Below are 55,270 nucleotides of genomic sequence, written 5' to 3' on the forward strand. Positions count from 1 at the left end.
AGAATAAAGAAAAGATGAAGAAAGAAAACTAAAAATCAGACGAAAGCCAAAAATAAGAATAAGTTGGACAATACAAAGATGTTGATGAATAAGAAGGAGAAGAGATGAAGATCCTATTATCGGAATAACGTCAGGTACACTTATTATAATTCTGATTGCCCAATAACCAGTTTGATCCGAAAGTAAAAAAATTGTTACACCAAAAAAGGCAGTCAATAAATTTAGGGAAGAAAAAAAAGACAAAGGTGTTAAAATGAGAAAAAAAAGATTACAAATAAATATCAGACAAAAGAATAAGGAAGATACAAAGAAAAAAAAGTGAAAGATAAAAAATAGTAAAAAGAATAGAACAAAGCAAAAAGTAGAAAAGAAATAGACAAATCTTGAAGAAATAGAAGTGATGAAGGAGAGAAGAAAAGAAGAGATGAGGAATAAGAAAATTGAAAAACATGTAAGAGCATCTCCAAGAGACACTGTATTTTTAAGGGTTGAGGGTGAGGTTCTCCAATGATAAACCTTAAAAATATTATACCTTGCATTTTAGTCTTTACTATTGATAATAATTAACTAAGATCATAAAACTTTGATAAATAACTATTAAAATACATATTAAAATTATTATAGGCAATAATAATTAATACAACTTTAATATAACATTACATATAAATAATAATAAAATATACAAACTAAAAATTTAAATTACAAAAAAAATACCAATTTCTTCAATAAAACTATTACTGTAATGCTCCAATATATGATCAATCAAAGTATTTCGAAGTGATAAATGAGCTTCTTTATTTTTAATCTGCAGATTACAAGCTAAAAATTGTTCAAAACGAGTATGTTCATTTATTGCCATCTTAACTGTTGCCTCTGGCGTTGATCTTGCGTCTCTGATCGGAGCGTTGACATCACGTTCATCCTCAATTATCATGTTATGCATTATAATGCATGCTGTCATTATATCATGTAATACTTCTTTTTTCCAATAACGTGATGATCCTGCTATGACAGCAAACTTAGATTGTAGAACTCCAAATGCACGTTCAACATCTTTTCGACATGATTCTTGTCTTGCTGCAAACAAATTTTTCTTTGGGCCTTGGGGATTGCTTATAGTTTGAACAATCGTTGACCACTTCGGATAAATACCATCAGCTAAATAATAACCCATGTTATACTATTTTCCCTGAATAATATAGTTATCTGGAGGAGCAGTACCTTGAGCAAGCTTTGAAAATAGATTAGATGCCTTCAAAACATTAATGTCGTTTCTGCTGCCTGGCATACCAAAATAAGCATGCTCTATCCATAGATCGTAGTCTGCAACTGCTTCAAGAATGATTATAGGTGATCCACTACGACCTGCAAACTGTCCAGCCCATGCGGTTGGACAATTTTTCCACTTCAAATGCATACAGTCTAGACTATCCAGCATTCCTGGAAATCCACGTTGCTGACTGATATGGAGAAGCCTTGCAATGTCTTCTGATGTTGGTGATCTGAGATACCACTCTGAAAATACTTCTACAATCGCGCGACAAAATCTCTTCATGCATTCAATTGTTGTAGACTCTCCTATTTTGATGTATTCATCTGTGGCATCAGCAGGCATACCATACGTCACGAATAGAAGCGGTTACTTTTTGCAGGGTGGAAAAGCTCATTCTACCAGATGCAGCACGTCTTTGAGTGAAGTATTTTTCATGTTGTTTAACAGCATCAACAATGTGAAGAAATAACCTTTGTGACATTTGGAAACGAGGATGAAACTCTCTTTCACCATACACAGGGTTATTGAAAAGTAATCATTGAATAAATTACGATGTGCATTTTCTCTATCACGATGTATGACTGCATGACCAAGAATAGAGCCGTGATGACTTACATGATCGTTTTCTTGAGTGAGTTGGTGAATAAAATATTTACAAACAAATTGACTGCAATTTGTTCTTCTCTCTCTCTTGCTATTTTTCTCTCCATAAACCATTCATCAAACTGAGATGAGTCAGAAGAAGATGAATTTTGAAAAGATGGGCCTCCAATATTAGAATTCATTTTTATTTTAGTGATGATGTTATGAAAATTTTCTGTCTTCCAAATGAATATTTTATAAATATAGAATATTAGTATTTTAATAAGATAAAAAATCTGATGAATTTAATCTATACCATTCATTAGATTTCATATATCTATCTAACATTGGATCAAATCTTATCCAATCTATTCAAGTAATACATCTTTTAAAATAGAAATTATTGAGAAATTAATCTACACCATTCATGAGATCTCCCATCTCTACTAACCATTGGATTAAAATCTTATTCAAAATTTAATATATAAAAATCTTGTGAAAATATATGAAATTAATCTACACCATTCATGAGATTTCCCATCTCCACCAACTATTGGATTAAAATCTTATCTAACATTTAATTTATAAAAATCTAGAAAAAATCTAAGAAATTAATCTACACCATTCATGAGATCTCCTATCTCCACCAACCATGGGATTAAAATCTTATCCTATTTATCCACCATTTAATGTATAAAATTTTTAAGAAAATCTGAGAAACAAATCTACACCATTCATTAGAATTCTTATCTATCCATTATTGTATATAAATATAGCTAGACTTCATTCAATGAACCAGTAATACTTTCAACCAACTCTTTCTTTCTTAAAAAAATATGGAAAAAAGTAGAGGCTCATCATTCACTCAACATAAAGATGAATTATTATGTTGTGAGTATTTAGAAATATCACAAGATCCAATTGGTAGCAATAACCAATCACTAGGTTCACTATGGGAGAAAATACAAAAAAGTTACAATGAACAAAAAAAGGGGGTTGGAAAATTAGAACCCTTAGACCTCTACAAGGTATGATGAATATGATTACATATGTTGTTAGGAACTTGAAGAGCTGCATAACCCAAGTGGAGAATATGCATCCAAGTGGTGCATCAGAATTTGAAATTGTAAGTAATATTTTTTCTACACTATTTACATTTGATATTTGTAACAATTTTATTTTCTACTCTATTTATGTTAGTTTTTGTAGTTAGCTAAATTTTATGTTTCAAATATTATGCAGATGGAAAAAGCTAAAAATTGTTGATACAAGATCCAAAATAAAAAAAAAATTTAAGTTTGATCATGCGTGGGTTTTGATGAAGGATATCCCAAAGTTTACAGACAATATCAACATAAGTATTGCAGATACACCTAATACTGAAAGCGATATTGATGTCTTCCCAACATCACAATCTCCTGGAATGTCTTCATTTTCAATCAATTTAAGTTGCAATGATGTTGGAACAAATTCTTCTCAACATCCTATTGGATCAAAGAAAGCAAAACTAAAAAGGAAGATTGCTGAAGGTAATAATTCATCTGTCAACATTTAAGTTTCATCAAATGAAGAAATCCTTGATTTCTTGAAAGAAAGTGCATCAAGAGGGGATAAAGATTATGTGATGGTTCAATTGCCTTAAAAGAAATGCGAGAAGAAAATAAAAAAATTATTAACGGATTTAGACTCTATTGCTAATAGTTTTACTCGTGAGTTTCTTCGATCTGAGCAAGTAAGAATCATCCAAAAAAAGAACTCAAGAACAACAACAACAACCCCCACCTTCAGTTGCACCAAATTTTTATGGACAATTTTTTGGTGATCTTGGAGGTTCAAGATCTAATTTACCTAAATATTAGTTTTGTTGTAGTATTTTTATTTGTGTAATATTTATATGTTCATGTAAGTTTATGTTCTTGTGTTATTTTAGTTTGTATGAAATTTATTTTATGTAATGTTGTTGTTATGTTCATATAACTTTGGTGTTCATATAACTTTTGTGTTTATCATTTTGATAACTTTTGTGTAATTTAATATCTTTTAGGAGAGTTAAAATGATAAACACAAAAGTTATTTTGATTAATCTTAAAATATATAACTGAAATGACTGAAATGCAAATAAAAAATGACACCTCAAATTTGAGGTGTTGAATAGTAAAACCTCAAATATAAGGTGTCACTGTTTAACACCTCAAAATTTGAGGTTTTAAGGTGTCTCTTGGAGTACATAAAACCTTATATTTGAAGTTATAAGGTGTCTTTTGGAGATGCTCTAAGAGGAAGAAGAATAAGAAGTATAAGACTATTGAAAAAAAAATGAAATAACAAGGACGAAAAAAATCCAAATGTCGAATTATAGAGGGAAAAGAGATGGATGAAGTTAATGAAGAAGAAAAAGGAAAAAACAAAGAAGAAGATTGAAGAAAATAAAAAGAAAAATTAGAATAAGAAAATTAAAGACAAGATGAAAATGTTGAAGAATATCATGGAGAAAGAAGATGTGATTCAAATTTTTGACTTGCTTAAACACATATTATAAAGAACTACTCTTCTTTATCAGATTTAGAACTTCTCAAAACTAAACTTTGTGTCTAAGCCTTATGGAACAACTCTCCAAAAGACTTTTTTATATAGAACTTAGCTTCTCCTAATTTTATATGATATATGATTTATAAAACATTATCTAGACATAAAAGTATATCTAAAACTTATTAAATAAATCCATCATTATCCCTTAAGCATTTTCTTAAGAGATAACTTGATCCACAATTTAGTATTATCCAACATTCTCCCCCTTAATTCCAACTTGAACTTCAGGGAGCACTATGTCTTCAACTCCAAGTAGTCTCCTCATTTCTTTAAACTTGATCCTTGGTAAACCTTTGGTGAGGATGTCTGCCTTCTGTTCCACGCCTAGATTGTGTTCAACTTCAATCTGACCATTCTCCACACACCCCATAATGAATGGTATCTAGAGAGAATGTGCTTACTCCTTCCATGAAACACAGGGTTCTTGGTAAGAGCTATGGCTGATTTGTTGTCTACTCTTAGCACTACCTTCTCATTGTTGATACTTAGTATCTCCTTCAACAGTTCTTGAAGCCATATAGCCTGCTTAGCCGCCTCTGTAGCTGCCATGAACTCTGTTTCACATGAAGCTAATGCAACGGTGACTTGCTTCTGAGAGGTCCAAGTGATCGGCGATGTCCCAAAGTAGAATACATGACCTGCAATTCTTCTTCCATCATCTACATCGATGTTGTGACTGCTGTCACTATATCCTGTGATCTTGCTAGAACCATCTCTCTTGAAGTGTAAACCCAAGCTAGTAGTTCCTCTCACATATCTCATTATGCATTTGATGGCCTGCCCATGTGATTTCCTTGCACTCTGCATATACCGACTTAGAACTCCTACTGCAAATGCTAAGTCTGGCCTTGTGTGCAGGAGATACCTTAAGCATCCAATAGTTCTTCTATACTGAGTTGCGTCGATCTCAGCTTCATCTTCTGCTTTTGAAATCTTTAAATTTGCCTCCATTGGTACATGAGATAAGTTACATATATCCATCTTTATATCAATAAGGATTCCTTGAGCATAAATTTCTTGTTTTATTCTGATCCCATCTGCTCCTTGAATCACTTCAATACCGAGGTAGTATGTCAACTTCCCAAGGTCTGACATCTCAAAATCTCCTTAACATATCTTCCTTGAATTGTTTTATGACCTTTAGAGAAGTTCCTGTCACAAACAAGTCATCAACATAGATTGCCACAATTAATATCTCCTCCTTGTTTCTTTTGACATAGACTGATGGCTCCTTTAAACATTTTTGAAGTTCATGTCTTTTAGAACTTGATCCAGCTTGAAGTTCCATGGCCGAGGAGCTTGTCGTAGGCCATACAGTGCTTTATGAAGTTTGTATACTCGATCTTCTTCTCCTTTTTTCACAAAGCCTTCTGGTTGGCACACATAGAGTAACTCTTGTAGATCACCATTAAGGAAAGCTGTCTTGACATCTAGGTGATGTATTTCCCAGCCTTTAGTCGCTGCAAGGGCTATTAACAGCCTTATGGTTTCGATTCTTGCTACTGGAGCAAATACTTCTTTGAAATCAATTCTTTGTTGCTGCCCATATCCTTTTGCGACAAGTCTTGCCTTATACTTGTTCACCGAGCCATCTGCAGTCCTCTTTATCTTGTAGATCTACTTTAGTCCAATGGGTTTAACTCCTTTTGGTCTTTTAACAAGCTCACAAGTCTTGTTTCTTGAGATAGAATCCAGCTCAGCCTTCATAGCCTCAATCCATTCTTTAGATGTTGTGCTTCAAGATAATTCTTTGGTTCTCCATCGACAGTAAAGAGTAAGTTTTCACCCTCTTGATCCGAAAACATCGCAAAATCATCCAGATACCCTAGATTTCGTACGACTCATCCTGACCTTGTCGTCACAGGCTGCGGTTCATCTCCTTGGTTTGTATCTTGATTAATGTTCTCTGTTTCTTCTTCCTGCACTTGTTCCATATGCTCTTGATCTTGGTGATCATTGGTATGATCTTCCTCATATCCTGTGCCTGCAAAAACCTCATGTAGAAGCTTAAACATTCCTGGTTCTCCATCAGCTTCTATCAATTCCGATGACCAGTCCCACGCCTTCTGCTCGTCGAAAACGACATCTCTGCTTACTGTTATCCTTCTAGCTGCTGGATCATAGAGTCTGTAGGCTTTGGAGCCCGGCTCAGTTCCTAAGTTAACTACTCTCTTTGATCTTTCATCTAGCTTCTTGAGGTGTGGCCCATTAATTTTAGCATGAGCAACACAGCCAAAAACCCTCAGATGTTCGATGTTGGGTTTCTTGGAAGTGAAGCTCTCATAAGGAGTTTGATCATTCAAGGCTTTTGTAGGTATCCGATTTATGAGATATGCCGAATGGCGTATTGCTTCGCCCCACAAAGTGTTCGGAATCTTCATAGCCATAAGCAAGCTATTTAGCATCTCCATTAGGGTCCGGTTCCTCCTTTCTACAACACCATTATGTTGTGGTGTGTAGGTGCAGTGAGGTGTCTTTGAATTTCATTCTCTTCGCAGAATAGGTTAAACTCTGTTAAGGTAAATTCTCCTCCTCTATCGGGGTGTAAAGTTTTGATGGCCAAACCTGTTTGTTTTTCCACACCCTCCTTGAACCTTTTGAACCGATCGAATGCTTCACTTTTCTCCTTTATAAGTATGGACCACATGTATCTTGAGAAGTCATCGATCAGAACAAAGACATATCTGTTGTTGGCTGGTGTTGGAGGTGATATAGTTCCGCATAAATCCCCATGTATTAGCTCCAAAACTTGTGTTGCTCGATATGTAGCCTTAGTTGGGAATGCTTTTCTTGTCTGTTTCCCGGCTTGCATATATCGCACACCTTCTTTTTGTGTAGTACCTGGGGCATTCCTCTAACCATATCCTTGTTGACCATGTTTTTCATGACATCGAAATTGACATGACGTAGCCATGAATGCCAGGTCCAGGTGATGTCATCGCCTCGTACTGGGAGACATCTTGGAAACCATATTTCCATCGGTGTTTTGTAGAGTATGTTTGGTGATCTTTTGACTTGTACAAGCAACTTTCCCTGTGGATCTTTTAGTGTTAATAAGTCTCTCTTCATGTTTACTTCACACCCATTCTCTGTTGCTTGTCCAAGACTTAGTATATTATGCTTCAACGCTGGAATGTAATAGATCTCTTTAAGTGCCCTTCTTTCTCCGGTTTTGCCCAAAAAGATGATAGTACCTTTTCCTACCATATCGACATATGATCCATCTCCAAATTTCACTTTGCCTTTGATCTTTTCATCTAAACTTCAGAAAAAGTCTGTGTTCCCTGTCATATAATTGTTTGCACCATTGTCTAGATACCAAATACTTGCATCGGATTTGGTATCATAGTTCCTTGGAAACACTTTGTCTTCGTTCAAAAACACCACTTCGTGTACGTACAGAGCATCAGCTTCCTCTGTTTCATTCATGTTTGATTCTTGGCTTTTGTTTTGTCTTTCAGGACAAAGTGACGCAAAGTGACCAGGCTTGTCACATCTCCAACATATAACCTTAGATTGATCCTTTTTCTGCTTCTGATTTGATTCTCTGGGTGCTCCTCCTTGGTTTTGGCCATTGGATCTCCCTCGACCTCTGCCTCTGCCTCCTCAAGATTTACCACGGAACCCTCCATAACTTCCCCGGTTAGTTTGCTCGTTGTTGCTCCACATGAGCTTCCTTTGATCCTCTCTTTGAGCTTCTTCTCCTATTCGTTCCTCATAAGCTTTTATCCTCCCAACTATAACTTCAAAATTTGTTTTATTCAAGTCTAGAACTTGTTCCAAGGAGGCTACTATATGAATGAACTTGTTTCGGGGAAGTGCTTTCAAGAATTTCTTCACCAGCACTGATTCTTCGATGGTTTTTCCTAGTGAGGCTCACTTTAATGCCAAGACTGAGATTTTTCTTGAGAAATCATCGATGGAATCAATGTCATTCATCTTCAATCTATCGAACTCTGCCATCAACGTATGTTGTCTTGCTTCTCTCACTCGATCTGCTCCTAGATGTCGCGACTTAACATCATCCCAAACTCCTTTGATGTGGTTTGTTCTCCTAGTTGAAGTATGAGTGTTTTGGGTATAGATTGGAAAAGTAAGGCTGTTGCAATCATTCTTCTTAGCATCGGCAGACCCTGGTTTGATTGTTTCCCAAACTTCATAAACCCTTAACATAACCCTCATCTTCATCGACCAAACTGTGTAGTTTGTCGATGTCAGCATTGGACATTGAATTGCTGAGGATCCAATATCCTTTGATCGTGGTTGACCTTGCTCGTCCCTAATGGTCGTGTAGCTTATGATCTTTGTTTCGGTATTCCCTTAGGCTTCGACTTTGCTCTAATACCAATTCAAAGTTTTAACTTACTTAAACACAGATTATAAAGAACTACTATTCTTTATTAGATTTAAAAACTTCTCAAAACTAAACCTTGTGTCTAAGCCTTATGGAACAACTCTCCAAAAGACTTCTTTATATAGAACTTAGCTTGTCCTAATTCTATATGATATAGAATTTATAAAACCTTGTCTAGACATAAAACTATATCTAAAACTTATTAAATAAATCCATCATTATCCTTTAAGCATCTTCTTAAGAGATAACTTGATCCCCAAGTTAGAATTATCCAACAGTGATTTTGGAGAAGAAAAACTATATACAATCTTAGAGAAGAAATTAAGTGACAATCATATGATATTAATCCCAACCCAACTCATAATTTTTTGGGTTAGCTTCTTTCAATCATATATGTTTTACGTTGATGTTCTAATTTTTCTGGTTTATTACAAAAAGTTTTGTTTCCATTTTGAAACCTCTAGACCCGCACAAAGGGCGGACTAATCACCTAGTATATAATCATTAAAAAGGCTTAATCACGGATGATCCAATTTTTACTTTTTATTTTTATTTTTAATTTTTATGGGTTATAAAATATTAAATTATAATCTGCATATATACGGATAGTTATCTAGTATAATTATATACTAAAAAAATATTGGTTATATTTTAGATTTGAAATAATCAAACTACCCAAAACTATTATTGTAAACTGAATTTTCTAGTTATGTTTAGATCAAAATCACCAAAATATATGAAAACTTTTACTTATATTTATCAAAATTAAACCATTTTTTAAAGTTTTTTTGGTATTTAGGATAAATTTTGAGTTTCGATTCGAACCTAGACAGCCGAACTGAATCCGACCAAAAAAAAAATATTTGAATGAGTCCTAGATCTATAGTATCAATTTGGAACACAAAAGAACAGACCCAAACCCAAACGGTACCCGAATGCTCGAGCCTAATTATTATTTGCTTTGCTACAACTAATATCATAAACATGTTTGTAATCAAAAGTTTTCCTCCTAAATTAACTCGAAATATTTTGCTAATTTAACACGCAAAAACACAAAACAGTGGCGCGTGATTAGATCTGGTGATGTCGAAACGACGTCGTTTCATTACTACCAGCTTCTCTCTCTCTCTTCAAAGTCTAAACCTTCCCCAACTGCCACTAGCGGAGCTCCCAATGCTGTGATTGTTCTTCAACTCTGTTTTCAAAATTTCCTTTTATTCTTTCTGCAACAAATCGAATCAACAATTCCATCGTTCTAAGGAGCTTTCTTCGGTGATTCTTCAAAGTTTTAGTAATCTGATCACAATGGTCTGGATCTTCTGGTTTCTCTTTAATTGATCACATTCCCTCAAACCATGGAGATTCCACTCGCGTTTTATCAGAGCTTAAGATTAGACGACAACCAGAGTAATACCCTCGAGTCTTATCATTACTCCAATCCCAAGTTTTCCGATTTCCCGCGGTTTTCTGGATACGATTTCTCGCTCCGTCGAAGAAGATGGAAGAACCCATTTGCGAGAATTACTTGTTCTTCTCTAGCTCAAGGTCTGAAACCAAAGCCGAAGCTGAAACCGGAACCAATCAGAGAAACCGACGGCGACCACTACAAATCGAAAGATCCGGTTTTGGATGATACCCAGATCAGGAAATCTTCCGTCGGGTTATGTAGTCAGATTGAGAAGTTCGTCTTGTGTAATAAATTCAGGGAAGCGTTCGAATTGTTTGAGGTTCTGGAGATTCGAGGTAGTGTTCGTGTTGGGGTTAGTACGTACGATGCTTTGGTCGAAGCTTGTATTCGTTTAAAATCGATTCGTTGTGTGAAAAGGGTTTTTGGGTATATGATGAGCAATGGGTTTGAGCCTGAGCAGTACATGATGAACAGGATCTTGTTGATGCATGTGAAATGCGGGATGATTATAGACGCACGTAGATTGTTCGACGAAATGCCTGAGAGGAACTTGTTTTCTTATAACTCGATTATCTCTGGGTTTGTCAACTTCGGTAACTATTTTGAGGCTTTGAATCTTTTTAAGATGATGTGGGAGGAGCTTTCCGATTGCGAGACTCACACGTTCGCGGTGGCTCTCCGCGCAGCGGCTGGTTTAGGCTCTGTTTACGTTGGGAAACAACTTCACGTCTGTGCGTTGAAGCTAGGAGTTGTTGGGAACACGTTTGTTTCTTGCGGCTTGATCGATATGTATAGCAAATGCGGTGACATTGAAGATGCTCGATGTGTTTTTGATGGTATGATTGAGAAGAGTACAGTTGCTTGGAACAACATCGTTGCTGGTTATGCGCTTCATGGTTTCAGCGAGGAAGCTCTATGTTTGTTGTACGAGATGCGAGACTCTGGTGCGTCTATTGATCAGTTCACGCTTTCGATAATGATAAGAATCTCTACAAGGCTTGCGAAGCTTGATCTCACTAAGCAAGCACACGCCCGGTTGATTCGGAGCGGTTTTGAATCTGAGATCGTTGCTAACACGGCTCTTGTGGATTTTTATAGCAAATGGGGTAGAGTTGATACTGCAAGATATATTTTTGATAGATTGCCGAGGAAAAATATAATCTTGTGGAACGCTTTGATGGGTGGATATGCAAATCACGGTAGAGGAACGGATGCGATTAGCTTGTATGAGAAAATGCTTAGAGAAAAAGTTTCTCCAAACCACGTCACGTTCCTTGCTGTTCTATCAGCTTGTGCGTATTCTGGTTTATCCGAACGGGGATGGGATATTTTCCTATCGATGGGTGAGGTTCACGGGATCAAACCAAGGGCAATGCACTATGCCTGCATGATTGAGATTTTGGGTAGAGACGGTTTATTAGATGAAGCCATTGCTTTCATTAGAAGAGCTCCTTTAAAACCGACGGTTAATATGTGGGCAGCACTCTTGAATGCTTGTAGGATGCATGGGAACTTGGAGCTTGGAAGAGTGGTTGCTGAGAAACTCTATGAAATGGAACCTGAGAAGCTTGGAAACTACGTTGTGATGTATAATGTGTACAACAGTATGGGGAAAACTGCAGAAGCTGCAGGTGTTTTGGATGCATTGGAGAGCAAAGGTTTGAGGATGATGCCGGCTTGTACCTGGGTCGAGGTTGGAGATCAGAGTCACAGTTTCCTTTCAGGAGACAAGTGTGATTCTTACAGTGAGACCGTTAAAAGGTAAGTTATGTGACTCTAGTATTATCTTTTGTTTGTCTTAGTTTCACTCGTTACCTGAAATGTGGGAATCGAAATGATGAAACAGGCAAATATACCAAAAAGTTGATGAGCTAATGGAAGAAATATGCGAGTATGGGTACTCGGCGGAGGAGAAGAACGTTTTACCGGACGTTGATGAGAATGAAGAGAAGCGAGTAGTGAGATATCACAGCGAGAAGCTTGCGATAGCTTATGGATTGGTGAATACGCCGGAATGGAATCAGTTACAGATAACTCAGAACCATAGGATTTGCAAAGATTGTCACAAGGTGGTTGAGTTCATATCTTTGGTTACAGGAAGAGAGATGGTAGTGAGAGACGCGAGCAGGTTCCATCATTTCAAAGAAGGAAAGTGTTCTTGTGGAGGATATTGGTGAATCAAGAAGTCCATTTTTTGTTTTGGTTTAGGCAACAACGGCAGATGTTCTTGATAAAGATATATGTATAACACAGGGAAATAGTGTGATCATGTAACGGTTTCTATTCTTGTTTCTGATTCTTTTAGCATTATCAATAAAAGTGAAATCTTAATGAGTCTTATTTTTAAACGTTAAGCTGCTTATACACAAAGGACTTATGCATTTTGAATCTTGAATATTGATTGTTGAACAGCTTCTACTCTGTCTCCGGATTTGGTATTGGAGAGTAAACCGCTGACATGGGTGTTCAAGAGGGCGGCTCGGGTAAATGCAAGAAGGCTGGTTCTAGTTGGAAAGACAGTGGGAAGATGGTTTATTCAGTGTTAGGTTTGTCTTCAGGTGAGCAATTCCAAGTCAAACTCAGTGACTTGAAAAAGTATCTAAGTCTTTATTAAAATGAGCAAGTGTTTCATCGTCCTTTTTTAATAAAGCAGTTGAGGCAGTTGAGTTTTGGACTTGTATTTGATACTAGGTTAGCCCAGCTTCGCGGATATTTTATATTATTGTTTTTATGTAGCTTTAAAATAATGAGTAATAGCAATGCAGGGTAACGAATAAATCAACAATTAAGTGAGTGTCTTGACACCTTTTTCAACAGTGATTGGACAAATATAATTACGCTTTACCCCTTACAATTTTTGTTAATTTCTACAAACCCCGTATTCTGATTTTTATATTATCCTTCTTTTGTAACATTTTTTTCCAGCGGACAAATCATTCTTTACAATTTCCAAAATCATACAAATTCTTTTTTAATAATTTATTTAATTTGTTACCCATCAGTCATACCAATGAAGATCCCTAAGTAACCTCATTAAAATTCTAAATCACCTAACAACAAATCTAAAGAAATAGAATAGAAATCTTTGAGTGACCAACTAGTTACACAACATTGTCAGAGAGGTGACAAGCAGGGGCAAAGAAGAGAAGATGATTTTATCTTTGAATTCGTTAATATTATTATCACGTTATAAATATCAGATATTTTTATTACATATTACAAATATCATATATTATTGTTAGCATGCCAACATTCTAGAGAAATAATTTAATTAACAGTTAATCAAATAGTTATCTACTAAAATTATATATAATTTTAATATGTTAGCACGTTATAAATAACATAATGCGTGCGGACTTGAATGTTTTTATAAATTTTATTTGTATTGCGTATATTGTTAAGTTTATTGGGTTGAATTTTATAAAATTGATAAGTGACAGTGTGTGTGGGTACAGTGTTACCAGATTTGGGCCGAATTGTATGTTATTAGTTTAAGAATTGGATTGTGTCTTACAATTACAATTGGCTATACATTTTTTGATGTAAATATAAACAATAAGTGATGTATAACTGATTAAGTAATTATAATTAGGTATGTATAATGAAGAAAGTGTAGATGAAGAATACATGTAATTATGAATACATACATTAATTTTTTGTTCGTAAATCGTAAGTTATTTATCGAAATGTGACATATATGAACATATTTTATAAATTATATGCGAAGATGTATTCATTTATTTCGAAATGTAAATTCATTTGGAAATGGTGCTGTATTAGTCAAATGTTATTTAATATCTTATAATTATAAACGATTTTTGGGGAATATGAAACAGAGTGAAAAAAAATGAGGAGTCACTCTGAAAGAATTCTATATATACACACCATAAGAAAATTTTGATCAACTAACCAAGCAAACAATTACTTACTCAAACACAACCCATACTACAATTATTCTTCTGATGTGATCCTCAGACATACGTACAAAAAATATGTTTACATGAAGGAAAAATACATTTTTTCCTACATAATATTTCTTGTGCATCTGTCAAGAATCACATCAGAAAAAGTTATTATATTCACTGTGTCGCCACAGAGTTATTATAATTATATTACTTGTGAATGCTCACTTTCGACAGGAAGTATACTGTTAGTACTTTATACCAAAATCTGAATAGAGTAGAAATACAAGTAATTTTGATCAGTAGGTAATGAGAAATGTATACCGTTTTCCATAAGTTTTTGATATTATTGATTTTTTATTATTCACTGGAATTTTTAGAAAAAACCGTCATTTAATATGTAGGAAATTGTTATTTACATCGAATGAGATCCAATATTGTGTAACACATAAAAACCTTTTAATTGGTATTTTTAAATTTGGAAATATTACAATTTTCCAAATTATCAGGAATGTTAGATTTTTTATATCTCATCGCAGCAATTATCTAAAATAACAACAAATCACATTTTTCTATATTATGTATTTCATTTAAATTTGAAATTTAAAAAGTTGATGAATTTTATTAGAGATTTCTAAAATTTGAGATATATTTTATCTTATTAACAACTAAGTTACGATTAATCCGCATCAACAATACATTAAACTTACAATTATAACAGTTTAGTAACTAAATTATAAATTATAAGTTACGGTATATTTAATAAAATATTAATTGGTTGACTGTTGTACTAATTATGTAATATGTAACGATGGAAAATGTAGTATTTAGTAGATGATTTACCTTACTATTTCTGATATTCAAAATAAAAGGTAATTTAAAAATTTAAGACGATGAAAAACAACAAAATAAAAGTAACTTATTGAAATAAAGAGTCAGCATGCAATTTTAAAACTAATATTAAGAAAGACATATAAATCTAATTGACCGGAAATAAGCCCATTGCATAGCAAGCTTCTCTGAAGGTGTCGTATACAACACCATTAACTTTTCGGATATCTTCATAACTGCGAGGACCTCTAATGATATTCAACAGACAACCCAAATAAAAATTTCGCCATCATAAATTGAATACTGTTGCAGAATAGTTGGATTTCCTGAACCCTTCAACCGTGGCCTCCACTCATGCAATGTGGCATTCCAGACAAATTGATGAGATAATTCAGTGTAGAGCAGGAATCTGGCAGTTGGGTATATCTTGTTACACTCCATCCAAGCAATAAATTTTGTATTTTTCATTAGTTTGTCGACCTTGTTTCCCTTCGGAGAATTTGTTCTTGGTAGATGAAATTGAATAATTCCTGAAAACAATGATAAGAACTTGTTAAAACAGTTAAAAAAAAACAAATAATGTATGATAAGAAGTTATAAAGGTTGAGTCTCTATAATTCTATACCAAGGATTCTTAATAGAATAAAGTTGGACGCAGAAGGATTACCTATCCTGTTCATAGCAGTAGAAATGGAGAATATTGAGAATTTTTTTTCAGTGTAACAAATGAAGTTGCAATTCACAAAAGTATAATGTGAATATATAGATGGGTTAATAAATAGGACATACACGAATATACGAATAAGTTAAAGATTGCAATATGCATCTCGTTATAGAAAGTAACAATAATATATCAATATCCTTCATATTATATTTTAAAAAATCCAGAATATATGGTTAGATAATTCAATTTATAAATAATTGCTTCATAAGAATATTAGTTCGAAATTCGGAGCACAATATTATGTTACTATATATTGCAGTCTAAATCAAATTGTAAAGAGGAAAATCCAAATTTTTAAACATTTTTGTATGAGACAAGTTATGTAAATTATACGAAGAAGACTTGTGTATATATTATGTCCATTTATCAAAAGCGAAAGTGAAAAAAGTCAAACAGGTCGGTTGAAACAGTATTCCCAAAAAAACATAGAAATGTGGTGACATTGAATATTTTGTAACTACCCTATCCTATATAAAATATGAGGGTAATTTTTATTATAAAAGTACATATAAAATTTACTATGCAACCCTAAACGGCTGATAAGAGATTAGACAAAAATGGAGAATCACCAAGAAAAACGTTTTGATGAAAACGGATTACTAAATATAAATCCACCACCATTGAACATGAGATTTGGTGTGGAAGAAACACCACCACCTCCTCCAATTTCTGAATCAGAGATGGAGCAAAATAATATGTGGGAAGAGATGAATGACTTCCTGAGAAAATCAACTGCGAAAGCCATCGATGTTTCTTCTGAGGTAATTTAAACTTTAAATTATTCCGTTTTATTGATGATTTCTGTATTATTGGATGTTCATATCAATATGTAATATCTGCAGGTTAATGAAGAAAAATCGACTGATGATCCAAAGGAACGTTGCAAGAACGGAAAACACGATCTCCATCTAGATCTGGAGATAAGTTTGAAATGTATAGAATGCGGCTTCGTTAAGACAGAAATCCGCTACCTAGATACATCTCTGTGGGTAAGCTATTAATATTCCATTAATACATTTATTTGTTTAACTAATATGTTTGAAGTTAACTACATAATATGTTTTTGAATATTGTAGGCACATAAGAATAAACGTGGAAGGAGAAACTTTGAAGTTTAGCTAATATTATCTCTGTTTTTTTTTGTACCATAATTATCTTCAATAAAATAAAAATAATTATTCTCTCAATTCACTTTCTCATATATGTGTATTGATCCGTAAGATTATAAGCTCAACTGCTACATTGATTATAATCCATAAACATTAAAACATAGGAGTTGACAAAAAAAAAAACATTAAAACATAGGCAACAAAATATAATATTTTAAACTCAAGTCAAAAGGTAATGAGAAAAGCTTAACAGTAGTTGTCAGCACTGAAATTCAAACGTCAATCGTAATTAATTTAAAATTACTCCTACACGTAAAGTTGTTAATAGATCAATTGTGAGCATTTGACCAAAAAAAAAAAATCAATACTGAGCCAACGTTGTCAATTGCGTAAGAAACGTTATAGTTGCATCGCGTGGCATAAACATCTCTCGGTTAAACTCATAAAGGCTCCTAATAAATGTAATTTCCAAGTCTACCGTAACAAATTAGTATGGTGCTAAATTTGGCATAATATGAAAAATGGCCGTTAAAATATTGTAGTTGTAAAATTTGGTAATATCTTATTATTATGGAAATGTGAAATATTGGATGGAAGAAAATGTTTATAAAGGAAGTAACATTTCTAAATTCAAATGAATTCTATATATATATGGTATATGTTATATCCAAAACTATACATATAAAAATGTAAAATATATAAACAATAAATACAATGATATTAAAGACATAAGTAAAATGGCAACTAAACATTACCATAAATAAATACTAAAAATTTCATTACAAATATACGAAAATAGGTTCAAATACATCCCAGTTTTATGGGTAAATATTACAAAATGTTTGAACGTTTAACAGTTGGTATTAAAATAAAAGTAGAAGGATAAATGTTATGGCCAGCTCGGATCTCCATGGATATCGGTAAAAGGAAGCCTGACAGAAAATAAATTTCAAGTTAAAAATTGAAAAAAGAATAAAATAACCCATAAAACTTATTATATACATTAATACCAATTAGAAAATTACCAGTCAAGAAAATCAGAAACCTCTTTTATGTGAGGATTGAAAAGTATTTCAGAATGGTCTCCAGCATTCCTTATACGATATCTCCCTGTATGATTTAGAAATATAAACGGCAGAAATGTTAGAAGCCAAATTAACATATTAACAAAGTCGAAATGAATGTTCCCACTCGATTATAAAATTTTATTACTAACCTTCGGAATCATAGGTCAGACGAAACATGCGCAAAGTCAAGACTGTTTCATAAGTACCTATGTCTTCCCACTTCTTCCAGAAATCCAGAGCAGTCTTCCCAATGAGTTCGATATCCATATCATTATAACTAAACCAAAAATTATATTACAACAACATTAACTAAAATATAAATACTCTGAATTATAAGACGAAAGATTGGCCTTTACATATATAGATGATAATATAAAATGTCTTACTTCATGTCCCTTATTTGAATGTCCAATTTGTGAGAAGGTCCAAAAATCATCTCGTATGGGTCATCAATGTCAGTACTTAGATCATCATCAACATAGATGATTACGCCGATCAAATCTACAAAGAAACATTTTTATTACCCAATATTTGTAACCCTATATCTTAAATTGAATAAAGGTGAGAAGCCTAACCGATAGAGTACTTAGTAGGAAAATTCCCTCGAATAATGGCATCAAATGGCATAAAATCCATCATATGCTTAGGATTGATTTGAAAGGTCTTGTCTACAACAGTATCGGCGTTCATGTTGATGAAGTGGTAGTTTATAGTATTTCTGAAAGATCCGAACGCGTTGACAACGTTGAAGAATTTGACATAATTCCATTCTCCTTCTTTAAACTTTGGACCGAGGGAAGAAATAAGATCCTGATCTATCGATGCCTCTATTTTGTAATCCTAAATTCGTGAACCAAATAATCATTTTAGATATTCATGGGTTTAAATGTTCATAGCATGCAACAGAATAAAAAAAATTTAAAATATGAACTTACATTTTCGTCACCGAGGATAAGATGCAATTCCTGGCGATGATTACGGTAGTTGAATTGTTCACAAACTCGTATGACTTTTATAAGGATTCTGGAGTCAGATTTTGTGGGAGAAAGATACTCAAGGGTACAATAGCGAGGCATGTTTGAGGAAAGTGGTTGTTTTCTGGGACTTGTTTGTTTTTTGTTAAGATGAGAAGTTTTTCTACTTGGTCCTTTTATATGTATAGGAAAACAATAGAAAGTATAGGGTTTGAAAGGTTGTGTCGTTTTGTAAAATCCGAATAAATAGCAACTTTTGACATTTATTGCATTAAGTGACTTACGAACAAACCAAAATGGTAACATTCAATTCATTGGTATATTTGATTTTTATATTGATTAAATATATATAGTGAAATATGTAAATATAGTAGGAAAATGTCATATCTTGTACTGACTACTTCTTTTTAATTAAATCAATTACTTCATTTCATTAATTACAAATCATTTTGGGAAATTACTTAGAATACACCAAAACTATCATTTTATTACTAGACTAACTTCATTTTACCGTGGAGAAGTAAAAGACATAGGATATTACTTTTATCCCTTATTTGATAAATATAATTACAATGTATGCCATTTTAATAATTACCTAGACTAAAAAAAAAAAAAAGTTTGAGACCTAAGTTTTACAATGGGTCTTTTTTTACAATTACTGTTTTTTTCATAATTTTACTTTGTCTTTCCACCTTCTTTTCGGCGCCCTCTCTCGTCGTCCACTTTCTAGGGTTTCTGGGTTTTCTCTTGTCGAACCGAAATCGGCGTTGGCGTTAGGGGCGATTTGTGCGTCGGTGGTTTCCTGTTTCCGCAAACTTTATCGCGTTCGTTTCTTCACTGTTTCCGCCGTTCCACCGGTTTCCTGTTTTCTTCTTCTCTTGGTAAACAAAAGGTTTGTCATGACTCTTCCATTCCTTTAGTCTTCTTGTCAGTTTGTCGTTTACTCTTGCTCTGGTTTTAGATACGGTTTGTAGAGATTGAATTAAAAACCCTAATTTCTCTTTTTTCGTGAACGAGATTTGTTTTAAAACAAAGGAGATGTTGTGTGTGAGAGATGGTAAAGGAGTGAAATTCTGGAAAATTATCTCATATATTTGAATTTGCCGCGTTGTTTCTGTAGATTTACATAATTTTGTCGCCGTGTGGCTGTAGATCTATGAGTTTAGGTAATCTTGTGGATGTAGATTTGAATAATGTTTAAGTGGGTTTGTATTTCTGGGCTCGCATTGTTTGAAGTTGTGTGCTTGTAAGTTCTTTACGGTGAGAAGATTTTTCATGTGGATTGAGTTTTGGTTTTTACTGAACCCTGATGAAATGGTAGATTTGTTTACTTTGTGTAGGAATTGTTTACTTCGGGTTAGATTTGTTTGACGTTGTTGTAGACTTGATGGGGTTCGGGTTTTGGGATGTGGAGATATATAAGTGTGCCCCCAAGAATTGTTTGATAATGGTCGTAGACTTGTTGTACTTGGAGGCAAACTTGTTAACTATATCAGGTTGATCGTTTGACAAAATTGCTGAAATGTTTTTCCATGGCGTGCAGAATGGCATCTTATCCAGGCAGGTACTATGGCGATGGCAAGATCCCACCTCAGAAGAAGAGCATGCATCATTACTGTGTTTTGGGGAACATTGGAAGTATAAAGGAAAGTTTAGGCGACGAAGTGTGGACCTATCTTTTAAATTCTCCTGTGGGTGGTATTTGTAAGCTTGTTGAAAGCGATTTCATCTGGTCGATAATGTTATCACACGGCAGTTGGCCACAGAAAAGAATCACGAGATATGGTGTTTGGTTGATGATCAACCAATTCGTTTTTCATTGTGTGAATTTGCTGCAATATCGGGGATGAATTCACAGCCGTATGAGGAAACTGGAACATGGGACAGTGATCATAAGGAACTATGGGGGGCCATGAAGATTTCTCTAACCGATGGACCTAGCTGGGATGACCTGAAAGAGGTCTTACGGAGATGTAGAACCTGGTCGTATGACAAGCGGAGAATGGTTGGATGCTTATGTGTAATTGCTGTTGGCGTCCTTGGGCTGCATCAGTCTACAAAAATTCCTCTTAAGTTTGCGAAAACCGTACTCGATGTTGAGGCATTTGAACAATTCCCATGGGGCAGAGTCGCTTGTGAGAGTTTGATTGAGTTTGTGAAATTGGCGGATTTGAACAGCAAATCTTATACCATTGGTGGTTTTGTCCCCATTCTCCAAATATGGGTTTATGAGGCGATTACCATTGTGGGTGAAAGGTTCGGGAACAAGATTGACGGTATGGAAGTTTCCCTTCTGTCATGGGCTGGGTCGCGTAAGCGTTTCAACTTTGATGATCTTGTTCTCGAAGAAAAGAACAACCAGGAGAAGGTATGTACTTATGTTCTATTGTGCATTTGTGTAATATGAACATTTTTGGCCAAGTTTCCTTATTAAGCATTGTATGTGCTAGGTACGGGTTAGACATATTATAGTTAATAATGGTGAGGACCCCAAACCACGGTGGACTGATGATACTGAGGATGTTGGAGTGGATAAATTCTTGGAAGATATACTCCATGATCGGCTCCCCAGGAATGTTTGGTCACTAAATGCTGAAAATAAGAGTAAAGAGAAAGAACCAGTCGACGAAAGCGACGATGACTTTGTTGAAGCATGCATATCTCGTACGTCAAAGAAAGTTCTGAGGAACAATAAACGGAAAGGAGAAACAAGTGTCAAGGAAACAGAAACAGTCAGAAATGTCAGTTGTTTGTAAGTGTTTTTTTAGGTTTTTCATATTGGAATGGTTAGTAACAAATAGTTTTTTAATATGTAGGTTCCAAGAGTAAGTTCGGCGGAAAAGCCGACAAAGTCATCTATTGAAAATGATGGTATGGCTGAGGTGATAATGAAACTTCTCGGAGTACTTACAAACAAGGTAGACACTGTGGCCTCTCAATTGAGCACATCTATTGACGTTTTGAAGGGAAAAGTAGAGCACAAAATGTCTTCAATGGAGGATAATGTATCTGCGAAAATGGCTTCAATATAGGGTAATGTGGCTTCGAAAATGGCTTCAATGGAGGGTATGGTGGAAGGGAAATTGCGTCAACTTGAAAATGAACTGAAGGCGGTAAAAGAGTTGGAGAAAAATGCGGCCAATGAAGAACCAGTGCACTCTAGCGGCAGTCTCAAAGATGACGGAAATAGCAGGGATCCGGTAAGTATTTCAGTAAGTTATGTATGTGGGTATATTTTTTATATTTTTTGGGTGAATAGATAAGGATACGGCCAAAATAACTGGTTTCCTTACCATTCACGGATTGATATGTGTTTTTTCTTGCAGAAAATAAATGGAGAGTAATATGGTTGACTCCAGGCTTATGCTTGACACCAGACTTTTTGACTTTGTCGTTTTTCATGTGTACAAATCCTTTGTAGTGTATTTTCTGTTTTGTTTGGCAATGTGGTGAACTTGGTTTTGTTTTAAAATGTGGTTGACTTGGTTTTGTTTTTCAATGTGGTTAAGTTGAATTTGGTTTGCAATGTTGTCAACCTGATTTTCTTTCGTGCAGTAATTGAAATCGCTATTCACTCTATTTTGCATTACAAGAATTTCAATTTGCCATGCCGATTTAGTATGGGAATATGTAACAACACGCAGACTTAATATAGTTGAGTTTTCAACGTTATTGTAGACTTTTAAAATACTGTTCAATAATACAATAAGGTAGACTTATTATCACTATTTTGAGACGTAGACATATTTTATACGCACTATTTTCAGATGTAGACTTAATTTCACAATATTGGTGTAGACCTAGTATCATTGTAATTGTGACTGACTTATGTACTAATTACTGACGACTTATTCTTTGATTTTTCTTGTCCTTGAATCAGTCGTGGATGGTTATGCAGAAGCAGACATCAGATGGTATGACGATGCAGTGTGTTGCGAGAAGTACACCTGCGTTTGTGAAAGAAGCAGTTTTTCCTCCATATAAACCGACGGATGACTTGATCGACATAACCGACGAAGTGGCCAAAGCCGATGCAACCATGACGAAACCAACTGATTCAGGTTCAACGTTTTCTAACCTGGAAGAACGTGCTAAGTGTAACAAAGTGGACATGGCTTTGAATGCACTTGCAGGTGCCCTGGGTGTAAAGACACCTGCACCGAAGCGAAAAAAACAAAAGGCCCCTTCGCAGTTATCCTCTTTCCTTGGAAAGTCTGCAGTCAGTCGCTTAAAGGATGGTGTAATTCGATCTCTCATAGCTTATGATCCGTTCCATGAAATAGAGCCATTTAAAATGGCACAGTTGATCGAGAGGATTAATGAAGAAGAGTAAGTCTGTTGATTCGCTTACAACTAGGCCTGAGTTCCGTATATTAAATGGAACTAACACCTATTTCTGGTGTTTTTACAGGGAGAATCCAATAGGGTCTTTTGTAGGATCGTGCAACTTCTACAAAACTTTGATGACTCCAAAAGAGAGGTGGCCAAAGACCGACTTGAAATACGGATGGCTTGGAGAATGCGTAAGTTTTAAACCCTTGCAGACTTAATGGTTTTCTTAGGCTTCAGGTTTAGGCGTATAAGGTAGACTCATCGATCATGATTTCCTTTGTCATTGACTGTTGGACGATGTAATTTTCAGCATATGTCCTCTTTCGCACATTTGCTGAGGAAAAGATCTCTCCGAGACCCAACTCCTTTCTATAGCACCAGGATTGCTTTCCCCGACCAATGCTGGGTTTGTTCATGGTATCATGACTACAAACAATTTGCAATCAATCCAAAGAACTTCATGTTCCGAGAGTCTTACATAGAGGTGATGAACGGCGCGTACCCGTATTATGCAATTACAAACAAGAAATGGGTGGCTGACGTTGATCATCTGTATTTTGCGCACAACATCAACGGCCGGCATTGGATAGCTCTTCATGTTAACCTGGTCAGGCAACATATTGACGTCTATGATTGCATCATAAGTGCTTATAGTGACAAGGAGATAATTGAGGAGGTCAAACCGTATGCCAGGATGCTTCCGTATATGCTTAGATCTATAGCACCTCCTGCATCCAAAAAGGACATCGTTCTAAAGCAGTATACAATTTACAGGAGGAGATCCAATGTGCCACAGAATATACAGAGTGGTGATTGCAGTGTGTATACATGTAAGTTCTTAGAGTGTCTTGCTTTAGGTTACTCTTTCGAAGGGATTAACGATAAGAGCATGCCTTTTATGAGGATGAAGCTTGCAGTCGAGATTTTCGATGAGGTCCCTGACACATACAACCAAATGTCTAATCCACTACCTCGAGGTAATGCGACTGACCGTCTGTTTCTACACAATGACTCTCAGCCATAGGGAAGATTGTGTTGGCTGCCTTTTGTTGCAGGATATGGGGTTACCGTTATCCTATCCCTTGCTCGGTTATTATGTACTTGAACTCGTAAATGTTTTTGTAAATGCCTAATTGCCACGACCAATGGTCCATGTACGAGTAGGATGACATATCTTTTGTAAGGATAAGTGAGTGTAATGACTCTAATTATGCGGTAGTTTCTGAGACATATGCTCATTTGTAGACATATGTTCTCCAACAACAGACTTATTAGCATATTAGCAGACATAAAACATATCAGACATGTAGACTTATAAACATATTAGACATGTAGACATAAAACATAATAGACATGTAGACTTATAAAACATATTAGACATGCAGACATAGCAGACTTATAAACAATTCGGGAAAGTCTACTTAATACTGCTTTATAGACTTATTACGATATCCACGTGTCAAAATGCAACTGGGGGTAGCGTTGGGAAAACACGTGATCTTTACTCGTCTCTCTCACCCGTGATATATATTTGGGGAGACTTCTCGATTTAGGGTTACTCAGTTTTCGAACCAGATTTCCCTCAGTAAAGAAAACCTCAACTCAAGCAACCCTAATTCTTGATTTCGCCTTCACAATGCCGATCAGCTACAGCAGTGGTTCGTCTTCGTCCAAAGGGATTTGGGCTTGTCCTTATGCTCGAGCGGATGCTAATTATGGAATACCTGAACGTTGTTTTTGTGGTCGTCGTACCGTCCTCGAGGAATCTACAGCAACGGCTACGTTCGGCAGAAAGTTTTACAGTTGCCCGGAGATATTGGGGGAGGTTTGTTTGGAAATTTTATTCACTTACACTATTTATCAGATATTGCTGTCGGTATTTGTGAGAAAAAATTTAATTTTTTCCTAGGAGAATGATGAACACATGTGGAAGTGGTGGGATGAAGGGGTTACAGAGCAACTAGAGATTCTACAAACCAGCCTAGCAAACCAAAAGGAGATGATGCAGAGCTTTAACAGAATTGACCTCCCCAGTGATTCACAAATGGAGAGTCGTTTGGCTCATATGCGAATGGTAATTGAGGGCAATGGGGATGACATATTGGAAATGAAGCTACAGGTGGAAGAGATTCAGCGAGACATAGCTTGGTTAAAGGAGGCATACACAAACAGGTGTTCAGATATCGTGCTTCTACCGTTATTCGTTGTCTTTGCTGCAATGACTTTTCTGTTTAAGTAAACCGACCTTCACATATTGTTTGCTGCAATGTCTTACTATGTTATATGTCGTTGCTGCAATGTTGAAGAACCTTTGTCGGTAGTTATGCAATGATCTTGTAGGCTTAAGCCCGGTAGTTTCTTTAATAGGACCAATTTTCCCTTCTCTTCGGGTTCTCGGCATTAGTTTCTGTACTAGGATCCCTTGTACGTTATTTTGGGTTGGTGACGTTTTGTAGTATACTTGTAATTTATTGTCGTAAGTAATCGTAGATTTATAATTATGGCAAAAATATGTCTACGCATACAGTCCGAGTTCAAGTCATTTCGGTTCAACAAGTCTGCCATTCGAACAGGTCTACGTATAATGCGGTCCATCACTATGGATAAGTCGACCCCACCTAGGGATATGTCTACACTGAAAGTCTGCGGGCAAGTCAATTTGATCCAATAAGTCTGCGATCCGAACAAGTCTACGTATAATGCGGTCCATCACTATGGATAAGTCGACCCCACCTAGGGATATGTCTACACTGAAAGTTTGCGTGCAAGTCAATTTGATCCAATAAGTCTGCGATCTGAACAAGTGTACCACCTTGATATGTATGTATATGTCTACACTGAAAGTCTGCGGTCATATCATTTCGGATCTAAAAGTCTGCATATTGAACAAGTCCACCTAACGTATGTGGTTCGACCTGAAAACTCTGCACCGAACAGGTGATATGTCTACACTACAAGTCTAAGTACTGAAAGAACAACTAGCGTTTACATTTTGGGAAATTACAAGTGCATCAATGTTCGCCCTAGAAAGTGCACGTCCTAACGTTATGGCCTGTTTGACCACATTTTGAACATGTTGGAAGTTTCCTTGGAACTTTCTTCGTCAAAGCAATTTCTGTAGCAGACTTAAACATGCACTTCTTCGGTCTTCCTGGAGGTTGGCGTACCATTGGCAGTACGCATATCTTTGATTCAACCTCTGCGGGTACGGGTGATTGTCTATCCTTTGGACAAATGGATGCCGCATACGCATTAGTAAGGTAGGTCGTGTGATAGTATTGATGACATAACCGAATTGGCGAAACCTTTTTTGCATCCGCAGCCGCAAGGGCGTGTACGCAAGGTATTTTGTCCAAGTCAAACATGCGACATGTACATGTCTTCATGGTCAAATTCACAACATTAACAGATGCTCCATGACCAATTTCAAATTGATGGGAATCAATCTGCTGCACTGATAGATCTTTACACCTTTCCATACGACCTAAAGAAGCAGTGATTGATAACAATGACATATTGAGCAATAAAAATAACATCTGTAAATCAAAAGTACTTTACCTCAAGCAACTTATCAATGCCGCAGGTTAAGACGGTTTTCATTAGTGTTGCATCAGTACGCCGCTCTGCAAACCATCTTGTAGCCTCTGAAAGAACTTTGTTGATTGACTCTGCTATATTTGTTGTTCTGAAGTTGTACCTATCGCCGTTGAAATAAACCCGCGTCCAATATCTTACATCAGCCTTTTGCAAATAACCGTGGAGAGCTGGATTGACCTGCCGAATCTCTTCAAAAATTGCATTAAATTCGTATTCTCGATAAGCATTGGCCGCTCTTTTAACAAGACGGAACGATTCACCCCCTCTAAACCTTTCTAGTATATTCTTATACAAATGGTAAGTGCAAATGCCACGACTTGCTAGAGGATACACCTTCCCTATGGCGTTTCCAATGGCTCTGTGCCTGTCTGAGATGATGGCAAGTCCTCTATCATCCGGTATGACATGGCTTAATTGTTTAAAACACCACTCCCAAGATTCATCATTTTCAGAATCCACCACACCGAAAGCAATTGGAAATATACCAAAGTTTCCATCTTGTGCAGTTGCTAGCAACATAGTACCTTTGTATTTGCCTTGTAAATGTGTGCCATCAACTACAATGACTTTCCTCATGTACTGAACCCAGCAATACTTGCACCAAATGCTATAAACATGTACTTAAACCTGTTATTCTCGTCCACTTGGAGCCGTGTATAACTACCGGAATTAGCTCGACGTATTTGGTAGAGATATGTGGGCAGGTCCTCGTAACCACTTTCTGGTGTTCCCATTACTAAATCCCGGGCATGTCTCAAAGCACGATGAGCCTTCCAATATTCAACCTACAATATTTTGCATGGTATAGATAAGTCCCCACGGACTAAACAACTGGTAGAGGAAATATATAAGTCCACAATATAAGATACCTTAAGTCGAAACCGTTTCTGCAATGCTTCAGCAACATGATTTGGTAATACCGTTGGACCAACACCACCTACAAAATCTTTGTATAGTACACCTAGAATCTGATGAGTGGCTTGTCGAGTACGTCTCGAACGCTCAGTTACAGAACAAGTATGCTCTCCATCATATATCCGAACGTAAAAGTGTAAGCTATCACCAATCGGTGATGCTCTCAGTCTCCAAGAGCAATTCTTCACCCAACATTTGACAACATACGACTGGGTTGATTTGTTGACATCAAAATCAAAATGATTGATAACTGAAAGCATCTTCAGCCTTGTCTCCAACGCCTCCTTGTTTTCATATCTTTGTCCAACAGCTACATTCAACGCCGACATTTCGAGTACCTGATACTCGTTTGGTATATTTGCATTCTTCGGTGAAGATTTGTTTAGGGTCGGATGACTTTGTTTTTCATCTTCTTCAACAATTTTGTACTTTCCATATACAGAATAATCATCATCGCCCTCTGAAGCCCCATCAGAGTCATCGCAGCAATCAAATATATCTCCTTCTTCGTCATCTTCGTCTACATCGCCAGTTCCTGTATCTTCATCAACTTTCGCCCTTTTCTTGCCATCTTTCAGCTCCGCCTCTTTTTGTCTTTTATTGTCACACATAATCGAATAGATGCTTCCAAAAACTGATCTAGATACCATTGAAACTGGCGATTGTTCCCAATAACCACGCACGGCGTGTCTTGAGGTAAGTGTAACAAAACCTTCTTCGGCAGCATGTAACTGAGCTGGATCTCCTGCAATCTTTTTTCAAACCCAAAATCTTCATAAACCATGGAAACAAACTCTTTAAAACTTGTACCATTATCTGCAACAATAAGGCGACTACCCTTGTACTGTCTACAAAAAACAATCAGCGGTTCTTTTGGTATTTCCATTCACCACATACAATGATAATTTTCTGCATTGTAGTACGAAGAAAAAAAATTGAGCTCAAACCTTTGACGGGATACCGGAGCTATACTCTGTTCGTCTCAACACCAACTCTGTTTTACGTCTTAGTAATAAATGGTGACTCATTAATTACGACGCCTATGTCCAACTGCCAACTACTAACCATAAATACGGATATGTCTACACTGAAAGTCTGCGTGCAAGTCAATTGGGCTCAATAAGTCTGTACTATGAACAAGTCCACCTAACGTTGGCGGTCCGATCTGATAAATCTGCACCATCACTAACATATGTCTACCCATAAAGTCTGAGTTCAAGTAATTTCGGTTCAACAAGTCTGCCTTCTGAACAAGTCTGCGTAAAGTGCAGTCCATCAATACGGGTAAGTCGACCAAAATAAGGAATATGTCTATGCTGAAAGTCTGCGTGCAAGTGAATTGGGCTCAATAAGTCTGCACTATGAACAAGTCCACCTAACGTTGGCGGTCCGATCTGATAAATCTGCATAGTCAAGATGATATGTCTACACTGAAAGTCTGCGTCTAAGCCAATTCGGCTCAATAAGTCTGTGAATTTAATATGTCTACATTCATTAACTTAGCGGTGGCATTCTCGTAATTAAGTTCCTCGATCTAATAAAAAAATAATGGCACTATCGTTATTCAGTTTTTTGTATCATGCGCGATGCGGGTCTAATGGGTGTTTATGAGCTTCAAAAATATTCTAGTCATTTTTCAAACTTTAAGTCTATTATAGTAATAAAATGATATTTTTAGTACTTTATAGTTATTCTCCCAATCATTAATGAGAGTACAAAACCGGAATTTATGTACTATATTTTTTAATACAGACACAAATCACGGACAATTCAAATTTTGAATATTATTGTTATTTTTTGTAATCAAAGAAATAGAGTACGATTCTCGACAATATACCCAAAAAAATATAATTGTTATTTAAAAAATATAAAATATTTTCATTGGATAAGTTATCTCAATCAGAATAATTTTAAAGTATAGTTTAACACTATAAAAATAAGAAAAAAGGAAAAAGAACTTATTTTACTGAGACTGGTCTTCATATTCATCGTTGACCGGAGGAAAATCATTTGAAGATACAAGCCTGAAATAATATGATTTTTAATCATTATAAGCGTTATGTCAATATAAGAAATATAACTATCATATATTTAGAAAGATTATAATATAGGATACAATATCAAAGATGTAATAAACATACCTCAACCTTGCACTTTCCACTTCTGGGGTAGGAGGATCCTCGACAATATCAGATATGAATCTTTCCGATTCAACTATCCATCCATCTAAATACATAGACATACTCACTATTTGGAAAAATATATATGTAAAACTTGTAATTAATTTAAAATATCAAATAATGAGGTAGATAGTTACCTCTCCATCTAGTGAAAGAGAAAAATCGCAATACAATAATATGCCTAGAAGACCTTTCACGATTCATCCAAAGATCTTCAAATTTCCTTGCCAAGTTATCCCAAGCAATACATTTCAAAGTTTCTCCATTGTATATTTAAATCATTTAGAACATTATTATTATACTTTAAAATTGGCTTCAAAATAAAAAATATACAAATAACAGATGTTCTCAGAATAAGTTGTACAGACCTGAAATCTTGAATTTTAAAACGAATAAGTGGACGTTCTGTGGGTGTGTCCGATGTATCGGACATAGGAACTCCTAACTGAAGTTTCTGAACAATGTGACAACGCCGAGAAGATCAACTGCAACAATAAAGGTGTGCCTTTAAATACATGTTGGAGTTCCTTAGATAAACGATTTTTAAAAAAAAAGTTGTAAGAAACATACCAAGATATCTATCTGTATGAATAAATCTATATAAAATATTCATGAAATTACGAAAAGAATATATTCCTCTTGAAGACTTCGGATCGGTTTTCTCAACAATGGTATCCTCGAGGAAATGTATATGATAGTTGTTTGATGATATACTTGGACGAATTACTCTGTCAGTAACTTCAAAATTACCAAGAAAAACCCAATCTCCTTCAACAAATTCATACTCGAATTTGTCCATAATATCATATTGAATAGTAGACAGGATGCGATTACCCTACACGGTTTATAAAAATAAATAATTTAGGAAAACTTCCTAAAATATATAAATGGCAAATCTTTTCAAACTTGAAAAACTTACAAATTTATCCGCAAGAACTAACATCCGATTAGGTCGATCGAAGAGAGTATAATCATAATAATCTCTTAGTGTCTGAACACAAATACGATATCCACCGTTTGAAATCTGAAGATCGGAAAGTCTTTCACAAGGAGACATTCTTTGTTTTAATAATTATGTGAAGATGGAATATGAAAGAGTATAAGGAAATGAATAGTTTTCTATGTGATGGAGTAAAACGGTTACTGTTTTAATGTCGTCTTAATTGGAACTCTCGTGTAAATTTATGACAGTTGGTTGGAAATAAAAAATCACAAATTAAAGGTGCAAAAAAAATAATTAGGGAAAACAATCTAGGGCAACATTAAAGTTCCACGATTAAATCAAATACGCCAAAAGGTTCCACAAATACCCCAATCAAAATAAGGAATAGAGTTCAAACGTTATCCACCCATGGGACAAATTGGTTACAAATATCAAAAGCAATAATCAATCACCAGCAATGCATTTCTGCAATAAGTTCATTACGATGTCTTGCTTCTTCATAACTTCATTGGGATCTCTTGCTTCGGTCGCTTTTTGTTAACAGATCTTTCACCTTCATCCAAATAGTCGGGACTCTTAATTACCTTCTTAGAAGAATGAGTGAGTGAAGATCCAGACGATGGATTCTCAAGTTTGTCTGAACTCGTAAGCATCAACGGTTGCTGGAGACATAGGTACATTGTTGATGTCTTAATTTGACTAAACGATGAAAAAAGCGAGCTTTAAAAGTTTGTAAAAATTTATCATATATTACCTCTGATCGAGAATCCCACTCAGTCATAATGTCGACATCTTGAGACCATAGTTCTACTACATACGGAGACTGGCTTCCTTTTGTATGTTCTTCTGAAACTGTTATTTTGAAAAGCATCCTCATTGTTAGGAGCTTTGTCAAGCCATCAGGGAGCCCTCTTGGTAAATCCTGCACATCATTATATATAATGGATTAATATTATTTAAGAAAATGTAAATATTGCATAATGTACAAAATTATTACACAACTAACCTCATCATTTTGTTCCATTATAGACTCAGCTGAATGACCTAACAACCTTTGAGCAGTGTCATCAAACATCAAGAAGCGGACATCGACGTCTGAATCATCAGTTACAAATAATACAATGTAGTATCTAAATTGTTTGAAATATAATAAAAGAATGAGTTATTTAAACGTTACAATCATAAACATGTAATGTAGTGCCAGAATAAATGTATGATGAGACAAATCAATGTAATAAAATAAGGCGAACATTAATCCAGTCAATCAGAGAAAGTCAATATTTCTAATTCTGCTATATGTGCTAAATATATTACCTAAGAAATACTTAATGAAATAAGTAATGTTTTCTTTACTTTATGGGACAAATCATTGTATTACCTTGCGACGATGGTATCATAGGAATAAATATCACCACAATTCTTGGAACTCAAAAGAGGAATCCTCTTATCGTAATCTTCATCATCAGACATAATTTCATGCTCTAAAACTTTGATGTTGCAAGGTTTGCATGCCCAATAATACCACAGCTTTGAAGTATCAATGTCTTTGACCGTAACGCATGTTACAATCTTGCCAGACTATAACAAAACCATTAATATGTATATAGTTAAATGTAAATATATTTATATCATTTTCAAAATATATAGCTCATACCACTTTTGTATCACGGATTCCAGCTATCGTCCGCCTCCTATTTTTCACACCTAAGAATTCTTCACGGTAGTCAATAGCACCACCCCAAGAAGTCGAATAACTCTGTTCAGCATGCACAATCATTTGATTGTTTTTTGGCAACCTACAAAAACGTAATCCTATAATTATATAAATTCTAGAATTTTAAAATGATATTAAATTGTCACATAACATACTTTTCTCTGAAGTCTTTCACGATCTTGAAGTTAGGTTCAAACATAATCTTGGTGGAGTTGAAAGCATTTGATAGTGAAATGTCCCATATACTCGGAAAACATTAAAAAGGAATAATTAACAAACTAATCCAAACCCTAAATCTCTAAAAACTGTATATATATATATATATATGAATAGGGGATATAGTGATCTAACCCTTGTACTCTTTTATACAGATAAATCGCATTACACACACAACAATAACAGCCATATGTTTATCAGTGTACTCAACAATTGCTTTAGCATATTGTCCCCATAGTGTACATTTCAGTTGGACATCGCTTCATCAGTAAACATATTAGCGTTAAATTTTTTAAAAATACTGTTATGTTTATATTGGTATGATATCATAACCACTTACTTGGTATCCCAAAGTGTTATCATCAATTTACACATCAGCATCATCATCTAATGAAATTGCGCAGAGCTAGTGACCTTGCCATGTCACATTTGACGTGGAATAAACGTCATCATTGACGTTGGTAAGGGAAGTTTTCTAAGCCAATCAAATTAAAACAAATCGGATTTTTTCATTAAACTATATTCTCATTTAATATATAGGATATTATTATTAGCATGTTACAAATATTAGATACTATGTTTATCATGTTAACACACTATACATGATAATTGAATTAACATGATAAACATAAATTTATGTGATGCCATATTAGTTTGCATGTTAACAAACAAAGTTAGCTGCTAACAATCACATATGATTTTATAGATATTCAGTGATGAATAGATAACTTGTAATGAACAGTGCCACAGTGATAAACAGTGTCTCCACGTGTTTCACCGAGAAAACATTAATGGCATTTTGTGTAATAAAAGAAATAGAGAAGAATATTTTTGGGTTAAAAAAAATTTCTCTTTGTCATTCACCTAAATTGAAATCATCCGTTGATAACTAATTAATTGATTATCTATTAATATTCACTAAATTCACTCTAAAATAATTGAGATACGCAATTAAAAAAAAAACTAATCAACCTCGTTGAAATTATCGGCATAAAGACATATCTCCCGAAATATTTTTACCTTTGATATCTAATGCTCATAACTAAACACAACTAAAACTCATTCACCAAATTCGGTCGACATATTTATACCAGTTAAATCTTTTGAAAATCCCTACATTTTATATAGTAGAAAACAAGAATACAGTTTCAAGGTATAAATTAATAAGAAAACAAGATATTTCTTGCTCAATCACTTCTCTTACTCGCCATTTTTATAAAGTATATCATTTAATCGTTATTATACAAATAAACAAAGAATCACGGTCCATGAATAAGATTCTTAAATAAACCTTCCAAGATCAAATATAAATCCAATTTAACTCAATTGCTTTTCAAAACAAAGACAATGAAACAATTGTCCATATTAATAACGTCTTGCATACTATTCCAAGTCATTGAGTTTGACTTGGAACTGCTCACCTGAAGACAAAACTTTAACACTGACTAAACCATCTTCCCACTCTGTCTTCCCAACCAAAACCAGCCTTCTTGCGTTTACCCGAGCCGCCCTCTTGAACACCCATTTCATCGGTTTACTCTCCAATACCAAATCAACCGTTTGGCCTTTGTCCCTGAGAGCGGTTGCAACAGTTGCTGCAGCTCCTTGGAGATCTTTATCCAAAGCACACACAATGTTCTCTACTTCTTGTCTCAGCTCTGGCAACAAACCCTTCTCCTTAAGCAACTACATCGAAAAGAAGACACAATGATCAGAGATTCAGATAAGCAACTACATCGAAAAGAAGATACAAAGATCAGAGATTTAGATACTGTAACTGAACTTTTGTTCACAACGTAGGCAGAGGTTGTAACTTACTTCAACAATGACAGCATCGCCGAAACCAAAACCACAAGCAGGAATGTCATCACCTCCATAAGTGGAGAGTAATCTGTCATATCTCCCACCACCACATATAGCTCGCAGCTTTCCTTTCCGATCAAAACCCTGTCACAAAAACATTTATATCAACTGTTACCACAAACTTATCCATGTATGGAGAAGATTATGACATATAACCTAACCTCGAAGACGATACCAGTATAATAAGCAAGACCACGCACAACAGATGCATCAAACTGTATCCACTCTGAATAACCAAACTTTTCAGCAAGTGAGAACAGATTTTTTAAATCTGCAATGGCTTCTCCTGCTCCACCAAGCGAATCTGCTTATACAAACTAGAAGTTCTTATTACCAGAATTTTGTTTTGAATAAAGGGATTCAATAGAGGTTATAAAATGAAATACCTTCCAAATCATCCAAAGACTTCACAGAAAGCACTTTCAATAACTGTTCACTAGCATCTTCCGATATTCCCGTGAGGCCAAGCTCTTTTTTTATCTCATCAACTGGTATTTTTTCTATCTATTTAGCATGCAACATATGTAAGAAGGGTGAAAAAAAAAATCAGATTAAGTATTTATTGGATTTAGATGAAGTTAAGCCATTTCAAAGCAGCAGAATATTGAACATTAGACTACTAACCTTGTCTATAATGATACAAACTCTTCCAAACAGGTTTTCGGGTACACCATACTTTCTTAGCAGTTCTTGTAAAACCTGTTCAAGGAGAAAGTTATGGCAGATGAAAACTACAATAGATATCAACATGCTGCAGGTTATGTATCTAGAGCGTAAACTATGAAACAAGATGATAAAAAATACCAACATTGAAAAAGGAAATAACCAACGATACCTTACGGCTTGAAACCTTAAAACCAACATCTGACGCAGTGATCCCAACACGCTTGAAGAAGGTGACAATAGATGAAATCAGTTCTGCTTCAGCCTATAAGAGAAGGTTTGAGAACCAAGTGTGACTACAAGTGCGAGATTTTTTTACATAGCAAGAAACTTAGAATAGAAGGCCTAAAAAGTGACTGCAAGTGTGAGAGATACATACTGTTACTTCAGGCACACCTATTATATCCATATTCCACTGGTAATGCTCTCGTCTCCTTCCTCTTGTCATTCTCTCGTATCGCCAACATTGCCCAACAGCAAACCACTTCAATGGAAGAGAAACCGATTTTCTAGACCGAACAAAACAAGTTAAAGTTGTTACAAGTTAAAGTACAAATCCTGAAGACGAGAGAGAGAAAATATTCTAAGCTTTTTAATTGCTTATTACCCTTTCTGTATCACAAGTCTAGCTAAAGAAGGCGTGAGCTCAGGCCTCAATGCTACACGACGATTACCTCTATCTTCAAAGCAATATAGCTACATAAACAGAGTTTGCAACTCTTTAAACATAAAGATCTTAAGAATATGAAAGCAAATTAAAAAAAACAAAATACTAACTTGGTCTCTTATCTCTTCTCCTGCCTTTCTGATAAACAATGCCTCTGTTTCCAACACCGGGAAATCGATTTCCTCGTATCCAAACAACCTTGACACCTTCCAAATCAAAAGCAAAAGATTGACACTTTCGAAACAGAGAACTCAAAAGTTTGAATTTTTGACAAGAAGGGACCTCTTTGAAATGGTTAAAGAGCCAGTTGCGGAGACGCATATCCTCGGGAGGGAAATCACGAGTTCCTTTAGGAGGATTGACATCGATCTTTTGAAACTCTTGTTGGGTCACAAGCGGAGCCACGATCGAACCAGACCTGCCACCATCAGGCTTGGTCGCTGCGCTGATGAAACGACGGTTAGGGATGGAGAGCTTGCGCGGAGAAGAAGAAACCGAAACCAAGTCGAGAAGAAGGATAGGCTTAAAGCAGCAGGAGCTCAGTCGCGTGGTCACGATGTGAATTGCTCGCATCTCTTCTTCTTTTTAGAAATTCAAAATCTGAAAGAGGATTAGACTCCTGGTGAAAAGAAGCTAAGGGAATCTCTGTAGAAATGAAATCGATTGGAACATCTACTCCTCTGTGAAGCTGCCCTTCGGCGGAGCGTCACGGTGGCTGTTCTATCCCGACGGCGACTTTGAAGCTTATCTTTATTAATTTTGTTGGGCCGGTTTTGTTATGTAATTTAGGGAAGCCCGTCGCCCGTCTTTGGATAAGAAGCCTTTTTTTTATTTTGGTAAAATAGATAAGAAGCCCTTGTTTAACCGCAACAGAGTTTACGAAGAACATTGTCAAAAAAAAATTTCTAGCTTCTATCGTCTTTGGTATATAACAACACATATTTCTGTTTATGTAACTTGATACGTATTTTGAATGTTTTGTAATGATTTTGTAAACTCATTTTGATATCAATTCATTTGTTTAGTCTTAAAAAAAAGTTTCCATGTTAGAGTTTAGTCATATTATGTCTGGTTTTCATTTTTTCACTTACAAACCGTATCCGAAGTCCAAACCGTATATACTGTATTTATTAATTTATGCGGGCAAGTTGTAAACTCGATAATCACTATTATCTCCAACTATTCTGTTTTCATCTCATCTGGATAATGTGTACTAAACATTATCTATTTTATGATAGCTCGTTATGGGATATAAACAAAGGTATAAAAGGTTCATGGATTTAGCCTAAAATCTTAAATGAGGCCATGAGGGTACTAGTTGCCATCTTCATTCCATATAAACTCCGAGATAGGAAAATGACTTTCTTGTGGTTTAATGAATGGTTCCAAATAGACCAACTGACTGGTTTTTTCATATAATATGGGAACACGCTGTATAAGTATTCAATGCTTAATTAAGTGTCTGAAGAGGTATCAGGTATGGAATAGTCTATTTGCAGTTGTAGAGAAGGCACTTGCATAGTCTTATTGACAAAGTCAAAAAGCATGGCAAGCTTTGCCAACCTTCTAACATGTTGGAACTTGGAAGTGATCTATCTCTTTGGAAACATTTAAGTAATGAGTACAAACCAGTTTTCGCTGCTACACAAACACGGCAATAGATTTGTCCCCATCTTGATCGTGTTTCATGGTTCCGACTTGTTTGGTTTTATCAGAGAGTTAGATTTTTTTTTTATTGTGTGGTTGGCTATTAGAGATCGTCTTCCTACAAGAGTTCAAATACGAGCGGAAAGAGGTGTTGCCAAATGGTGCATTTTGTGCGGAAATAGAGTGATGAATCTCATGATCATTTGTTTTTCGCATGTCCCTATGCTTACACAAAAAGTGTCTTTGGCTCAGTGTTTAAAAGTGTTTTTGGCTCTATGTATCCTATGTCAAGAGTTTGAACCTAGGTAGAAGTAAAAAATTTTACCACCGGATGAAGTGGGCTAGTGGTTAAATGCAGGGGTTGGTCTCATGTGTTCTTAATACGATTCCCGATTGGGAGGATGCTTTACGCCATATCACCAGGTAGTAGCAAAGGTTGGTTCCGGGCTTTGGGAGGGATTAAGGTCCAGGCCCGAACCCCCTCCTAGTTTACAAAACAAAATGTCGCTAATGCTTACAGTGTACTTGAGTGAAGGTATTCTTGGATCCTAAATCACTCTCGAATGGTCAGATAGCATAAACCGTTTAGTCAACACATCTACCTGGATGTTAGTTAAATAAAAAAGAGGACTAAACCGGAAATAACCGATATAAAAAAAAACGTTAGTATGATTGGGTCAACAAAAACGTAGAAGACTTTTCCTGGGAAAGACCAAAAATCCCCCTTTTGTCTTCCATTTCGCTGTCTTGTTCCCACTCAAACCCTAGACAAAATTACTCTGCCCTTCTTCAATTTCTCCCCCAAATCTTGATCTGTTCATACCCTAAATCCATGTGCTCATCTTTTTGATTCACCTTCCGCTCCAATTTTGTATTTCGCTTTTCCGTTTTGTGCGTGCGTGTGGAAAAGCCTTTTTAGTAGATGGCCGCGACAACAACCACTGCGGCGAGTATAAGCGCCGGAGCTGGTGGTGGTGCTGGAGCTGAGGATCGTGTTCTCGCGACGGCGCAACAGATCGTGAAGAGTCTAAACACACCGAAAGAGGTCCGCGAAGATATGCTGCTCATCTTCTCCAGTTTCGATAACCGTCTGTCGAATATCAAAACGGTGATGACCGACCAGAACGACGCTCTCCTTGCCCGATTAGAAGCCGCCGAGACGGTTATCCATCGCTGGGACGGTGGCAACGATTCCTCTCGTCACTCGTCTTCGTCTTCCGGTAACCACCGTTACTCTTCATTTTCCCTTTCCTTCGACGAATCTCCGGAGGAAGCTACGGAGTTTCTATCAGCTGTCGATGAGATTATCTCTCTCCTTGAGGATCTCTCGTCTGAGAACAAGCCTGACATGGTGGACCGAGCTGATAGTGCTTTGCAGATGGCTATGTCTCAGCTTGAGGATGAGTTTCGACGTATTCTGATCCGTAACACCGTTCCTCTCGACGCCGAGCGGCTCTACGGCTCGATGCGGCGAGTTTCGTTATCGTTTGCGGACGGAGACGTCGTCGAGGATTTCGAGAATTTCGGATTGGTTGCTGATGGAGAAGGTAGTGGTAGTGGGAGTAGGAGGAGGCTGTTCCATGAGAGAGGAGGGAGCATAGGGTGTGATCTTTGGGTTGATTTGATTAACCCCACTGCTGTTGAAGATTTGAAAGAGATCGCGGAGAGGATGATCAGAGCTGGTTACGAGAAGGAGTGTGTTCAAGTGTATAGCACTGTGAGGCGTGACGCGTTAGACGAGTGCTTGACGATTCTTGGTGTGGAGAAGCTGAGTATAGAAGAAGTGCAGAAGATTGATTGGAAGTCTATGGACGAGAAGATGAAGAAGTGGATTCAAGCTGTGAAGATCACTGTTAGGGTTCTTCTTGCTGGTGAAAGCAAGCTCTGCAACGAGATTTTCACCGGTTCGGAGTCGAGCAAAGAGGTGTGTTTCAACGAGACGACTAAAAGCTGTGTGATGCAGCTGTTGAATTTCGGTGAGGCCGTGGCGATAGGGAGGAGATCGTCGGAGAAGCTGTTTAGGATTCTTGATATGTATGATGCGTTGGCTAATGTGTTGCAGAGCCTAGAGGTTATGGTCACTGACAGTTTTGTGTTGAACGAGGCCAAAGGTGTGTTGGAAGCGTTAGGTGATGCAGCGAGAGGGACTTTTGTTGAGTTTGAAAATAACGTGAAGAACGAGACCTCGAAGAGACCGACGACGAACGGCGAGGTTCATCCGATGATACGGTATGTGATGAACTACATGAAACTGATCGTGGATTACGCGGCTACCTTAGATTCGCTTCTGGAGAAGGATGAATTAGATGGCTTATCTGGGAATGATTGTTCAGAGGAGATGTCTCCACTTGCTAAACGCATGCTGAAGTTGATTACGTCTTTAGAATCAAACCTTGAAGAGAAGTCAAAGTTGTACGAAGATGGTGGGTTGCAATATGTGTTCTTGATGAACAACATTTACTACGTTGTTCAGAAAGTGAAGGATTCTGAGCTCGGTAAACTGTTAGGTGATGATTGGGTTAGAAAACGAAGAGGGCAGATACGTCAGTACGCTACAGGTTACCTCAGGGCTTCATGGAGCAAAGTGTTATCTGCTTTAAGGGACGAAAGTATGGGTGGGAGCTCAACTGGTAGCCCGAGTTACGGACAAAGAAGCAACAGTTCAAGTAGTGCCTCGAAGATGGCGTTAAAGGAGAGATTCAGAGGTTTTAACGCTAGTTTTGAAGAGTTGTACAGGCTTCAAACAGCTTGGAAGGTACCGGATCCTCAACTTCGTGAAGAACTGAGAATATCTATATCGGAGAAAGTGATTCCGGCTTACCGGGCTTTCTTTGGAAGGAACAAGAGTCAGTTAGAAGGTGGTAGGCATGCGGGGAAGTACATAAAGTACACACCAGATGATTTGGAGAGTTACTTACCAGACCTATTCGAAGGAACTCAGTTGGTTATTCACCCAAAAAGGAAAAGTACTTAAAGAGAAGGAGGACGTATTGAAGAATGGGCAGAGTGGCCAGGTAATTTATATGTAAGTCAGAGGGTTTTAAGTTATATATATATGTGAAAGTTGGACTTATACCCTTTTTATATATACTGTGTCAAAAATTCTTATGTACATGTCTTTAAAAACAGATATCATGTTATGACCATGGGGTTACCTTTTATATAATGTACTATGCTCTTGAATCAAATGGTCTTTTGCTCTGTTGAGATTATATAGAGGAACTTGTGGCGAGAGAAAGAGTGAAACTGTTGTTTGATTAGTTGATTGAGACATATTTTTACTTTCTTTCTGGTTCTAACATTTAGTGTATGTACTTGGAGGAATTTATAGTAAAGTGAAGGTCAAGTGCTTATTTGCATTATTTTTAATGATATGGCGATTGATGTATTTGTTGTGTATATAAACCAAGTAGAATCGGTGTGTAACAATAGGCAAAAACCCTCTTAGACTTGAGTGTTGTGTGAGTGTGTAAATAAGTCTCGTTGGTTTCCTCTAGATGCTTGATTTGGTGGTGTGGTCATTGTCATCATAACGATCAATCGTTAACTCAATGGGAGGATAGACATAGTAAACGTATATGGCTTTAACGAGTTTTCATTCGAATATAATAAATCCTCGAAAAGGTTGAGTTCACAGCAAAACTCAATGGTTTTAGTACTGTTGGGTATCTGTTAAGTTTTTGGTAAATCATCATGATTAGGATTAGGCTTTTATGATCGTTTGATCGTATGCTATCTCTTGTATTGAGTCATTGAGCTGAGTCGCTGTAAACAAAGTGTAGAAGCTGTGTAGGACAGGTGGATCTGTGAAACCTTAAAAATAAATTTTTTTGAGACCCCATCTTCTCCCATTGATGAAACTTCTATTTTTGTCGAAGTTTATTCCTCCCAAGAAGTTAAGAAGACTGGTGATAATTATTCCAAACTATATAACACTTTTAATTTGAAATAATTTCACTCTCTTTTTGCTTTACCAGCTCTTTTTCTCTCTCCCTGTGAGTCTTTCACTTTATTAAAACCTCAAAACTTGTGATTCGAAAAACTTCCATCTTTTTCTCGTCTACATTTTGAAGAATTCAGAAGAGAGATATTACAAAATACTCTGTAAAATGGCGTTTTAACAAACAGATATTAATTAACAACAATCTGACAAAAAACAAACAGATATTAGTTTTTGTAACAAGGATTTACAATATAAAAGCATGAGAATATAAAATTATTATAAGTCAGGTTATAGTAGGGTAAATACTCATTTTTTGGGCCAAGCCCATAAATCACATAATCTAATTATAAAAATATCTTAATTTGAATCAGAAAGATTAGCAAAGGAGAATAGTAGACGGTTGATAGTCATAATGAGAGAGAGTCAAAACCAGTAGAATAATAGATTGTTCATGTCGCTGAAGAGAATTAGAGTTGTAGCATTGCCGACGCAAAGATCGGGTTCCATCTCGATATCATGCACAAAAAGATCATAATTTAAACCAAAAAAATTAGCAAAGGAGGATAGTAGACAGTTGATGACCATAATGAGAGAGGGTCAAAACCAGTGAAAAAAGTATATCGTTCATGTCGCCGACGAGAACCGCGTCGCCGACGAGAACCAGAGTTGTAGCATCGCCGACGCAAGAATCGAGTTTCCATCTCGATAACATGAAATCTGGTTTCTGATGGTCAAGTCTATTTGTTGGAGAATCAAATCAATAACCCGAAAACTATTGCGGTGGAGCCTGTGATTCCTCTCCAACCAAATAGAGTAGATCGAGCACTGTCAAGTCAAAATCATGAGTCTCTTCATCTCCTTTGTCCCTTGAAGAGTCTGAATTTGATTGAGGGAGTCAGACCAAGCCCGTTGAGGATTCAAGCCACACCTAGTAGCCAAGGAATACCAGATATACCATCCGAAATGGCATTCAAAGTAGAGGTGATCTCTAGTTCTGCCGCTTGATTGCATAGTAGATAGGAAAGACCCCAGTCAATGATACGATCTCTCGTTGGACATCGTTTCAAAACAAGAATAACCAAGACATGAAGTTGTGTTTCGGGATTCCTCCTCGATTATAGATTACACGGTACCAAGATACTATTTAAACTTCTCCCCTCCGTAGTTTGTATACTTGACCAGTATAATATCGTTTGTAGCGCTTCTCATTTATCTCGTGAAAAAATGCCATTTAAATCTTCAACTTTCAAATTTCGGCCAATTTAAGCACCAACTATCAGTTGGACCCTTTAAAATACAAACTTATATTGACTTTGTTTTTAAATCACTAACTTTGTTCGACTCGGCCAAAAATGGCCCGACGTTAATTTGCTTAACAGACCTATTTGACGGGGTTAACTCCTCTTTTAAGCCTCTGTTAAATCAAAACGACATAGCTTCCACAAACATAAATCCCCGAATCAAAATTTTTCAAACCTTAAATCATAAAATTGATTTTTCTCAAATCAAAGTCTACTCCTCCAATTTCGTCGATAGAGATATCGATTATCTCATAGAAATTTTGATTAAAGTCAAGATTCACAAGAAGGGCTCATGATGAGATAGAAAAATGATAACAGGCACGCATAATGAAGTTATAATGCATAATGAAGCTTCCAACTATAAAACTCATCTACTTGAACACTTTTACCACATGAAAAATCTATCAAAAATGGTCTAAAGCCCGTTTATTTCTCAAAGATTGGATCTGATCTTTTGAATGCACACAAGCTTTAGTTATACTGCAGTCTACTGGATGGAATAGAGACAACAATGGGACTTCTCACTATGTGATCAGAACCCATATGACCAAAAGCAAATATGGTTTTTGAATGCACACAAGCCTTAGTTTTCTCTTCACTCTCCATTGTTACTTTTTGGGGATTTCAAGATCGAGAATGTTTCCTATTTGCTTCTCTTCTCGATCTTCTCTCTCGAACCTAGAGAAGTATTGAATCCTGCTCCGTCTTAATTCTCCAAACTTAGACAAGAGCTGGAGGAGAAGATTTTGATTTGGGAAAAAATCAATTTTATGATTTAGGGTTTGAAAATTTTTGATTTGGGGATTTATGTTTATGGAATCTATGTCGTTTTGATTTAACAGAGGCTTAAAAGAGGAGTTAACCCCATTAAATAGGTCTTTTAATCAAATTAACGTCGGACCTTTTTGGCAGAGTCAAACAAAGTTAGTGATTTAAAAACAAAGTTAATATAAGTTTGTAGTTTAAAGGGTCCAACCGATAGATTGTACTTAAATTGGCCAAAATATGAAAGTTGAGAATTTAAATGGCATTTTCCCCATTTATTTCTCATACGTACTGATCCTCCATATTCGATAGTTGGATGGTTGTTAAAAAGATTTGGATTCTTGTCTAGACAACTTTGCAAGGAGAGCATTACGTGGAATGCCCTGTCTTGAACCCCTATTATTTTGAAGGAAAGAGAAAAGAGATCCAAAAGGTGACTAGTTATCAGTCCAGAATCGACAAGCTTTACTATTTCTCACTTTCAATTTCATCCATGCGAACACTTCACCTCTAACTTTTAGTAGTTTGTTTACCAGCCATGAATTCTTTTCATGAGGCTTCACTGTCCCAAAATGACTCAAACGGCCATGAAGGATTTCATCCTTGAACCACGCCACCCATACCAAACATGCTTGCAAGAAGAGCAACCAGATCAGCTTAGAAATGCAGGCTCTATTCCATACACTTAGAGATCTCTCAATCCTAAACCTCCTTCAATATTTGGTTTTGCTACAGTTTCCCATACCACTCTAGCACCATGATGACTTTCTGCATTCACAGTCCACAAACAAGGAGTTGATTTTCTTTATACTTCAGGCAGGATAAAAAAGGAGCACCAGAAATTGGAGATTCCTGCAATGACGGTTTGCAGAAGTTAAAGCCTTCCCGCAAACTAAAGTGATTTGGCACTCCAAGAGATAATCATTTCCTTTACTTGTTGAATGAGAGGTGCACAATTAGTGAGGTTAAGTTTTATTGTACATAGTAGCATACCCAGATACCTTATAAGAAGAGAGCCTTCTGGCATACCCGTAGAGAATTTGATGAGATCGAGTTCCCTTTCAGATAAAATAGAGGCAAAGAAGCTAGACTTTTGGTAACTAACCGCAAGGTCTGACCGTTGCTCAAACTTATGCAGTACCTGAAGAACATTCTAAACCGAATCAATAGAACCATCAACAAAGATCAATAGATCATCGGAAAAACTAAGGTGAGTTAATTTTGACTGCTGATAATTGCTGTGGTATTTTATTCTCTCTTTAGCCACTGCTCTATTCAAAATATGAGAGAGGAAATTCATAGCTATGACAAACAGATAGGCTGAAAGAGGATCACCCTGCCTCAATTCTCCTATACCTTTGAAATAGCCTTGCATAGTGCCATTATAACCAACCTTGAAACTTGTAGTACAAACACATGCACACAGCCATCTGATGTAGGTCGTGGGAAACGATAAGCTAGCTAGACAGTTGAATATAAAATCCCATGAAAGAGTGTCAAATGCTTTAGCGATGTCCACTTTGATTGTAATCTTTTTAGGGCCTTTGTTTTTGTAGTAGCCTTGGACTAGCTCACTAGCAAGCACCATGTTCTCTACTAACAGTCTATCTTTGAAAAATGCAGTTTGATTGGGAAGAATAAGATCTGGCAAAAAGGGCTTTAATCTTGCAACCAGAAGTCTAGAAACTGCTTTGTATAGAGAGTTTAAGCATGAGATGGCCCTGAAATCAGAGATAAGAGATGCTCCAGGCTTCTTCAGAACAACCGTAATAATTGTGGAGTTCTTTGATGCTGACATGAATGCAGTAACAAAGAAATTAGCCACACACGTAACCACCACTTCCCCTAGGGTATTTCATGCCGCTTTGTAGAATCCTGACGTCAGGCCATTTCGACTTGGAGATTTGTTTGGGTTCAGCCTGAACAAACGTCTCGTAATCTCCGCAGGAGTAGGGTGTAAAATCATAGATTGCTTGATAGCTTGACTGTATCTAAAAGGAATCAGAGATTGAAACCATTTTGGAGATAAGGGAGTATGAATCTGAGGAAGATCATCTGGCCCCAGCAGGTTAGCATGGAGGCTCATATGCTGCGGGTTAAGGATGACAGTGCCCAATGACAGGGTAAAAGATCTAATAGAATTTTAGCTCTATCTTGTTTGTGACACTATGTAGAAGAAAGCTGTGTTCTAATCTCCTTCTTTTAACCAGTGGATTCTTGATTTCCGCTTATAATATATGTCTTCGATTTCTTTCAGGAAGTTCCACTTCTCATGAAGGTTTCTGTTAGAGATAGAATCGATTAACCAAAACCCAACCTTTATTAAGGTAATAATAGATAAGTAACAAGAGAAGAATTTGAGAACTATTTCTCTCTCCTCGGCCTAACCCGATAAACTCTCCAAAGCTCTTTCTCTAGCTTGGATGTTTTTTACAACCAAGCCTTAACCTCTATATATAAGAAAACGTAAAAGCAAAACACTCTAAGGAAAAGGAAATAACAAAATAGAAATCATAAGTAAAAAGGAAATATTCCTAATAATAGCTATCATTCGTATCATTTTCGACCGTCTAAAGAACAGCCTTACCCCCAAGGCTGGATTCTGTAATATGCTATTCCACAAAAATTATATCGCCATCCACAATCGCTTCATCTTCTGCCAGCATCAAAACTCTAAGGAATTTGTATCGACAATCATGTTGAGGAGAGTATGGTTGCTTGCATTGAAAACAGAGTCCTTTTGCTTTCATGTCAAGATATTCTTGGTGCAAATATTGAAGTGTACCCCTTTGCCTATAACCATCATTACAAGATGAACGGTGTAATGATATTGGTGATTTCCCATGATTAGGAGCTTGTAGAGAATGATTTGGAGTTCCCGAGCCTTTATGATATGGTACTCGTCTTAATGCCCTTTCAGGTGGTTTGTCTTTCTCTCCATATTAAAAATCCAGTTCTCTTTCAATAGACTTGGCAAAAAGTATTGCAGTTCATAATTCTCCAGTGTCGTTTGGGCGAAATTTGACATGAATCTCCTCTTTTAACCGATTGAGAAATAATCCCAATTGAAGATGCTGGTCGAGAAGAGGAATTTGAGCAGCTCGAGCAAGAAATTTATTGACAAACTCATCAACTGAATCTGTTTAATGAAGAGCTGCCAACTGTTCATATGGAGATGTTGTAGCGTCTCCTCCAAACTGTTCCATTAATTCTATCTTAACGCGTGCCCAAGATAGCGCTGGGATATGCTAGAGAAGCCATTGTAACCAGTGCAAATCATCCCCTTCCATACTAATGAAGGCAATCTTAACCTTCTGAATTCATGTGTTTGTTGCAAGGAGAAATTTTGCTCAACATGAGCCAACCAACCCAGAGGATCATCAGCACTGAAACTTGGTATCTCAACTTGTTCCACAGCACATGGATTCTCATTATGAGAAGCTCCAACAATAGCCGTAGTCTCCGTAACGTAACTTTTAGTTGTGGAAGCTGCTGAAGGGTGTTCAGAGGTTGAAGTAACTGTATTATTTTGATTAGAAGCCAACAATTGCTCGAGGGTTTCTTGCAAAACATCAAATTTTGAATACAGCCCATCATTCTTTGCAGTAAGAACTTCCTGATTCTTCTCTAATGCATCCAAATGTTCTGAGTGTTGAGTCTGCGTCATCCTTTAGGCGTCCGTCTTTAGATCAGACCAATTGTTAGAGATATAATCGATTAACCAAAACCCAACCTTTATTAAGGTAATATAGATAAGTAACAAGAGAAGAACTCGCAAAGAGAACTATGTTCTCTCCCTTCGGCCTAACCCGATAAACCCTCCAAAGCTTTTTCTCTAGCTTGGATGTTTTTTTACAACCAAGCCTTAACCTCTTTATATAAGAAAACGTAAAAGCAAAACACTCTAAGGAAAGAATATAACAAAATAGAAATCATAAGTAAAAAGGAAATATTCCTAATAGCTATCATTTGTATCAGTTTTTATCCTCTTGGAAATTGTGCGATGATGGATGATGAAGAGCCTGTACCTGCACAAGTTGAAACAGCTTGTTATTTCACTCAGTCTCTCTTGTATTTTTGAAAAAAAATTTCTATTTAGTTTTTTTTAGTTCTCCTTTTTATGATCTTATGCTTTCAACAAAGATCAGTCAGATTAGCAGCAAAGCTTCTGGCCTGAATCCAAGCTTCATCCACCACAGAAAGAAAGGTTGGGTGTTTGGTTAAGTAGTTGAAAATTTTGAAGGGACATTTATCAAAAAAAAAAAAAATTTGAAGGGATGGGATCCAGACTGAGGAAATTTTTTGGCTAGATTAACAAGGCTGAGACTATGGTCGGATATTAGAGGGGCTAGGAAAGTAGCAGCACTATTGGGAAAGGAAGAGATCCAGTAGCTGTTCACCAGAAATCTGTCTAACTTTTTTTTGGAATGGGGAATTGGGGGCGACTGTTTGAACATGTGAAAAAGGGACCTTGGAATCTCAGGTCAAACATTCTCATCCGATGGAGACTATCTCTGAATTCAGACATATGCAGAGAGATTGTGTTCACTTTGGAGAGAGAATGCTCGATATGATGAATTATCTCATTGAAGTCACCTCCCAGGATTCAAGGGCAGTTATGAAGAGAGAAAGTCACATGCAGGTTCAGCAACTCCACCCAAAAGTCATTTTTTTTTCCTCACTCAGATTCGAGGCATAAACAGCTGAATAGTAAAATGATTGACAGTTTGGAATACAAACTTCACAGGTGACAACTTGTCTTGATTGGTGAACAAGGAGCACTTTACGGGGTCCTTCCAGATAACAATGATGCGGCCATCTTCATCAGATAGGTGATTGGAGGTGTAGTGTCATCCTTTGCATAACTTTAACATTAACCGGTTCAGATTTTGATCCTTTATATGAATTTCCAAAAGGGGTCCAAAAGATGCTGGTGGTTTGAAAGCCATTGACAAAAAAGCTCATGCTTGTCTGGCTTATTAAGTCCACAAACATTCCAAAAAAATAATATATATATATATATATATATATATATTCATTAAAATTTAGAGATGGTCTCTTCCTATGTCAGGAGAAGTCCGAACGAGAGCAACTGCAGAAAAAAATATATTATTTGTGAAAGCAGAAGGAATTGATGCCTCTGCTGAAACCCTAAAAGAGAAGGAATAGATGGAGGGAAAGGAAATGCAAGAGAGTTTTGAGGAGGTCTAGATAAAAGAGTAGGACTGGATCTTGACCGTTTTAAGATCTTTTTTTGGATAGAGGTTTATAAGAAAAAAAAAGAGGTCTAGAAGAACAAAACGATACAGGTGGAGAAGAAATAACAGGAGCTAAAGGAATACACGAGAAAGAGGTCTTTAAAGGGAGGGTTAGGCTTAACAACATGGCTCACTTTAGCAACTGGTGATTGCAGTTTCAGAACAGATGTCAAAGAGCTGCTGGAGGCAAGATCGACGACAGACTTCTCTACCACTTTCCTTGAAAGAATAGTGGAGGCATCCTTCCAGACAAATATTGATTTAGGGGCAGCCGGAGTGACAGATTCCTTTGTTGATTGTTGAGGAGGAGGGAGTTTGAGACAATTTCTTGCAAAATGACCGAGTTCCATGCTATGTGAACAAGTTGGAGGCAACCAAGCATAGTCAACTTTAACCTCAACAATCTGGCCACTCTGTCTTTCAAATTTGACTATTCCAGATTACTCCTTTGTTAAATCCACACGGACTTTGACATGGAAGAGAGTTAAGCTGACATGGTTTTTAGTAAAATCGTTTGTTTCCACAGGTTATCCAACAAGATCTGCAACCAAGCTGAGCCCTTTCCAATACCTAAGATCCAGAGGAACTCTTCTCAAGTGAGCCCATATCAGAATAGAGGTGAGTAATGGAGTTTCAGAAATAGGGTTAGAAGACCACTTCACTGTATGAAACATCGAATCTCAGACATACCAAATTCTCTTCTTCAGGATTTTTGTCCTTAGGAGCACACTTGGTATTCTGACTAACATTGATTTGGTAAAAGGATTATTATGAATTTCAATACGCCATTCTCTTTCCCACATATGACTGAGAACACTTTGGATTCGACTGTAGGGAGGAGGCCTGCCATTGAAATAGCAAATGATGAAATCTTTGTGAAGTTCTACACTCAATTCGAAGACATCATCTGGAATAAGAACTATCGGTCTCTCATTTTCAGCATTGGTAATAGGAGCTAATCTCTTGAGAGTTATGTCTTCAGTATGGTGAATGGTTGGCAAAGGAACATGAGGATTAACAGATTGGGTGAGTTAAGGAATACAAACAGGATGATTTACAAATGGCAAAGGAGCTCAGGGGAGGCCAAGACCTTATCTGGGGTAGTAGAGGAAGAGTTCTTAGTATGGACTAATGTACGTTGGCTCATACTAGAGGCTCTATTAGTTTGAAGAAGTGAGGAGTTCTTGGGAAGAACAACAGTGAAGTTTTCATAAACAAATCTATGGTTGGGAACAGTAGATCTTGGATTTTATAAAACAGTTTGGTTAACCTTCATCATAGTGGCTTCAGCAGTTTGCGGGTCTATGTTTGAGACTGAGGAGTTATCATTGGGATGGACTCCTCAACATAAGCAGTTTTCGATAACGGAGGTGAAGTAACAGTAGTTTTAGAAGTTAAGGTTGGAAACTGGTTAATGGACAAAGGGGAGGAAGGGTCATCTGGCAGGTCGGGAGGGAGAGGGGGAGGACAGCTGGGACTTCCACCAGCGGTGGCAAGCCGAGGATTCAGGGCGGAAGCACGATCAGAAGGGAACCAGCGATTCGCCATTGGGAACCATGACAGAGAGCTTTTTTTTGAAAAGACCTCTCTTTTTTACGATTTCAGTTTTCTACAAAAAGCATTTTTTTTTAAAAGACCCGCCTTACAAAACTGACTTCTAAACTTTGAGTAGTTCTGTTTCTAAACCATCTCTTGTGATACAAAATTATGAACCTTAACATTAAAATCTCGAAAACCTCACCAAAGTGACTAAGTATTCTCACACTAAAAAAAAAAACTATTCACACAAAAGATTATTTTACTTTGCTTGATATTTTTATATTAAACTGAGAAATCAGACGTCCAAACCAGGATCAATCCGCGAGTGGACATTTAGCTAAAATAATCAACTAAATATGCAAGTTAGCCATTTGATCAAGAAAAAAATTATAAACAAAGTAACTGATTAGAGCATTTCCAATGTATTTTTTCCACTTTTTTCTTCAAAAAGGAGTTAAATTTCTCTCAAATGTATTTATCTATTTTTTACTCTAAAAAAAACTATTCCTAGTATATTCTTTATTTTATATGTTAACTGCTAATAATACACTTTATCTATAAATTTTAAAAATTGTTACAAATTGTCCAATTAATTTTTTTTTTTATTTTCAAAACTTCTATAAATTATGATATTATTTAAATTTAACCATTACAATATTAAAAACACATTATACCATATAAAAAAGAACAAAATGAGTACATTTTAGTTTAAACATCATCATTTGAACATTTTCCTATAAATGATCAATTAATAACACATTGAGGTGATAAATAAATGTTTTTATCTTTGACTTCTCTGAGTCAAGTAAGAAAATCTTGGAACCAAATATTTTTTTACTGACTACCTCTAGAGTTGAAACTTCTCTTCTAACTTCAATTGTAACTTCGAGATTGTATTCATCCTTAGTTATTATGTTATGTAAAATTACACATGTAATCATTATGTTATGTAACACATTCTTTTTTCAAAAACAAATAAGAATTATGGACGAGTCAGATTTTGTTGTGCAAATATGACATGTACACTGCTCAAAGTTTTTGAAACCCATAAAATCATTGAATCGTAACATATTTGTCAAAAGAAAAATGCACAGTTTTTAAGAATTTATAAAATATGAGGGACTAATTTAAAAAAGTTTAACTTCAAAATGGAGTTAAAAGTAGAATTACTTTATATTTGGAGAATGACATTTTCCAATTTTGGAGTTAAAAATGGAAGAGAACTGGAGAAAAATTTACTCCAAAATGGTATTTGGAATTGAAAATAAGATAAGGCTGGAGATGCTTATGCAGATTTTTTCGGGGAAAGCGAATCAAATTTAGTAACCAAAATGAAAAAATGAATATCTATCAACTTCTTTTTTTTTAAAATCTAAAATATCTATCAACTTCATTATAAGTGAATGAAAAAGTGAGATAAAAACAAATACAAAGGAATTGCATGTAGAATTTAAGGGAAATTAATTGGGGAATTCATCTTACAATAGAGAATAACATCTTTAATCTTCTCATTTCTTTCTTCGTCTACCATCGGACTCCTACAGAAAGAATTAACCGGAGATGATTTTATGGAGTGAACCGAGCTGCTCCTCCGTAACAGTGCCTTCTTAGATCTTCCCTGTTGATCTCTTTCTACTGCCGCGTCGAAGCACATACACAGCCGCATAAACAGTCTCCTGAATCCAAAGCTTAATGCACTTGTTTTTGGCTGTGACATTGTTAAAAGACGCACAAAGTATCCAAGAACAAGAATCCAAGAAGAAGGCGCTAAAGATGTCTAATGTAGAAGATTTGCGTTTCTTTCTCTTTTGCTAGTTTCCCATATATTAGGGATCATGACTCTATTTAAGCGCTTACAAAGTTAATTGCTCACTAGATTCTAACCCCTGCATCCGCACAGAAATATTTTTTATTGTTTAACGAATTTTGTAATATAATTTGTGTTTTTGAGTTTAGATATAATTATTTTTATAAATATATTTTTTAATAAGGGAAAATATTGATTTTGTGTTTAGTTATATTTTTATAATATTAAAATTAATTATGATTATAAAAATATAATTTTAACCCGTCCGCTAATATTAATTCAAAATGAACTATTATAAAAACATAATTCTAACTTTACCGTACCGTATAATATAAATATTTGTTAAAAGATTGAGATGTATTAACAGTATTATTTAGCATTATAGTTTTTTAAAATTTAATCAACGAAGCAAGTGACAACTGGTTTTTCAAACCACATTATAGTGTATGCAATAATTTTTAATTTTTCATGTTTTTATTTTGTATGAAAAATATATTTTCGATATATATATATGTATAATTCAAAATTAGTGATTTTAGTTACCAAAATATTTTTAACCCGGTTTATATATATATATATTTAGTTCTATAAATTTTAAAAAATATATTTTTAATATTTAAATTATACATTTGAATTTTACCTATTATTTTATTATTAATTTGTAAATAAATCATAATCGTAAATATATTATATAAGCAACATAAATATCATATCATTTATATTATTATAAATATTTTATATTTCAAATATGACCATTATTTTTCATATGTGAATTATTTTTTTTTCAAAAATTCTAGATATTTTTGATAAAAATATTTAATAGTATAGAAATTATTTAAATTAGAATCTTTAAATCAAATCTAAATTAATATCTGATTTATTATTTTTAATCAAATTAAATCAAATCTAAATTACCTATATTTAAGTAATTCTAAAATATTTAAATTAATAACTAATTTTCGAAATTAAATATAAATAATTATTAAAATTATTTTAAACACTTAAAAAAAATTAGGAGTGTTTGGAAACAAGTACTAAATATGCTTCTGTTTTAATATAATAGATTTTGAGGTTTGATTGTTTTTTAATTTCGTTTCTATCCAAAATGAACTGGGTATTTGCTGAGAATCACAAAGTTATGATCTTTCTAGTGGTTTTCTAAAGACTACAAGGTGTATTAGTGAGTTATTACCCTATTTGAATTAGCTATTAATGTGTTTTTAATTAATGTTACGGAAAAATATGAGGATTCGAATATTGTTACCACCTTTTTGGGATATAAAATCTGCGGGAATTTATAGTTATTGAAAACAAACAAAAGAAAGAAAAAATATTGGCTAAATCGAAGCTATATTCTAATTTGAGTAGCTTTTGGTCAAATAAAATTTCCCAATTAACTAGCTTTTGGTAAGAACAGGACCGATTGTATATTTGTTCTACATATTTTGTTGGCCATAGATTAGCAAAATTCTTTAACAAAAAAAAACGATTTTAGCAAAAATAAAATATAGATGCAACGGCTGAATCTTTCTAAGTTGAAATCTAGTAATAAGAAAATCAGTTAGACGATTAAAAAAATAAGGTAGGGCCAATAACAATAAAGGCTCAAAAACTCAAAGTAATTCAGTTTTGTTCAGTTTTGTTCAGTTTTGTTCAGTTTTGTTTACTTAAATGTCTCATGTTTGTCTTTTGGTCAAAGCAGCAATAGAGTTGCTAGACTCTCTATAGTTCCGCATCTATTATTCTCTTCCTGACTTTTCTGATGTTTTTGAGCCATGGGTTGTGAGAGCTTTATTATTTGATTCAATATCTCATCATATGTCTCCAGTGTATCAGGCTTAATTTCTAAGGAATTCTTATTTTCCCCCAGCTTTATATAATTCAACTTTGTATTTATTCTTTATATTATATAATGGAAAATTTTAAGTAAAAAAAGGTACCATGTCTTTTTCTTGTTCAAAGCAACAATAGAGTTGCTATACTCTCTACATTGTATTCTTTGGACTTCCAACACAATCAGATCCTGAATCATCTAATTTCTCCGTTTCAACAATGGTTTATGCTGAACAAGATGTTTCTATTCAACGAAGCAACCGGTAACCAAAGAAGAGTGTCCTCCCACGAGTGAGAAGGAGATGAAACCCAAAGGAGATTAGTGATAGAATTCCAAATCGTAATCGAAAAGGTGCACTAAAAAAACAGGTGGTTCCTTGTCTCATTCGTTTGGCCGCATAGGAGGCAAGTGAGGTCCACGTCATGCGCCCAAATCGCAACTCGGATGTTAAAGAAGAAGAGAAACATATTCTTAAGCTTATCACCTTTCTGGTTAACCGTTCCTAAGCTCTTGTCCATTGAAATATTGTGTTTATTAACAGCTTTTATTTTGACAATAAAGTCTTCTTTAACAAAAAAAAATTGATTATAAAGTCTAACGGATCATACAAATAGTATTTTAGCCGAATTGGAAGACTGTTAAACGAAGAAAGAGATTCAGACGTTAAATAAATCCTCTTGGAGAAATGTTGTTATTTTGATATATTGGTTTTTTTTTATTATTTCTTGTCGGTGATATATATTGATTTCTTGTATTTTAATAGGAAAGATAAGATGAAGTCAATGGCAACAAAATTGGTCATAGTCATGATAGTTGTAGTTGATTTACCATTATAGTTAACTAGAATAGGTTCCACCCGATAATTATTAAATGTTTAAGAGTCGTTTACACTCTACGGTTCTTTTTGAGTTTTTAATTACAGATTTTAGCACTTTAAGTTGAAATAGCACTTTATTTAAATTTAGGTAAAGGAAATAACATAACTATCCTTACTAATTTATAATGAAAATATATCGGTTTGATTTAAATGAATTTAACCGAGCAAAACCAAATAAAACTAAACCAAGCATTAATATATATTTTTCTCTTTCTTTCATTATATCTTGTGAAAATTGATATATCATATACACAGACATCTCCTTCTCTTTCAACGTAGCATCTTTTTCTCTCTCTCTTCTCTCCTCCTCTCTCATTCAAATCTGCATAAAAATTTTCTGCAGATGTTGGTGAAGCTTCTCCACAGATGCTGGTGAAGGATTTAGATCCCGATTTG

At 35.6% G+C, this 55,270-nt stretch overlaps 9 protein-coding genes across 10 annotated transcripts; 5 read left to right on the top strand and 4 right to left on the bottom strand.

Annotated features, from left to right (window-relative positions):
* Positions 1–1,180: 1,180 nt before the first annotated feature.
* LOC112086573 lies at positions 1,181–1,615 on the bottom strand. Its single transcript, XM_024155541.1, has one exon. The coding sequence runs from the start codon at positions 1,613–1,615 to the stop codon at positions 1,181–1,183; it is 435 nt and encodes a 144-aa protein (XP_024011309.1).
* A 1,076-nt stretch (positions 1,616–2,691) lies between these two features.
* Positions 2,692–2,922, top strand: LOC112086574. The gene is made up of 2 exons (XM_024155542.1): positions 2,692–2,800; positions 2,915–2,922. The coding sequence occupies exons 1-2, from the start codon at positions 2,692–2,694 to the stop codon at positions 2,920–2,922; spliced, it is 117 nt and encodes a 38-aa protein (XP_024011310.1).
* Positions 2,923–9,986: 7,064 nt separating this feature from the next.
* On the top strand, positions 9,987–12,532 carry LOC18017641 (pentatricopeptide repeat-containing protein At5g50390, chloroplastic). The gene is made up of 2 exons (XM_006402047.2): positions 9,987–11,967; positions 12,053–12,532. Exons 1-2 carry the CDS (start codon positions 10,154–10,156, stop codon positions 12,381–12,383), a joined length of 2,145 nt encoding a protein of 714 aa, XP_006402110.1. The 5' UTR covers positions 9,987–10,153; the 3' UTR covers positions 12,384–12,532.
* A 5,129-nt stretch (positions 12,533–17,661) lies between these two features.
* LOC112086575 lies at positions 17,662–18,915 on the bottom strand. Its single transcript, XM_024155543.1, has 6 exons — positions 18,775–18,915; positions 18,415–18,679; positions 18,226–18,340; positions 17,989–18,116; positions 17,798–17,882; positions 17,662–17,704 (listed from the first exon to the last, which is right to left on the bottom strand). Exons 1-6 carry the CDS (start codon positions 18,913–18,915, stop codon positions 17,662–17,664), a joined length of 777 nt encoding a protein of 258 aa, XP_024011311.1.
* A 1,744-nt stretch (positions 18,916–20,659) lies between these two features.
* LOC18017642 lies at positions 20,660–24,169 on the top strand. The gene is made up of 7 exons (XM_024155544.1): positions 20,660–21,181; positions 21,264–21,554; positions 21,630–21,731; positions 21,846–22,013; positions 22,694–23,142; positions 23,225–23,336; positions 23,456–24,169. Exons 1-7 carry the CDS (start codon positions 20,660–20,662, stop codon positions 24,167–24,169), a joined length of 2,358 nt encoding a protein of 785 aa, XP_024011312.1.
* A 612-nt stretch (positions 24,170–24,781) lies between these two features.
* Positions 24,782–25,384, top strand: LOC112086576 (uncharacterized protein At4g04775-like). The gene is made up of 2 exons (XM_024155545.1): positions 24,782–24,970; positions 25,055–25,384. The coding sequence occupies exons 1-2, from the start codon at positions 24,782–24,784 to the stop codon at positions 25,382–25,384; spliced, it is 519 nt and encodes a 172-aa protein (XP_024011313.1).
* Positions 25,385–26,168: 784 nt separating this feature from the next.
* On the bottom strand, positions 26,169–27,318 carry LOC112086577. Its single transcript, XM_024155546.1, has 2 exons — positions 26,699–27,318; positions 26,169–26,616 (listed from the first exon to the last, which is right to left on the bottom strand). The coding sequence occupies exons 1-2, from the start codon at positions 27,316–27,318 to the stop codon at positions 26,169–26,171; spliced, it is 1,068 nt and encodes a 355-aa protein (XP_024011314.1).
* A 6,571-nt stretch (positions 27,319–33,889) lies between these two features.
* LOC18017643 (histidine--tRNA ligase, chloroplastic/mitochondrial) lies at positions 33,890–36,667 on the bottom strand. Of its 2 annotated transcripts, none has more exons than XM_006402050.2 (10): positions 36,186–36,667; positions 36,014–36,109; positions 35,844–35,932; positions 35,616–35,745; positions 35,409–35,501; positions 35,198–35,272; positions 34,960–35,077; positions 34,735–34,877; positions 34,529–34,657; positions 33,890–34,396 (listed from the first exon to the last, which is right to left on the bottom strand). In XM_006402050.2, exons 1-10 carry the CDS (start codon positions 36,474–36,476, stop codon positions 34,094–34,096), a joined length of 1,467 nt encoding a protein of 488 aa, XP_006402113.1. In that variant the 5' UTR covers positions 36,477–36,667; the 3' UTR covers positions 33,890–34,093. The 2 variants fall into 2 exon arrangements, 1 of the variants encoding a protein (XP_006402113.1); XR_002899649.1 differs by having other exon boundaries at positions 34,152–34,396; positions 34,749–34,877.
* Positions 36,668–38,279: 1,612 nt separating this feature from the next.
* Positions 38,280–40,759, top strand: LOC18017644 (exocyst complex component EXO70B1). Its single transcript, XM_006402051.2, has one exon. It carries the CDS (start codon positions 38,473–38,475, stop codon positions 40,522–40,524), a length of 2,052 nt encoding a protein of 683 aa, XP_006402114.1. The 5' UTR covers positions 38,280–38,472; the 3' UTR covers positions 40,525–40,759.
* Positions 40,760–55,270: the final 14,511 nt, after the last annotated feature.

The sequence above is a fragment of the Eutrema salsugineum genome, unplaced genomic scaffold (assembly GCF_000478725.1).
Source record: "Eutrema salsugineum unplaced genomic scaffold, Eutsalg1_0 scaffold_2, whole genome shotgun sequence".
Lineage (NCBI taxonomy): Eukaryota > Viridiplantae > Streptophyta > Magnoliopsida > Brassicales > Brassicaceae > Eutrema > Eutrema salsugineum.

Coding starts and splice junctions, on each gene's coding strand:
- LOC18017641 (XM_006402047.2), top strand. CDS start 10,154: ATGGAGATTCCACTCGCGTTTTATCAGAGCTTAAGATTAGACGACAAC. Junction 11,968..12,052: donor TACAGTGAGACCGTTAAAAG/GTAAGTTATGTG, acceptor ATGATGAAACAG/GCAAATATACCAAAAAGTTG.
- LOC112086575 (XM_024155543.1), bottom strand. CDS start 18,915: ATGCCTCGCTATTGTACCCTTGAGTATCTTTCTCCCACAAAATCTGAC. Junction 17,883..17,988: donor TCTGACCTATGATTCCGAAG/GTTAGTAATAAA, acceptor TAAATCATACAG/GGAGATATCGTATAAGGAAT. Junction 17,705..17,797: donor GTTTCTGATTTTCTTGACTG/GTAATTTTCTAA, acceptor ATTTTCTGTCAG/GCTTCCTTTTACCGATATCC.
- LOC18017644 (XM_006402051.2), top strand. CDS start 38,473: ATGGCCGCGACAACAACCACTGCGGCGAGTATAAGCGCCGGAGCTGGT.
- LOC112086573 (XM_024155541.1), bottom strand. CDS start 1,615: ATGCCTGCTGATGCCACAGATGAATACATCAAAATAGGAGAGTCTACA.
- LOC112086576 (XM_024155545.1), top strand. CDS start 24,782: ATGCCGATCAGCTACAGCAGTGGTTCGTCTTCGTCCAAAGGGATTTGG. Junction 24,971..25,054: donor GCCCGGAGATATTGGGGGAG/GTTTGTTTGGAA, acceptor ATTTTTTCCTAG/GAGAATGATGAACACATGTG.
- LOC18017643 (XM_006402050.2), bottom strand. CDS start 36,476: ATGCGAGCAATTCACATCGTGACCACGCGACTGAGCTCCTGCTGCTTT. Junction 35,933..36,013: donor GAGAAGAGATAAGAGACCAA/GTTAGTATTTTG, acceptor CTGTTTATGTAG/CTATATTGCTTTGAAGATAG. Junction 35,502..35,615: donor TAGGTGTGCCTGAAGTAACA/GTATGTATCTCT, acceptor CTTCTCTTATAG/GCTGAAGCAGAACTGATTTC.
- LOC112086577 (XM_024155546.1), bottom strand. CDS start 27,318: ATGAGGAAAGTCATTGTAGTTGATGGCACACATTTACAAGGCAAATAC. Junction 26,617..26,698: donor GATAAGTTGCTTGAGGTAAA/GTACTTTTGATT, acceptor TCGTATGGAAAG/GTGTAAAGATCTATCAGTGC.
- LOC18017642 (XM_024155544.1), top strand. CDS start 20,660: ATGAATTCACAGCCGTATGAGGAAACTGGAACATGGGACAGTGATCAT. Junction 21,555..21,629: donor AAACAGAAACAGTCAGAAAT/GTCAGTTGTTTG, acceptor TTTAATATGTAG/GTTCCAAGAGTAAGTTCGGC. Junction 21,732..21,845: donor TCGGAGTACTTACAAACAAG/GTAGACACTGTG, acceptor GCTTCAATATAG/GGTAATGTGGCTTCGAAAAT.
- LOC112086574 (XM_024155542.1), top strand. CDS start 2,692: ATGGAAAAAAGTAGAGGCTCATCATTCACTCAACATAAAGATGAATTA.